The sequence below is a fragment of the Apodemus sylvaticus genome, chromosome 13, assembly GCF_947179515.1.
Source record: "Apodemus sylvaticus chromosome 13, mApoSyl1.1, whole genome shotgun sequence".
Taxonomy (NCBI): domain Eukaryota; kingdom Metazoa; phylum Chordata; class Mammalia; order Rodentia; family Muridae; genus Apodemus; species Apodemus sylvaticus.
The window spans coordinates 23,482,979-23,555,067 of NC_067484.1; the positions used below are offsets into that span (position 1 = coordinate 23,482,979).

General features: G+C 41.6%; 1 protein-coding gene across 1 annotated transcript; it reads right to left on the bottom strand.

The window, feature by feature from the left end:
• Positions 1–22,512: 22,512 nt before the first annotated feature.
• Mex3c (mex-3 RNA binding family member C) lies at positions 22,513–43,833 on the bottom strand. Its single transcript, XM_052155608.1, has 2 exons — positions 42,766–43,833; positions 22,513–25,514 (listed from the first exon to the last, which is right to left on the bottom strand). The coding sequence occupies exons 1-2, from the start codon at positions 43,487–43,489 to the stop codon at positions 24,289–24,291; spliced, it is 1,950 nt and encodes a 649-aa protein (XP_052011568.1). The 5' UTR covers positions 43,490–43,833; the 3' UTR covers positions 22,513–24,288.
• Between the last annotated feature and the right edge of the window lie 28,256 nt (positions 43,834–72,089).

The window sequence follows — 72,089 nt, forward strand, 5'->3', positions numbered from 1 at the left end:
TTATTAGAAAAGCTTACTGGCTATGGTCTCGCTAGTCCAAAATGGCTGTCTACCAATGAAAGGTTACAGTAGTTTGCCAGGATCCATCTAGAAGAAGCTGAAAACTAACAGGTGATCTTCTTGAGATGGTTTCACTATGGATTGTAAATCTATAGAGGATTTGCTTCTTTAGGTCGAAGAGATTACATTTGAGTAAAGAGTCCTGCTACTAATATGCTTTCCCTGTTATTATTGAATATATATACCAATCACTAGATATTGGCTCACTCTTTTGAGCAGATTTTTGTAGACTTATGAAGATGTACTGTCTTGTAGCGGTGCAATACAGACAAATTTAGATAATGATTCTATAGAATTCCTGATTTGATTCAAATAAATTTTAGGAAGAAAGTTTTTAGAGATGGTCTTAGTTGCCTTGTTAGAAAGATGTAATAAAATTAGAATCAAGAATCGAATGTGCCCACTCCTCATAATAGTAAGCAAAAGCTGTACGGTAAGAAATAGAATGAGCTTTCATAGTTATACTAAAAAGAGAAATAGACTTGGGGGACAAATTTGTGTTCAAGGAAAAACATTTAGGTTCAAGGATAATGTCACAAGTGTGCACTATGATAAGACAAGGCCTTGAAAAAAAGACTGATGCTTTGAACTTATAATGAACATATAATGAAACACTGCTTTGAACTTAATATCACCATCCTTCTGTAATTCCCATTCTATGTGACATTTTATCTACATGTTATTTTGGGTAATTATCTAAAGAACATTTTGTCTAAGAAGGTATAAAAAGATCAGAGAAAAAAATTGGTTGTTGGTTGAATGGTTTGGCTTTGTGAGCTCTGCTCCATCCATCCATCCATCCATCCATCCATCCATCCATCCATCTATCCATCCATCGATCGATCCATCCATCCATCCATCCATCCATCCATCCATCCACCCATCCATCCATCCATCCATCCATCCATCCATCCATCCACCCATCCATCCATCAATCCATCCATCCATCAATCCGTCCATCCATCCACCCATCCATCCATCGACCCATCCACCCATCCATCCATCCATCGATCCATCCATCCATCCATCCATCCATCCATCCATCCACCCATCCATCCATCCACCCATCCAAATGTACATATCTGTCTGTCTATATGCATGTATATAGGTATATGTGTATATATGCAAGCATGCATGAATACTTGTGGAGTTGATCGTGACACATGGTCGGGCCTGGCCAGTGTGTGGCTGTATGAAGGTTTGAATGAATATATGCATATTTGCCTGTATATAGTATCTTAATTCTTTTCCTTTCTTTCCTCTCTGGTTCACAAAGAGATAACCAGCTTAGTCAGAATGGCTTCTGGTTGATTCACCAGAGAAAGGAGCACCAGCAATAAATCCTTTTACTTAATATATATCTCGCCACTCCCCACCCTGTTTTACTCTGAGGTGCTAAACATCAGAGACCGCAGTTTCTAGCTTTGAGGAACTCAGGCAAGTCAGCTACCCCTGCAAAGTAACTCAGACTTAAGACAGATAAATGTTTTACTATAGAAAAGGCAATGCGTGGGCTGGCCTCCCCCACTGTAGTTGTTCAATCCATGAGGCTGGATGTCTCAGCTGGTCTTCAGTATATGTTGGAGTCCCAAAGAAGCAGACTCTAATGCCAGTGAAGGGGTGGGCTTGGTCTTCTTCCATATCCCCATTTAATATAATTTTGTCATATATCACCTTTATTATGTTAGGATAGATATGTTCCTTCTATTCTGAGTTTTTTAAGGGCTTTAACTTGAAGGTATGTTGGATTTTGGCAAATGTTTTCTGTAACTATGGATATAACTGTTATTTCTGTCCTTTGGTCCATTTATGTAATTTATAGCAAATATTGACTTATATACATTAATAATCCTTGCATATCTGAAACAAACTCAACTCAATCACGCTTAAATGATATTTTTGATGTGTTCATGAATTCATTTTGCAATTATTTTATTGATAAATTTTGTGTTGAAGTTCCACCTGGGAAATTGTTTCATAGTTGTCTTTTTTTTTTTAAGATTTATTTATTTTGTGAATATGAATACACCATTACTCTCTTCAGACACACCAGAAGAGGGCATCAGATCCCATTTCAGATGGTTGTGAGTCACCATGTGGTTGCTGGGAATTGAACTCAAGACCTCTGGAAGAGCAGTCGGTGCTCTTAACCGCTGAGCCATCTCTCTAGCCTCATAGTTTTCTTTTTGCATCTTTATCTGCTTTGGTACCTGGGAAATAATAGTTTTGTTTAAAAAAAAAAGAGTTTGGTAATATCTTTTCTTGTCTATCTTACGGAATAATCTAAGAATTATTGGTACTAGTTCTTTGAAGGACTGGTAAGTAAGACTTATTGATTTCTGCCTTTAGTTTAATTTCCAGCTACTTACTTGGGCTTTCAGCTAGCCTGTGTCTTTTGATTGAGCACTTGAGGTCATTATTCTTTAAGGATAATGTTGAGGGAGCATGCCCATTGCTGTGATTGTGCTGCTTTTGTGCTGTGAGCGTTTGTGGTCCTCCTCTGTGGTGCTGTGAGCGTTTGTAGTCCTCCTCTGTGGTTCTGTGAGCGTTTGTAGTCCTACTCTGTGGACTACTTGTCTTGGCGTGCTTTCTGTTGTCATAAACACTCTGACCAAAAGCAACTAAGGAGAGGATAGGGTTTATTTGGTTTGTATTTCCAGGTCACAGTTCCTCATTGAAGGAAGTCAAGGCAGGAACTCAACTGAAACCATGGGGAGCCCCGCTTGCTACCTCACTCGCTGGTTGGTGGATATGCTCATGTTTAGCAAGCTTTTTTATATAGCTCAGGGTCGTCTGTGTAGGGAATGGGGCAACCCACAATAAGTTGGGTCTTCCTACATCAATTAAGACAATCATGACAACCCATGATAGACATATAAATAAATCTGACAAAGACAACTGCTCAGTTGAGACTGTCCACATTTTCCTTCTTGGCAGATGATTCTGGTTGTATCAGGTTGTCACTGGATGCTAACCAGGGCGATGTTATTATCACAGTGTTACTTTGTTCTCATCCTGTAGCCTCTCGGCTCTGCTTTCTGCTCTCTTCATTTCTAAGTATTTCTTCTAGTATTTTCTGCAGGCTTGGGTTGGGGAACACGAACGTGAAGTCCCTTAGCCTGTTAGTATCATGGAAAGGCTTTCTTTCTCATTCAACTACAGCAGATAATTGTTCTGGGTAAAGTAGTCTTGGTTGGCATTTATGGTCTTTTAGGATTTAGAAGTTCATTGCTCTAAACCCTTCTGGGTTTTAAAGTTTCCATTATGCAGTCAGCTGTTATTCAGATGGGCTTGGCTTTACACAGGACTCGTAGGTTCTTTTTGAGTTTTACAGTGTCATTTCTTTGCTCTGTATTTTAGTGTTTTAACTGCAATATGATGTTAGAATTCCTTTTCTGATCCTATTTGTAGCGGTGTGCCTCTTGTATTTGAATAGGCACCTCTTAGTTTGGGGGACATTTTGTTTTCTGATTCTATGGAAGATCTAGTCTGTGCCTTTGGCTTGGATTTTTTTTTTTTTTTTTTTGGTATGGCCATAATTCATGGATTTGGTCTTTTCATGGTGTCTCAAATTTTCTGCATATTCCATTTACGGGTTTAAAAAAAGCCATCAAATCCTGATATTCTGTCTTCTTTATGAACCATTCTGTGTGTGGCTTTTCATCAAGTATTTTATTTTATATTTTTTTAGAATTGCATTGTTGACATTTTCATTTCCATATATATTTCAGCTTGGGTTTTCTTCACTATTTCAACGTCTCCGTTGAAGTCACATTTTATATCCTGAATTGTCTTCCCTATTTCTTTCAGTTGTTTCTGTTTTCTTGGACGTCAACCCACAGCTGTCCTCGATCAAGTGTTTCATTAGTTTCTGCATCCTTTTCACCATGAACATATTTATATTTTTTCTTTTAAGTTCAGTGTCTTGAGAGTTGTTTGCATTGTTCTCATTACTAGGACTGGTGTTCTCTGTGGGAAACACATTGCCTGTCCCCCCAGAACTTGCTTGTGTGTTTGTGATGAGACCTGGGCCTCTGGAGATAGGCGTTGGTTTGCATGTTTGAAATGAGTTTTGGGTCTCCTGGTATTAGGTGGGGTCTGATTCTGCGCTGCTCTGTTTTGTTCTCCTGTTGTCCTGTCTTGATGACAGGCAGGCGGTGTGTGTAGCTCAGTCTTTCAGGCTCTCAGGATCTCTCTGCCAGTGGGGAGACTCCAACTCAGTGGCTACCAGGGTTAGCTGGGCTCTCGGTGGGTGTGTAAGCACTTGGGTGGGGTCCCTGGTAGGCATGAGGGTGGGGCCGAGGTGTCTTAAGTACAGATGACAGTGTGAGTTTTGGGGGGAAGGTATGAATGAGGCAGGCAGCATAGGGGTGGGGATGAGGGGACCCAATATAAGTTACTAGTCTTCAGCCCTAAACAAAGGAATGTGTGATCTTTGGTCCAAACCTCTCTCCACTGAAGGGTTGATTCCCTTTGTTCTAGACTCCCAGCCTCCAGAATGTTGAGGAAAAGAGATCCTGTCACGTTACAAGAGCACAATAAAGATGGGGTCAGATAGTCATGTCTGACAAGAAGAATGGTGACATTTTTGCTCTCCCTTGCAGCACCCATTGTACCCATCTTCTGAGATCCCCTTCCCCACTTTTTTTTTCTTTTTTTTCTGAGTGTATGTCTCACGTTTCTTCCTTTACCAACTGCCTCCTAGTGAGTGAACAGATGTTAGCAGTATTTCATCTCAGGAAACAGAAAAATCTGATCTCTGGGATCTGGGGTGACCTGGCATCTGACATCTTATTTGACATCTGACTGGACTTAAGCACTTGTGTCCTTGGCTGGGCAGCAGGGCTGGCCTTGCACGGTGGGGAGTATACTTACTCATGAACATCTGGTTCTGCACCTGAGCAGGGTCAGTTCCTGGGAAATCTGACCTTGCCCTTCTTGCGGTGGCATTCTAGACCTAATCCCAGGGACTCTCCGTCCTGGCTTAAGAGGCCAGGGATCAGGGGAACTTCATGCCTGCCCTCCATGGTCGTGGAATGGGTGTTTTGGTGTTCTATTGCTATGCAGAGACATCATGACCATGTTGGCCCTTATAAAAGAAAGCATTTGATTGGGGCTGGCTTACAGTTTTAGAGGTTTAGTCTGTTATCATGGTGGAGAGCACAGCATCATGGAGTAGGCAGAGATGTGGCACTGAGGGCTCTACATCCGAATTTGCAGGTATTGGGAAGAGGTAGAGCCACTAGGACTTGCTTGGGTTTCTGAATTCTCAAAGCCCACCCCAGTGATGGACTTCCCCCAACAAGGCCACTTCAAGAAGGCCACATCTCCCTTTCAGTGGCCTTTCAGACAGTGCCACTCCATGGCGATCAGCTACTCAAAGCTATGAGCCTATGGAGAACCATTTTCATTCAAACCACCCCAGCAGAAGCAGCAGTTCCTTGCTGCCATAGCAATGACCTCACCTGCTTGTGGTGCCTTGGGGTGCATCTGCAGTTGCTCTCTAGGGAAAACTCTCTTGCCCCGCCCCCTTCCCTTCTCTCCCTCTCTCTGTATGCACGTGTGTGGTCACATATAAATCATATATCAGCTAGCATACATCTATGAAATTCACTGTCTTTATTGACTAGAGCAGTAAAATCAGAACATTTAAAGCAGGAAGGGGGGGAGTATGAGACAATGCTAGACACGTCCCCCACCCAGGTCCCCTCCCCCCTCCCCCAGCTTCTGCTGGCTGTGTCTTCCCTAGCTGTTGTAGTTGCCTCTCTCTGCCCTCTGCATCTCTTAGAGGCAGCTCCTGGCACCGTTCCCTTTGCTAGTTCTCAGCCCCCAAACACTTCATAATCCTCCCAGCAACCCCCTTTGTTGTCAATAATTGTAGAGATGTGATTCAGATGCGAAAGTGATTTTTCAAAACAGAGTCGTGCCCAAAACTATTGACAAAGGAACCCAGAACTCCAGAGTTGATAGGAATTATTTTGCTTATCACATTAAACACAAACATTATTTAATATAAACACGTATAACATCAGCACCACATACAATGATGTAACCTGCGAACTTCCACAGCTCTTATATAACTCGAAGACACCGATAAGTATAGAAATGAAAAATCGGGGCTGGAGAGATGGCTCAGTGGTTAAGAGCACTGATTGCTCTTCCAGAGGTCCTGAGTTCAATTCCCAGCAACCACATGGTGGCTCACAACCATCTGTAATGGAATCTGTTGCCCCCTTCTGGTTTGTCTGAAGACAGTAACAGTGTTCTTGCATATATAAAATAATTCTTTAAAAAAAAAAAAAGAAATGAAAAACCAAGGTCCCCACTAAACAACCCAACCTGGCCGGCATGTTAACGAGAGCTGTTACACTATTTTCTGATTCTAAGCTCTGTGATGACGCCATCCTGAAGGGTCTGTCTCGACTGTGACTTCACCAGAGAATGAGACTGGTGTGGTATTTACAAGTGAAGCAGTCTGCTCTGTTCTTTCTAAAGAAGTGGGGCCTTGATATGGTGTGCAGGCTGATCTTGAACTAGGATTGAGTGAACCTCCTACCTCTGGCAAGTATCTAGGAACCCGGAATCATTGCCTGTTCTTTTGTTTTGTTTTTGTTCTGTTTTCAAAGATCAGTACTATGTACTCCTGAAATCCCTGGAGGTAATCTGTGAGATGGTTTTGTAGATGGTTTGAACATGCTCACGTTGGTTCTTAAGACTTTTATTCAAATGAAACTGAAATTGTCAAGAGAACACACGTGGTGTTCTCTGGGTGTTTGTAGACCCCATTTGTAAAATGTGTGTGTTTTCTGGCTTTTTCCATGAGAAGTGCTTTGGTTGCTTCCGTCTGCGACAGTCCCTAGTCACTCTCAACACCCCAGGGGGCCAAGGTCCCCTAAGGAACACAGGCCTGTTTTTGTTTTGCATTTCCTGGGTGGGGCTGGGCCCACAACCCAGGCCCTGAAAATGTACTTAAAAACAAAAGCACCTGCTTTGGGAGTGTGACTGGAAATAGGATTTCACAAGCTACAATACGAGAATTTGGTAAAGTAGCAGTCTCCATACTTCCTCTAAGTCTTGGTGCCCTGCTGCTTATGGGAACCAAGGTCAGTGTCTCTGCACAGGGGTCCAGGAGCTCCTTATGCCACGTCTGTCTCTGGCTAGATTCCATGCTCCATGTCTCTTTAGGGACCCCTACTTGGTTTTTAGGGGAAAAGAGAGGTGTGCAGCACTCAGTAGGGAGCAGTAATATGCCAGGTGAACTTCGAGGTCAAGAGAAGGAAAGATTAATCCTTTTCTTTTCTTTTTTTAAGTTTTGTTTTGTTTTGTTTTGTTTTTGAGACAGGGTTTCTCTGTATAGCCCTGGCAAGATTAATCCTTCTGTGAGGACTAGTATTTCACTCACTGCAAAATTGAGAAAGCCCTGTACCCCTGGGGTCCTACACTGTCATGTGGGTGCAAGGAGCCTACTGTGTGTACATAGCTCTGGGAGCCAGCCGTGACGTAAAATGTCCCCGACTGAAGGGGACTCCAAGATTTAGTTATCTACCTTTAATAATATCTTTATTTTTGTTGTGTGTACATTGGTGTTTTGCCCATATGTGTGTCTGCATCAGGCTATTGGATTCTCTGGAACAGGAGTTGCAGACAGTTTGTGAGCTGCCGTGTGGATGCAGCGGATTGAACTCGGGTCCTCTGGAAGAGCAGCCTTAACTACTCTTAACTTAAGTACTCACATCTTAAGTACTCTTAACTACGGAGCCATCTCTCCAGGCCCAGTTAGCTACTTTTAAATGAACCAACGCTCACAAAAAAGAGTGTGTGTGTGTGGTTTTTAAACATTGATGAAGCTGAGTTTTGGACTGAAGATTACACTAATGTAGAAATTACAGTGTACCAACCCAATCGGCAGGCATGGAAAGCAGCCAGTGGCTCTTCAATTAGCCGAAACGAGGGGGGCATTTGGTCAAACTGAAACTGAGACTAAGGAAATATGGTTTCAAACCTGAGAAAGAAATGTGACAAAGTTGTCGGAATAAAAACGGAGTCACATCAACCCCTAACCAAAAAAAAAGCTGGAAGAACCCAAAGGAGGGGTTAATGGTGTAATGATTGGGAAAAACAGTCAGAATTAGAGGCCTGTATAGAGGCTACCACACCCTTACACAAAACATACTTCCACAAGGGAGTTGCTGCCTAGCAACGGCCTGGCCTCCGATTGGCCTTGGTATGGGTCATTGTGATCAAGGATTATCGTTTCAAATATCAGCTGACATCCTTCTCACATCTCTTATTGGATCTGTTATCTGTTGTGTGTGTTTGTGGTCTGCGAGTGTGAATGAGCATGAGAGGTGAGAGGAAATCATCTTTGTTAAACTTTTTAAAATTTCTGAGATTACAACATTCCTCCCCTTCCCCTCCCCTCCAAACCCTCACCTAGAAGCCTTCTTTGCTCTCTCTCTCTCCTCTCTCTCTCTCTCTCTCTCTCTCTCTCTCTCTCTCTCTCTCTCTCTCTCTCTCTCAGATCCATGGCTTCTTTTGTCAAGAATTGTTTTTCCAGGCGAATACAGATGCACATAAATTCCTAAATATAACCAGTTCAGTCTCAGTGTTGCTTGTATATGTTTCAGAGCTGACCACGTGTTGGATAACCTGTTGGTGTTCTTTGCTGAGAGAGGCTGTTTCTCTCCCTTCCAGCATCCCTTTACTGACTGCAGCTCTTTTGAGGCCTCATGGACAGAGGACAATACGCCTTCCCCTCAGCCACCTCAACAGCCCCCTTCTCATGTTTTTTTAAAACCTCCCTTGTCTTTGTCATAGTCTCTATGGCTAAATATTCCTATTGCAATGATCCTCCCAAAGCAATACCAGTACTCTTTGGAGAATTTCTGCTCTGTAACTTGGGCTCCTGCACACATGGCTTCATGCTGAATATTGCCCGAAGAGCGTATTGCGCTATGAAGGATTGGCGGAGGCATTGGAAAAGTGTTCATTTTATCTTTATCTCAACCTATAAACTTAAGGACCAGATCCAGGGCAGTGGGCCTCTGGCTTCCGGTGGGTCAGAGCCAATGGGAGGCTTGTCCCACTTCCTGACCGCAGGATGTGAGCATGTGTGTGAAAATGACCCTGGTCTGAATGGAAGCAACAGAAGCAGGTGGATCACAGCGGTGGAATATCCACTGTCCCAAAGGAAAAGACCAGTGTTCATATTAGAGGCATATCCTGGGCCTTGAATGTGGCTGTGATACAGTCTGTAGAAAGGACAGAACTATAATAAAAACGCTATGACTGAGTTGTGTGTGTGAGTTTGTGAGTGTGTGTGTGTGTGTGTGTGTGTATATGTGTGCTGGGGAGCTGGGGAGCTGGGGGGTGTGGTGGGAAGAGGGTTGGATGGGTGCAGTGCTGAGGAACCCGTTACTGGCTTCACTACTAAGAACCATTGGCCTTGGTGGCCCAGAGACATACAAGTGGATCCTCTATGTGGCCCCTCGGTATTTCTGGATTTATCTTATTTTTACTTTTGTAGCGCTGGGAGACTGAACCATGGCCTTGTATATTGATGCTAAGAAAGCATTCTTCCACTGAGTAGTGTTAGCAGTCCTAGTGACTTACGGTGTTTTGAGACAGGAGTCTTACTTTGTGGCCCAGACAGGCTTAGAATTCATCCTGCTGTTTTTTTTTTTTTCAGTCTTAAGATAATATACAACATAAAAACACAAATACAAACCAGGTGGTGGTGGCTCGCACCTTTAATCCCATCACTGGGAAGGCAGAGGCAAGCAAATCTCTCAAGTTCAAGGCCAGCCTGGTCTACAGAGCAAGCTACAGGACAGACAGGGCTATACAGAGAAATCTTATCTCAAAACCAAACCAAAACAAAAAACCCCCACCCCAAATGAACAAAATACACAAAAACAAACAGAAAACTAAAACCTGAGCCAAACAAAAATCCAAAAGCCATATTACCGCTGATCTTGGTGGTGTTGCTGTCTGAGAAGGTCGTCTTAGGCCTAAAAGGCTCAGTGCAGGCGTCATGCTAATATGGAGGAGTGGAGGGGGAGGGGCTGCTGCTGAGACAGCAGGGTGTGAGGGAGATGGTGTCAATAGATGGTGGGGAAGCCATGAGACCAGCATGGGGCAGACTATCACTACACTGCGTGTCCTGGCCCCCTCCACCCCCATCAGCCGTTCTATTCCAAGAGCAGGCCACAGAGGCTGAGCCAGAAGGTGGTGTGGATAAGCACGTGGGTGGGCAGAGGTCACGTTCTGGCAGGATGGAGTTGGCTGGAAGACCCTTTCCATCTCCTCTGCCCAACAGCACCGTCTACAGGAGTCTTCTACTGGAAGAGTCATACAACATGAATGGAGCCAGTACAGATAAGCCAAGTACAGATGGGCACATGGAGTTGTGCTCAAAGCTCCCACGCTCACCCAGGCCACTTCTGAGGGGCCTCCTGGCATGTCAGGCTTTTGCACGTGTTTGCATTGACATCTGATGAAAAATAACAGAATTCTAGACCTTGTGCATGCATGTGTGTGTGTGTGTGTGTGTGTGTGTGTGTAGGTTGTAGGGAGTAGGGACCAGCTACACTTGGTGCTACAGGCTGGGCAGTATGGAAGTCTCTGTACAGTTCTCTGCGTGGGGCCAAGCACTGTCATTAAGGTGTATTACGGAGTTTCCTGTGGAGGGACAGGAGAACTGTGTGGGATGACAATCCATGGATGGTCTACTTTCTCCCTGTGATCAGTGAGCTTGATTAAGACCTCTGCTCTGTGTGCCGCTCGCTACAGATGGCCATGATGCAGGGTAAGTGTGTAAACGCGCTAGGCCCTTCCTCCTTATTGTGCTGACCACACTCCAGCAAACCTTTGCACGTTTCTCCACTGCAAGATTAACTTGGGGATCATGCCTGCCAGATGGTTCCACATGAATGTAGTCATCCATCCCTCCAACACGCTGTGCTGCCTGACTGCGATCTCATTAATGAAGGAACTCATATGAACATAGGGTTCCCTGTGGTTGTTCATGCAGAAGAACCCTGTCTCTGGTGTTTTCTGTCGACCCCATGCTGCTGGGAAGATGAATAAGGAATTTGAAGTTGGCTGGTGTGGTGGCACGCGCCTTTAATCCTAGCATGGCAGAGGCAGGCAGATCTCCCTTGTGGTCAAGGTCAGCCTGATTGGCATAAGCATGAGCAAGCTATAGGGCAGCCAGGGTTACATAGAAAGACCCTGTTTAAAAAAAGAAAAGTGGGCTGGAGAGATGGCTCAGTGGTTAAGAGCACTGACTATTCTTCTGAAGGATCTGAGTTCAAATTTCCAGCAATCCCTTGTTGGCTCACAACCATCGATACAGCTAGTGTACTCATATACATAAACACGTAAATCTTTTTGGAAAAAAAAAGGGAAGAAGGAAGGAAGAGAAAAAGGAATTTGAAGTCCCTTCCTCCCCTGCTCTGCCTTGGGTGGGTGACTTCAGTTTTCCACGTGTAAAACCTTAAGACATCTTACTTATTCAGGGCAACTTCATGAGATGCAGATTAAGTATCTCTTATCTAGAATGCAGAGACCTCAGAGTGACTCAGACATCCGAAATTTTTGGGTTCTAGACTATTTCCTTTGATCGTCTTGGCGGTGCATCATTTGTTTGAAAAAACGGAAATCTAAACACTTCAAAGTCTGAAACTTGTGGAGTGTGGTGCTTCAACCACCTCAAACATGACAACAATGTGGAACGACCTGGCCTTTTCACCTTCCCGTGTAGGGGAAGGAACCTCAGAGAGGAATGAGGGCTAGGGAAGCTTCGAGCAAGGTGTCGCTCCCAGTCAGCTGACCTGCGGACGCCAGCATCGCAGAGCCTCCGCTCTCATGAGGACTGAAAGGTTTCCGACGGTACCTCAAATACAATGGCTGCCAAGATGGGTAGCCACTGTCTTCCAGACAGTCCCAGGCCAGAGCAAGCGGCATTAGCCAGTCAACATCCCCAGCATCCTTGTCTGGGGCATCCTGGGGTGGTTTTTTTGTTTTTGTTTTTGTTTTTTTCCTCCTCAGTTTCCTTAATCTGTCATTAAAATTTTGCACTCAATTCTGCTGACAGAAGTTACTAAGATCCTGAGGGTCAAACCTGGCCAGAGCCTCTTCCAGCACAGACTTATGAACCGATAGTGCTAAGCTTTGTACTTAGAACCTCAAATATTTGTGACATAAAGATGTCTTACTAAGCTCACATCGGATGTCACTGGCCCGTCCAGTGGTCTGCAACTACTTATGGGTGACACACACTATTAATGATCTGTCCCTTTGTGAAAAGGCTTCTGTTCATCCCTGAGTTCCAGAATCCTGCCTTTCAGGAGAGCTGTTATTTTTTTTTTAAACACTTATTATTCTTTTTCTTTTCTTTCTTTCTTTCTTCTTTCTTTCTTTCAAGATTTATTTATTTATTTATTTATTTATTATTTATTTATTTATTTATATGTATGAGTACACTGTAGCTGTCTTCACACACACCAGAAGGGTGCATCAGATCCCATTACAGATGGTTGTGAGCCACCATGTAGTTGCTGGGATTTGAACTCAGGACCTCTGGAAGCGCAGTCAGTGCTCTTAACCGCTGAGCCATCTCTCTCCAGCCTCAAGGAGAGCTGTGTTTTAATTCACACTCATGCCTTGAGCAACAGAGACCAAAGCTCGAGTCTATGAAAGCAAGCTTCAGGAGGCCTTCCTTTGCAGGAGAGTGGATGGGGTCCTGGCTTCTAATTTCAGCTCCAGCTGACAGACAATGAGCCAAACAGGCACCAAGAACCTGCACTCCCGATCTTGCAAAGCAAGACAATAACTAGGAAATGTTTTGAGATGGAGAAGACCACTCCAACATAAAGACTAGCTAATTCTGGAGCAGTCTGCTAAAAATCTAGTTTTTCTTTCCAATCTTCAGTTTGGCAAAACTATTATAGACCTACTTTGTGATTTGTGCAAGAGATGCATTACCAAGGCACTTGGGAGGCCCTTGGTCTAGATATTTCACCTGCCAAGATGCAAACCCAAGTATTTCCTCATACTCTAGGGAAGCTAGGGGTGGTTCTGTGTCACCTCAGGGCAGCTAGCTAGTACTGACAGACACAGGACCAACACAATCTCAAAAGCATCCTTTGTAAAGAAGGGATGCGTGCTTATCCTGCTGGTCCTCTCTGAAGTCTCAAGAGGGAGTTCATGAAGACACGGGTCTACTTAATTAACAACCAGGGACTCTGGCTTGCAGTTGCTGTTTCTAGAAACTAACATGTCTTTAAATATAACCCCAGGGAGCAGCTTGTTTTGGGGGCAGTCACAGCTTCTGGTTTCTAGAAACTGTTGGTTTCCGGAAGCACACACTGTCCACAAGCTGCCCGAAGAGGACTGTGCCCTGGGAAAGACAAGTGCACAGTACTTGGACACCAAAGCAAGTGGGAGTTTATCACAGCCACACCCTGAAACAGGTCTGAAGCGCACGCACGGCCAGTAGCTTCAGGGGTGGCACTTGGTTGGTTCTGTTTCTATTTGACTAGCTGAGCTTGGGCTCCCGGTAACACAAGCCCACATCTGAGCCCATGTCATAAAAGTTGCAACCAAATTGCATCACCTAGGTTTTCGGTTTATAATGACCTACACTGGCTGTGCAAATTGGTTGGTTGTGTCTGTTTAAAACCAGTGTTTCACAGAGCTACGTTGGCCGTGCAAATTGACTAGTTGTGTATGTAGCCAGTGTTACACAGCTGCCCAGAAGTGTGGGATTCAATTTCAGTCAGAGGATGCATTAAAGCTTTCCCCCCCAGACCCCAGAGGAGAGCTGAGGGGCAGGTAGCTGAGGGGCAGGTAGCTGAGGACAGTCTGTTTCATGTGTTTGTGTCTTTAGGCTGAATGCTGGCTCTAGTTGGCAAAGGTCAGTGGGAGGGATCAATGGATGAAGTGGCTGGTGAAGTACTTTCCTGAGGATCCAGGAGGACCGAGCTGTCAGCTACTGTGCCCAGAGTCCCACCTGCCTGTTTAAGCTGGTTGGCCTGTCATAAGGGCTGTGGGCGAGACCAGCCAGTATCCCATCGTTGCCAGAATTTCCATCCTGGGTCAGAAAACATATTAGGCCAAACTGTTTTCATGATAGGTCCTTGCAGTTAAGCATCCAGACTGCTGGACTGAAGAGTGCCATTTTTATCTGCTGTTGCTACCTGGTTGCTCTCCAGATTGAAGTTTCTTTAGTCCATCCCTCCTCTCAAAAGTCCTGCAGTTTCACCTTAAAAAAGCACAAGGCTGGGCTGGCTGACCTGCACGAGACCAACACACTCCCCTGAGCTGTTTGAAATCCCACGACAACATGGCTGACCTCCAGGTTTGAGTAGTTCCATGCCTCTACTGTCCCCTCATTCCAGTTAGTCAGAATATGTCTCATCTGACCAAATTCCTTTTAAAGACTTGAGGGTAACAAGCATGGGTGTCTGCTACTGGTGTGAGACAAGGCCTCCTCTGCCACCACTGCTCTTTCGACCCCGCTAAGAGGACCAGGCAGAGTGTCCCTGATAAGACTGTGGGCAGAGCCAAGGCAAATTAGGAGGGACTCAGGAATGGGGAGTGACAGGGACAAACATCCTGGAGTCTGATCACAATGAACAACACAGGACGCAGTATTTTGTGAATGAGCTAGTTAACTTCCAAGGGCCTTTGTTTTACCGTAGTTAATGTAAGCTGTGAGCTTGAAATTAAATGCTGGAACTCTCTGAAAGAAGGCTGAGGGCTGGTTGGCTCTGGGTGGTATGGCCTTAGCTTGATGTTCTAGGAGCACATGTTTGGAGTCTCAGTTCTGGAAACGTCTCAGTCTCCTGCCTACCCCATCTTTAATGTGAGGTGACTGCTCTCATGGATTGGCAGGGTAGTCCCAGAGTGGAACACAGTAACACAGACAGCCTGCAGTGTGACCCCCAGGAGCTCCCGCCCGAGCGGAGGACGAGGCTTTCTCCTCCCCGTGAGCCTTCACCATCTCCTGCCAATGATGCCCAGGGTCTCCATGTGTGCTGCCTTTCTGGGCAAAACCGGAATGGTTTGGCTTTCTGATCCCCTTTCACTTATTTCTAGAAGCAACCAGACCTGAGGCTGGAGGAATCTGATCTATTGATTCCAGAACTGGGCGGCCAGAAGCCCTAGACAAACAAATCTCACCACCGTGAAGCTGGCCCGTGTCCTCCCATGACCCAGAAGCTACAGGAAATGGTAGGAGAGCATTTGAGAGCTTCTCCCAACAGGCGCTAGCTGGAGACTAACCCAGGAGGGTCGTGAACGTCTTCTCCAGCATTAGTTTTACTTTTGGAAGGGTAGGTGGGGAATTAAGCAAGTAAAGGCAGTTTTTATGAAAAATGTTCAGAAAATGCTTAAGTGATTTAAAAAAAAAAACAAAAAAAACCCAAAACAAAACTACATACCTTCAGAGATATTTCAGGTTTCTGCTGAAAGCAGGCTGGGAGAGGTGAAACACCCCTACCTCGGTGCAGTGGGGCGTGGGCTGAGACCTCTGATGGTGGAAGCCAGCCTGTCTCAAGTGTTCCCAGGTGACTCGAGCACTCAGGAGTATTGGCCTGCATTGTCTCAAGGGTGTTGTCTGTGGTGTGAAGCAGGCGAGAGTCTGAGCTCACTCCCTAAGCATTGGGTTGGAGCTTTTCCAGATAAGAGAGAGCTAGTTCCTCAAGATCTGGGTGATAGAGACAACTCCCCTGGGGAGCTTCAACTGCAAAGCCCTAGGGGATAAGTCCACAGAATTTAGGTACAAATAAATGGTCTTGGTACTGTCCCCCAAACTGAATACACACCTGCGAGAGCACACAAAGATCCACATTTAGGGGTCTCTATTCATTTGACAGTGGGGAGCAAAGGATATCAGAGTAAGTCACATGAGGAAGGACTTGGCTGAGAGGAATCTCAAAGCCCCAAGGGATAACACTCTTAGAGCACACTGAGGTCAAAGGTGGCAGCTCTGAAGACCTTTGTTTCTTACTGAGAGAAGGACCAAAGGGCAAACCAGGGAAAAAGGAGACTTCCTAGAAAAGCACGGGGTGCCCCAAGTTTCTAATAAAATCTTGGGATGTAAGGAAAGCAGATGTCTTGGAAACAGATTGATATACAAAGTGTTTAGTGGTGTGCCTGATTCTTGTTTGCTCTGTAAGCAATGGATCATCCTTCACCAGACAGATTAGGGGGCACCTGATGCTGCCGGGATGGAATCTGTTCTCCGCGGTGCTTGGTGACTCTAAGGCACATCCTCAGGACACCGTGGCCAAGCATCCCAGCAGCAAGCTGCTCTTGGGCATCTGGGATGTGAAAGAGTCAGATTGCAAAGTGGACCACAGGTTCAGCCTGTCAAGAAGGCAAGCTGCCCGGGGCAGGAAGCAGAGTGGAACCCTGCGAAGGAAGGCCACACATGTCCGCGTCCTACAGGTACAGTGGGAAAGGTCACTAGTGTGAGCCTTCTCTTCTGTCAGAGGGTATTACATCCCTTCCAAAGTCTGATGAAGTGTGCCTGTGTAGCAAACAGTTAGTGGCATGCTTCATTCAAATACTTAAGAGTGGCAGGTATCCTTGCTCTAGTCCCCAAGACTTGTTCAGGACAACAGGTACAGTAAAGTCTCCATTTTCTATCTGGTTTAAGCAGTGGTTATTGGGAAGGGGCAAATTTACCCTTTAGGGTGTAACTAGCAAAGTCGTAAGTCAACAGTGTCTATGTACTACTGACATTAAGTGGGCAGAAGGCAGGGGATACTGGGCACCCCCCTACACTGTACAGGAGAGTCCGTGCTCAGCCCTGTCCTGTGGAGTATCCAGCCCCAAACGGCAGGAAAGCTAAGGCTGGACCCTGGACCTAAGGAAAGGATACAGGCCTTGACCAGAAAAGGAGGAGGTGGAGCCAAACAGCCTTGTAAGCGTGGGATCTGGTGGTGGCACCGCCAGAGGCTTTTCAAGGCTTTTCTGGATAATCAGCAAGAATTCAAGGGAACATTAAAGATATTAGACTTTAAGACAGACTCATCAATGGATGAAGTAGCTTTTTGGCAAAATGTTGCCCGAGTTTGGGTATAAAATGTTCCTAAAGCTACTTATACTACGGAGGTGATAGGACTCAAAGTCACTAATCTTATCAACTGATAAAACCACTGATGAGTTGAAAGGTCTGTTTAACGTGAGGCCGGAAGGGAAGAAGCCGGCACTTTGAAGGTACCATCTTTCCTACAGTCCCTTCCCTCTCCACATCCTGTCCAGCAATGTGCTGTGCTGGATTCCTTCATCACGTGCAGTCTGCCAATGATATTCTGCCTTAGCACAAGTTCATCTCAGAACCTAGTGACGGAGACCTCTGGCACCGAACCTGTCATCCCAGGTATTTTTAGAACAAGACTGTGTGTGTGTGTCTGTGTGTGGGTGTACACTCAGGACATTGTGTGCCTGGTGCTGTCGGAGGCCAGAGGAGGGAATCCTCTGGAAGTTGAATTATAAGAGGTTGTGAGCCACCACATGGTTGCTGGGAATTAAACCCAGGGCCTCTGGAAGGAAGAACAACAGCCAGCACTCTTAACCATGGAACTGTTTCTCAAGCCCTCATCTCAGGGATCTTGTCACAGCAGCAGTTTATACTGATGTGAAAAACAACGGAAGTGGGTGAGTCCGAATAGAGCCAGGGAGGGTTTGAAGTGCGCAGGCTAAGAAAACGGGAGCATCACCCAAGAGAGGGAGGGTCGGAATAGAAAGCGGTAGGGACTGAAGTATGCGGGCCCAGAAAACTGGAAGCATCTCACAGTAGTAAACGGTGAGCCTTATTCCTCATATGTCAATTCCTCTCCAGGATGAGGCAAACTACATAGTAAAGCCTTCAAAATTGAAGCAGAAGTCTGCACAGCTCTGGAAAAAGACAACGAAGTTATCTGGCTAGGCCACAATTTATTTGCTTTTGTATACTTTTAAGACAAAGGAAAAAAATCCCAATTCCATCAAAATTTTGGCTGATTCTGACATTTTACTTTAATAACTGGCGAGTTTACAAACCAACGCTGAAATAAGACATGGTCCCTTAATGTAGACCAAACCCTTCATGATCATTAATGTCTTGAGAATACAAATTAACCCTGTCTTAATGAAGTATGTTGATAATCTTTTGATTGATATTTCCAGGAATTAAAAAAATATGAATCAAATGAAAAATATTTAGTTTAGCAAAGAAGACATTATCAATGTAATCTTTTGAAAATGCATTTACATTTGAGGGATTTTAATTTTTATGGATTTAAATTTTTACCTCAAGCCAATTAAACTCTTAACACTTAGCTTTATTCTTTGCAAAACGGAGGCAACAGTGCCTACACTCTTAGGACCAGGGTTGATTAAAAAAGATTATGCACAGGAGGTTTACTTTGTATTATGGTAGCCACAGGGCTAGAGGCAGTTCCCAACTTCAGGCTTTCGCTCTGACTGTGCTGCTTGTTAGGGACACTTCAGTCATGCTGGACTTTACAAAGGATCAGAACCAGGAGGCTAGCTAGGCAGGGGAGCAGATTAACTACTCGGAAGCTCTAGGATTCTTTTGAGCGTCATACAGTCTGTAGAGGTTTTTTTATTTCATAGATGGAGAAAACAAGACTCAAAGTCAGCAAGACAGGGAAGCAGATACCCTCTTTAAGGAAGGCAGAACAACAAAACCCAAATTACAAGGGATGTCTGAGGCAGAAGTTAATGGAATTCTATCGCTGTGTCTTGGGAGATTTGTAGGCCTAGCTCAGAAGCAACTTGCCTAGACTCAGTGATCAGGACTTGATAAGGATGGGAAATGCTAAGTACTCAGATGAACTCCAAAAGCTGATCAACTTCAAATTAAAAATCTCAGAATGACAGAGACCCAGTCTAAGTCAGTAGTTCTCAACGCCTTTGGATATTATATATCCTGTATACCACAGATATTTACAGTATGATATGTATCAGTAACAAAATTACAGTTATGAAGTAGCAACAAAAATAACTTTATGGTTGGGGTCAGGTCATCTCAACATGAGGAACTGTATTAAAGGGGTATATAGCATTAGGAAGGTTGAGAACCATGGGTATAAGTGGCTCCACCTTTTTCTTGGAGGGTTGTACTGAAGCGTGTCCAAATAGTTGTGGCAGAGGGATGGCTATAGATGATACTCCTGAGGAAGGTTTTAAAGGTTCCTTGGAGAGAGGTTATACAAAGGCAAGAATTGAAATCATTTGAAAGGTGAGACATAAAGAAAAACAGGAAAGGCCTGTCTACTCTGTGCAAGCCTTGATTATAAGCTCTGACACCAAGATGTATCTTACAAAGAGAACTAGGAATTACCTGTTTAGGAAAGATAAGACCAGGACTTGAGATCTTACTGCAAGTCTCTCATCTTGAGAATGAAACCTTATCTGTTTTAAATGCAGCCAAGAAACGCCACTGAGAAGAGCCCAGGGAAAACATGTTTTTGGAGATTGCTTTCTCAAACTCAAATGACAGCAGCTCTCAAAATATGAATTTGGAGAACCTTTATCCTTATACTGAAAGATAACTAACCTGGCAAAGATCTGTGTAGCTTCTAAGTAAGATATCCCCGAGTTCCTACATTCAGCATTTCCATTAGAGATGTAAAAAAATGTGTGGTGTCACCAAACATCATACTGGTTGTCATTTAACCCAAACATAATCAAGGGTTTGTTCATAGTCCAATCTTGGTTTTCTTGTAGCCTAGGTACAGAAAAAGACCTTAGTGTAGCAAAGGCTATCTTAAGTTAGTAGCTTTAGAGGCTGGGGACACAGCTTGGTGGTAGCACCTACCCATGTGTCCATTCCCATGACTGGGTGAAACCAAACCAAAAGGATAGCCGGACACTTGTTTTCTCAGTACTCAAGAGGGGAGATTCTGAGTTTGAGGATAGCCTGGGCTATGCACAACCAAGATCTTATAACTTTAAGAGCCATTTTCTAATATCATGATTATTATGCATAAAACTTAACGTCAAAGCAAGTTTTTGCAGTTAAGATGAAAGAAATAAGGAGCATATCTAGCTTCCCTATGGTTTTAAGTTGCCTTTCAGAAAACTTTACCTTGTGACTATAAACAACTTCTTACCAAGTATGGGTTATTTACTAACTCTACTGCTTAGAGACAGAATGGGATAGCTAAAGCATATATTGAGGTCATAAAATTATACTTTATTCTCTAATAAACTTCACAGCTTAACTAATTACAAATGTTTGTTAGAATTGGCTAAGACTATCAGGTATTCTTTCAATCCTTGAGACTGTTTATATTTTAAATTGAATTTATCTACAATATTAAGTAGCTTATCTTACTTCAGCAGTTCATATCTGACTTAAGTACACCTCAAACTATCTCCCTTGTCTTGGTAATTTCCTTAAAAGTGTAGGGAGAAATCAGGTCAAAATCTCAATGCCTTTCATCTTGGGAAGTGCCACAAAAAGTTATGATCCTTAGCGTTTCAGAATGGAAATACCTACAATTCCCAGTTTAAAGCAATTATTCTCTTGAAGTATCAGGATCACATAAGGAAATTCAAAATTTCACTTTTGAACATAGGCAAGTAAGTTTTAGCTTGTTTAAGAACATTCCTAATTTAACAGACCTTCTATCAGTCTAAACTGTCCTGTAAGGCTTCACTCAACTTTTAAGATGGTGTGACTGTGGGTGGCTCCAAACCTAAATTACATGCACACAAACAGCACTCAGTAGACATATGTATTATGGGTTTGAAGGTGGAAAAGCATGTTAGGGCTAGGGAGATAGGGCAATCTATCTTATACATATATAAAATTTTAGAAAATGTTGAGAATTGAACCTAGGTCCTCCCTCCTACATCCCAGGTTTGTGCACTACCTCTTAGCTGCATTCTTAGCTCTATTGTTTAAGGAACTTGACAAATAAAAAAGATTTGTAATTTTAATGGCATCTAAAGGCAGCTGGAAAAGTAATTCTTTAATTCTTTTGTCCTTAGGTTACAAGTTACCCCAGGAGACATCATGGAGACTCAAAGTCACAGGGACCTAGGGATTTAAAAGTATCACTTTAGACATTCTCTTTTCCTTAATGACCTTCACTTTTGACCAAAGACTTTTGATATTTTAAATCTCTGACCATGTTCCTCTACTCAAGTGCTCTGGCACAGCAGGAATGTATCCTTTAAAACTGAAGAACACGGGGGAATAGGAAGGTAGAAATCTCAATGGCAGGAAAATTCAATTACTAACTTTTGATAAATCCACATAGCTAGCTTAAATAGAAAGTTCCTAAGAGATAGTCAAATGTGATCTCATTAGATTTCCAATATCCCGTATCTTTTCAATGCCCCATTACCTAGTGACTTAATGACCAACCAGCAGTAAATGGCTGAAGTGTGTAGTAGTCTTAACATTATGGCAACCATTAAATTGTAGAGATACACTGACACGGAAAAGACAGAAATTACTACTCTTAACCCCTTAATGTTTGTAAGGTTTTTGAATGAGAAAAATAGAATTTTAAGGGAGGGGAAGGCAGGTGGCAGAAGGAACAGTGTCCAGCTCTGGAGGAAAATCCACCAGAATAACATAGCTCCTAGTATGTTCATCATGTCTGTGTTTATTTTCTAAATCCAATTGTTCTAGACTTTCCCACTTTTGCTACATACTTTGCATAGGGATTCCATTGATAAAATCTTGAATTTCGAAGTGCCTAACTTCAGAATTCAACTAACTTTGGAGGCAAAATGGTTTGCCTCCTCCTGCCCGTGAGTTTGAACTCATAATGTTCAAAGTGCACATCATCCAAAATGGGGTAGAAATTCCTGGTAATATGAGTAAGAGTTCCTGGACCCTCTCCTACTTTACAACAATCTTAAAGATGTCCTTATCTTTTTAACCAAATGGCAACAATCTACTCCAATCAACATCAAATCAAATTTGCAAATAGTATACTAGTTCTGTCAAACCATGGTCTTTCTGAAGGTAGTCTTAGTGAAAAGTTTAACGCCTGTACTTTCAGGCTGGGAAGATGGCCATTGGCAAAGGGCCTGTTGTGCAAGAAAACAGACCCTATGTGAAAACCATGTGCAGCAGGGCGTATCTACAGTACCAGTCCTGGGGGTGGAGTGAGGTAGGCCTAGTCACGTGAACCCTGAAGCTCTCTGGAGAGCCAATCTACCAGAAGCAATGAGCTCCAGGTTCAGTAAGAGAACCTGTCTCAAAAAGTAAGGTTGACAGCCACAGAACAGGTAAATGTAGACTAGAAATGACACATTTAACACCAGGAGCATGCACATACATACACCCACCCTCTACTCTCTCTCACATTACAAGCAAGAGCATAAGTTAAAAAGTAGGAAAATTTGGTAAGTAACTATGTTATCTAAGATGAAATGCTAACAGTTATATGAAAAAACACCAAGGAGAATACATTCAAGTTAATGGAAACAAGTCTTTATTAAGTAACTTTTAATATCAGAAAAATAAAACTCTTATAATTCTCTTTACAGCAAATATATAATATCAGTGCTTTGGCCATCTTAAGTTAAAGGCCCTTTATCATAAAATATATGGTTTTAAACTTTACTCAAATTGAATTTATAATCCCTATGACTTCCCTACATATACATAACAAAAGAGTGTAGTAAAATTAGCAAATACTAAACTATATTGATAATTTATCATTCTTAGTTTGTGGTTTTTAGAAACAGTACACGCACCTAATATATGTCGATTCCTTGGCTTATTAGTTGCAGTGTACGATGCAACAAAATATGAAACACATGCTTGGTGACATTCGTCCATATCTACAAGACGGTAGCTAGAGATTAAGATTCAATACTGACAATCAACTATCCTACAAGCAATTAGCATTACATCATAATATGCCATCAAGGCAACTTTTTATACTGAAAAATCAAAATAAAAACCGTTATTTGTAAACTTTATACGAAATGTAACTCTTCAAGTGGAAATAAAAAATAAAATTTTGTCTATTTACTATTGAATACATGTAAGATTTCAATTTTTGTTATACTGAGAAAAAAAGCTCTTTTGTGTTGGGAAAATAACGCTTCAAAAAATAATTAGTAGAAAAACCCACCAGTATAATGTTTTGTCCTTTCAATACCAGCAAATTTGGGGACATACTGAGGATGACGTTAAAACATCCACAGGTGAAATGTACAAGTGTGTCTTAAAGAAACCTTTCCTTGTGATTGGAGATAGGTCTGAAATGAAGTAAACTGATTGGAGGTTGTCACAGCTGCTTTCAGGAATCGTGCCAAGGGCATTATTATCTCCCTCCCATCCCCTACGTTACTAAAAAATAAAAATATATTTATAATGTGCAAGACAAATATGGATTGAACAAAGACGTTTCACATTTGAGCTACAGTCTAAATATTAATTAATAGCTTGATCAGACTAATGAATGGAATGTTTGCATTCTCAAATATTCAGCCAATACAGGCGCTTCCCAAAGCCCATCCTGAAATGGGAAACCCAGGCGGCCATTTCCACATTCACTGATAGAGGCAATGGGTAGGAATTCACAATCAAAGACAACTGTATTCCTGATCCACTGAACATACCAGCCTTGAGCACTCTGGGCGAGATGAAAGTCAATGTAGCAGTTTTTGTCCCAAATTATAACCAGTGATCTAGTAAACTGCCATCAGCCCTATTATTACTAATAAGTAATCACAATGCTTTAAAAAGTTACTTGCAATCCTGCAGAATTAGGCAGAAGTTGTTGTAAAATAAAAAAACAAACCTGTTTTTGTCAAAACTGGCAGTGTGAAGAAGGCAGCACTGGAAGTGTCAGTCACCTGTGATGCCAGGCACCCTCCATAAACTCTTAATGAGGCCAGGCTTTGGGACCCACTGACTACAATCTCAGATGGATACATTTTTGCTCATAGGTTACACAGCCAAATACAACTTCAGCTTTAACAATTCCTATACAAGCTATGTCTCTGAGTCTACAAGATAGTATTAATAATTCAAACCAAACTAATAGACAAGAGACCACTTAGGTTTAGTGTTACCATAGCAGCCTTTTATAAGTGTACTAACAACTTTAGCCTAATCCCAATAAAGCCTGATAACAGTCATAAGAATTCATTAGGAAGTTTACTGGGGGTACCATTATACCCATGCCTTTACGAGTCCATATAGAGATATAGTATTTATGTATATATATATAGTTAAGAGTGAATTTGGATTGCCTGAGTTACAGCTGTCTGGCAAACTGGACATGATGGCGTTCTCTTTTCACAGATCTTGTTGGCACATTCCATGCAGAAGAGGTTGTGGCCACATGGAACTAGGGCAGCAATAACTTCATTCTCAAAGCAAATCACACAGTCGTGCTTTCTTCTTGATTCTGGAGGTGAGCTAGAGGTGGAACCACCATTGGAAGAGGAGTAACTATTGGTACCATTAGAAAAAGCAGGGATGTATATTGGAAGGCCAACATGGTTGCCTGTACTAGGTGGGTCGCTCCTAACCCTTCGAGCAAGTGGGTGTTCTATACTCTCAGGAAATGTAGGAGACAGACGAGGAGTTGATGGCTGACTTCCTCTACGCTGAGTCTTCATGTTACCAGAAGGATCACTCCCAAAGCCAGAGAGTGGGTTAACTGGTTCAAATGGAGTCCAGATAGTTTGAGCAGATGTTGGTAAAGAGTCATAGGCAGGCGAGTCTACTGCAAGATCTTCTGAGCCTACAGATGGTAGCGTATCTCCAAACCAGAAGTTTCCTGTGCTAAACGGGCTTGTTGGACTAAAGTCAGCTAGCCTATTGCTTCCAAAATAGGAATCAGTGGAACCACTTCCTAGAGAACTAGAACTATCATTTCGATAGTTGGACATCATTCTTGCTCGGCTTGGAGGAACTGGATTGGAAGAGAGCCATGCAGAGCCGAGAGTGCCACCTTCAAAGCTCACGTCCGTACCGTTATAATGGAAATCGTTTTCTTCATTGAGCTCTATGTAGTTCCCTGTTCGCATGGCGATGTGCATCTCTATTTCTTCTCGTGCTCGATCAACATTTTCGGGCATCCCTGTGACTTCAAAGACTGGCTCCTTATCTCTGCTTGGAGTAACTATGTATGTGTGGGTCTGTTGCTGAATTCTCTTAATTGTTGCTCCTTTTGGTCCAACCACTAGCCCTACCACACGATAGGGGACCCTGACTTGGACTGTGGTTTGACCAGGCAGATTAGGACTACACGATAACCCCCCCAGTGCAGGGCCATTTTTGTTTCGAGATGCACGAATCATGGAGAAGTGCTCTGCAGCCGAGAGGATTTCTCTTTTGGCCATGGCTACATCTTCTTTCCGTCCAGTGACTACAAAAACGGGCTCTTCACCACGAACAGGTGTCTTGATATACGTGTTTGTCTTGGCTCTCAGTGCTTTAATCTTACAACCTGTTAAAAGAAAACATTTCGGAATCAGTATCTACTTTAAAAATATTTGTAAAGGCAAACTAAGAAAAATTCTATAAATGCTCTTTAGAACAGTTGTTAATAGTTTCTTTATCTCAACTCAGAAGTCTAGTCTCTCTCTCAGCCATTCACTGAAAAAAAGGACAAAATAGTCTATAGGTAAAATATAAATCAGTAGGGTTGAGTTTTATAATACTAACAAATTTTTACTTTGCAAAGATAAATTGGTGGCAAAAAAATACTACCACAGGGGCAAAGCTTGAGATAAGATCATGTGACGTAGGAATCTATGGTCTTTTCATAGTCCAGGAATTTTAATTTTCACATACTCTACAAATTTCACTTGACTTATTTTATTGCTTTAACATGACTCCTTTGTAAAATTCTATTGACAATAATGTTCATGGCTAGTGTCTCTCTTTCTTCAGCTCCTAGTTAAATTCCAGGGAGACAACCACAAAAGCATAGGATTAAAAACAGTAATGTAAAATAATTTTTTCCTGTTGTAAAGTTCTTGATGGATTAAAAAAAAAAAAAACAAATATTTAAGACTCATGGAAAATGGTTAAAGGAACATCAGCTCTAAACCCAAACTAGAAGCTTTGGTCCCAACCTCCAACTGTACCTAAGTTAAAATAAAACATAGGAGACACATTTAATTTTTCCCAATTCCTAACTTTAAATAGGTCACCAAACTGTTAAACACAAAACTATGGCTTACATCTCTGGAGTTACAGTTTTCCAAGAAAGCAACAAGCAAATTCCCAGAATAAATTTATTCTCATGACTATATCATACAATTATTTCCTCCAAAACAGGTGCTACTGAAGACAGCAACCACAATTTGTGCATGCCTTTTTCTTAAGCCCTTTCTTCCTTTCTTGTTCAACAAATCACTAATGGTTAAGCTAAACCTAAGGCTTTTTAGATACATAATCCTGAGCCCACATGCCTGCAATACACATACACAACTCCAAAGGTCTCCAAGCATTTCCTTACGGCAGTTATTTGTTATTCTCTTTAGTAAGATGATGCTTTCTCAGTACAGCATGGGTTATATGGTCACTTCTTTGCAGAGGGTATTTCAGTTGGTTGCTGACTTTTTTACTCTACAGCCATTTCTCCACTCTTTTAAACTCTGCCATATATTTTAACCTATGGCATATCCATGCCCCCTTGTTTCCATGACTACACTCTTCCCTCTCTAATGCCAGCTCTGTTTTGCTCAACTCCTAATTACTGTCTAGTTTTGGTTTAGGTGCCTTGTCCTCAATGATGAGCCTTCTCATCATGCCATTATGTCTGTCTTCATAGATTATAGAATTGCCATGTAACATTAATGGAAAGGAAGGTTGCTAATTTTCACTATTAGAACATTGGGGCTTTGTTATATGTTATCTTGAACCCTTAGATCCTTAGATTTCAAGACTTCCAGTTTCTGGTCCCATATTGCTAATGTCATCCATAGTGAAAGGACTAAATTTTAATTTGTTTCTGTTTTTTGGGTGTGTGTGTGGTGTATAGTACTAGGGAATGAACACAAGGGTCTCCTGCATATTTAAATATTACAATTTAAATATCACAGCATATTTAAAGCAACTTAACCTACCATGAACTTTTGAATCACAACTACAAACTAATCGAGATCCTACTCCTCCTTCCAACAAACGGTAGACGTTACAAAGAAACAGCCTTTTCCCTGTGGGCCTTAGGTATATTAGGTATATTACTCTGAAAATCCAGAGTCAGGTTCTCTGAAAACAAAATGTATTCATGCATCAAGATGAAGCAATTCTTCCTCAAAAAGTTTCCTTATTTTTTTCCCCTTCATCTTATACTTTCAGAAATCTTACTGCTAGTTACATGGTATAAAAGAACAAGTAGAATTTAAGCACTATACTGTTAGGTAAAGAGAAAACAACCCTCACTCATAAGCATAAGCCCCAACCAGAATCTCAAGAGAAGCACTTAATCCAGTAGGGCATATCAGGAGGAATGGTGTTCTATCAAGAAATCACAACAAATTTATACTACTTTGAAACACGAAAACTTTTCTAAGTGCTATGGTAAGACTACATGTATAATCAACTACATTAAAATGGGTATTGGTTACTTTTGAGTAAAAGAGTTTGATTTGTTTTTACTTTGCAGTAAAATGAACTATGTGATCACAGCAAATCTTTTGTCTCTTTACACAGTCAAATCTTCCTCATAGTAGGTGCTGTGGGGTGTGGGGGTAGTGGCTTAAGAATTGAGATCACAATACACTGGATAGCATACAATGACATAGGTACCTAAGAAAATCTGAATGGTAAAATACTAACTGGTTATTTCTATATTCAGAGTACCATTTACTGTATTCAGTGTAAATGTGAGTCTACACTCTGGGCTACAGCTTTGTAAAAAGGCAGCCTCCTAAAATCTCATTCTTGGGCTGCAGACATGCCTTAGTGGCTAAGAGTCCTTTGATGTACAAGCACGAAGACCAAGTTCAAATCCCTAGTGCCATGTGAAAAGCCACCACAGGTGCCCTTGCAACCCAGTGCTAATAAGAGAGATGGTATCTAAATAAGGCTCCTATAACAAACATATAAACTGAAGAAGAAGCAAACAAACGCCCTACTCATTCCTAATAACAGGCAGCCATGGTTCATCCAGCAGAAAAACACAGGCAATTAAGGGCAAAAAGTATTAAGAGTTTAGGTTTGTCTCCTTTCCATGTTTACTTGTATCTACCAACAGATTCAGACACCGTTCTAAATAACCACTGTGGAGGGCTGGGAGCAGAGCTTAGCCATAGAATGCTTGCCCATCATACAGAAGGCCGTTGGGCTCAATCCCTAGCACCATACCACACTGTATCACACACCATATTATACCCCCCCATCCCAACCAAACCAAGCAACCAAAATCCTACTGAGTCAGTCAGTAATTTAAGTAACTATCACAGCTCTAGCTTACAGGTACATAGAACACTTATCTGACCCTATGGGTGGTATTAAAAAAACAGGTATTTAATGCATGATCAGTGGAAAGACAGGATACATTAGCTTTGAATTATTTCTGAGATAGAAAGGCCAGGCATCTTACCACAAAGGGGTTTTTCAGAGCAGGGGAAGGAGGTTTGTTTTTTTTTTTAAGATAGTAAAAATGAAGTCTTTAAAGTCACTGACCCCATCTCTCTCAAACAAACAAAAACAAACACAAATACACACCTCAGAACCAAGCACCTCTCTTCTAAATTTTGTCGCAGTTCAATATAGAGTAAGACTGTAAGAAACCTCACTTAGCACAATATGGCTTCTTTATGCTGAGTTGTGAACAATATGACTCCTAGAATCATACTATAAAGGCAGGGACTACTGGAACAGGTAGTTTTCAAAGGTGACATTAACTTAAGGAGAACAACAAATTTGTTTTAATATTTCTTTGTAGGTAGAGAGGTGAAGAACGAGCTTAAGGAGTATTTAAGATTTAATTTCTATTTGAAATTCTGATACTTTAAGAAGGTAACTCCAGGTGACACTAAACAAAAGCAACAGGGCACTGATAAATTGTGATGTATTCAAAAGTAATTGCTGCATGGCAAAATACATCAAAAGTAGCTAAAAAATCTAAATGCTTGCAACTCATCTCATAAGCTAATTTTACTTATACTCCCTATTTCTCCCATTATAAATTAAAACACTAAACCCTAAGAGACACACAGGTAAAAGAAACAGCTTACAGCAGAGCATTGCTTTGCAGATGGAAGTCCTTATTTCTTCAGTAACTAAGCTATAGTTCTTCAGTACCTACAGCTGTCAATGTCAACATTTTAAGACCACATGCACAAGTGGGATGATGAACACATATTTACTGTTGGGCAGTTTGTATCCCAAAATTATCTCATGCACCTACAATCCCAATTGTTGAAGTGATCCTCAAGTAATTCTGATAAGTGCAAGATACTTTCCGTATTATATTACTTACTGTTGGGTCAGCATGAGGCTAAGACAGCTGCAGAATGTAATATAATGTATTTGTAAACTAGTTGATTTGGAGGGGCTGGGACTTACTTTTCAGTGTGTACTCAAATCAAATAAATATGATGAGAATTTATGATAATTTTAATACTTTTGTTTAAGTAAGACTTTGGTTAGCACTGCTAATTATTTTTAAATTACAGCAGCAGGATAAATGATTTCATAATCTCAAAGTCAAAACTCAGTTTTACAATTTTCAAATATACAAACTATTTGTTTCCATATTGCTATACCATAGATAAAGCCAACAAGTATCAAAATTGTATTGTACTGTTTCAGTCAGGATAAACTCTCCAACTTGTTATCTCCCTCCTTGGTTTATGCAAGACATTCTATCTTGATTCTCAATGTTAAGAGACCTCTTCCAAAGAAAGGGCAGCTTTCTTGTTGGGACTGGAGTTGGAAGGAAGAGGAGGAAGCTCAGTTTTCAAACCATGAGTTGAAGTAAACTTCAAGGTGTTGTAAGTACCATTTAAAAACTAATCAACAAAACCCCGATTCTTGTGTATTCCCAGTGTTTTCATGGGACATGTGTATGATGGGCTGCAATATAAAATATTCTTCTTCTCATGGGTCATGATCATTAGATTTGGTTGCTTTGACGATCACCTTCTAGTTTCAAGTATGAAATGATGTATTTTCAACAAAGAACTGGTGTGAAATGGAAGGGTTTATTTAGATGGTGGTAGAAAAGAAGAGATGGCCCATCTATATATTTTCCAGTTTAAAAAAAAAAAGAAAAAAACAAGAAAAAAGGCATCCCAGGGAGCTGGGAAGATAGCTCAATCAGTAAGGCACTTATTATATAGCATGAGGACCTGCGTTAGAGTCTCAGTAAAAAGCTAAGCATGGTGGCATGCATGTTTAATCCTAGTGCCTGGAGAGGCAAAGCCAGGAGGATGTCTGGGGTTTGTTGGACCAGACTGGCTCAAAGGTCTCAAAAAAATAAGGTGGATGGTTCCTGAGACATACCCCAATACTTGATGTGACCTCCAGACACATGCACAGAAAGAAAAACAGGAAAAGTAGTATATGATAAAGAATTGAAACACTGTGTATATGATTACTGGAGTTTATAGTTAATAAAAATGAAACTACAGAGTTGCATACATTTGTAGGCAGAATGGTAAGTGGAAATTTGTTTCTGATAGAGCACTCCAGTACTCAGCCCAGCCTAGCCTCAAACTCAGCCTCTGGAGAGCTTGGAGAGGCATGTGCCACATGCTTTGCCTGAATACAGAATTCTAAGATGATTTTCTGCTTCAAGATTCTAACTACAAGTTAGTGGTTCATCCTTTAATCCCAACATTTTAGAAGGAAAGAGGTAGTTTTGTGAGTTTGGGGCCAGCTTAGACTATATAGCAAGTTCCAGGCCAGTTAGAAGAGAACATTCCTGCGTGGAGTTAATCAAACACAAATTTAGGAAAGAGATTCTAGAGATGCAAGTATGCCTTAAATCAGTTTAATTTTGTTGTTTTTAAACAAAGTTGAGACAGAGGCTCTCTATATAGCTCTGACTGTCCTGGAACTCATTATGTAGACCAGGCTGGCCTAGAACCTCTGCTTTCAGAATGCTGGGATTAAAGGCATGCACTACCAAACCTGACTCAGTTCACTTTTAAATGGAGAGATTATCCTGATTACCAGGGAGGTTCTGACCTAATCTTGAGTTCTTTGAAAAGTTTTTCCATCTTGTTTTAGACAAGTGAGAAATGAGCTCATCTGGAAGAAAGCAAACTATCTATGTTGTGAATTGCCTATGGTGATGATGGCAAGGAACTGTATTCTGGAACTGAGACCTGGAAGATAGAGACTCTCATTTTCCAACTAAATTCTGCCAGCAACTTTAGGTAAGAGAGGATATGTACCCTGTGAGGATACTATACCTCTGGCTAAACACCTTGACTTAAGCCCAGTTAGCTCTGAAACAGAGAACCAAGAGACACCACACCCAGATTTCTGACCTACAGAAACGGAGATAAATGTGCATTGTTTTAAGCAACTAATGTAATGATAAAGATTATTCAGCCACAAAGTCCATAAAGTCCTTAAGTCTTTTAAGGGCTCTGTAATCTCTGCCCCGTGAGAGTAGATAAAAATACTACTTTACTATATTTTTATCTAGTATTTATCCTGTAAGACACTGTGAAAGGCTTTCAATCAGAACTAAGTAGTACCTTTAAACATACAATCCTATATTAATTAGGTTTGTTTTTAGTTTAATTATAGCTCAGATTCTTTGACTTGCTTTAGTTCTCTCCCCCTGCACGTATGTGTGAGTATATCACATGTCCTGCTCTATCATTGTTGACCCTTTTCCCTTAAGACTAGGTCTCATTGAACCAGGACTTAGGGTGGTGGCCAAGCCAAGCTTTTTATGAGAGTTGGGACCTATTCGGGTCCTCAAGTTTACACAGCAAGAGCTCTTACCCACTGAGCCATCTCCTTAGCTCTGCTATAGCTTTTCAATGCTACCACTAATTACCATATAATATCTATCTATCTATCTATCTATCTATCTATCTATCTATCTATCTATCTATCTATCTATCTCTACCTACCTACCTACCTACCTACCTACCAACCAACCAACCAACCAACCAACCAACCAACCAATCAATCAACCAACAGAACTATCTACCAACAGAACTCTCACAACAAGGTTAAAATAAAAACAGTAGTAAGACTGTGTTTTGTTTTCTGGAAGCTCTAAGGAGGTTATGTTTCCTTGTAGATTTAGGTTGGTGGCAGAATTCACCTGTTTGTAGTTCTAGAACCATCTACATCCCTTGGCTTTTAACTCTTCTCTGTCCTCAGAAGCAGCGATCAAGCTTCTCATCTCTCTTCTTTAGCCTGAGCTCATACCTAGCTGGGAAGTTTTCTCCTTTTAGGAATTCATGTGATCACAAGTGGGCTTACCAGATAATCCTAGATATCCTTCACATAGGTAAGCCCATGCCCTTAAGCACACCTGTAACATACCTAGTGAAGCAAACACTTCAACTATTTCTTTTGTGGTGATGGTGGGTTAGGGTTAAAAATCTTTCGATATGTGGGGTTATTCTGATAATTATATCACCCCTTCCTTTCTTCTAAGCCCCCACCTTTTGAAAGAGGTATCGGTTTATTAGAATTTTAAACCCAATTTAGGAATAGTAATCAAATGGCTTTTGGCTAGGGATAGGTTTGGAGATTCATAAAAACACAGAAAAAGGATAATGTTATTGATCAAATAGGAAAAAAACCCATACTATAAGCTAAATATTTGTAAGAACTCTTACTAATGTGGCTCTATATAAAGGTGAGTAGTTTAGTGGGAAATCTGTCTCTTCAGGATTTGTCTGAAGGGCTGTGTCAGTCAAGGTGCTTCTATCTAAATCACTTCTTGGGCTCCAAGAGCATTTTACTAATCCTGAATTTTAGTTCAGCTTAATGACTGAGTTTATCCATTCCAATGTCATCCCCTCCCCCAGCTACTTTAAAAGTACAGGGCTTACTTCCAGTAGAATAAGAATAATGGTCATTTCTGACTTCAAGGAGTTCACATCCAAGAGATGCAATTAATAGTTACTTTAAGGAGCAATAGTAGGCTAACAAAGCAGTGGGAGCACACAAAAGGAGATGAGCTTTATTGCTTTAAAACACATGAAAGAAGGCTGCAAGGGCCAGGAGATGATGGTGAAGAGCTTGCTACACATGCAGGAGAACCTCAATTAGGATCCACGAGGCTAGCGAGCAAGCTAATCTAGATCAATCAGTGAGCTCCAGGTTCACTGAGAGATCTTGTCTCAAAAGATAAGGTGGTGAGTGGCTGGAAGATAAAAACCTAATGTTGACCTCTGTCCTCAACACACAAGTACAGGCCAACTTCAAAGGTATTTTGAAGAGGCTTGAAAAGTTTTGTCAAGTAGAGAGGAAGTGCAAAAGCAGGAAACTGGTACCCTGGGGATATTAATGCTAGTTCAGCATTTTGGTATCTTTAGGTGACAAGAATGGGGAGAGAGACATCTCCAATGTCAGATAAGGGACATAATCTTGCAGGTACAAAAGATTTTGGGGAAAACGATTAAAGATTCCTCATCTGAAATGAAATGCCATCACAATAATCAGAAGAAAAAAAAAAGGAGAAAATGATAGTATTCAAGACCTGGCCTTCCGGAACCACTTGCATTTTGCTATCTAGGGCATCTGGTATTCCTGATCTTTTTTACAATCAAGTTTGTTTTTCAGAAATTACACTCATTATACTTTCCAATTATTTAACAAATTAGGGCAGTGTGTGTATGTATACATTGAATTAAGAAAACTTAAGCCCTTAAAGATACATCTCAAAACCATGCCCATTTAAACTTCTGGTAGTCCTCTGCAAACACTGGGAAATTATGCAGATGTTCTTTAAATAAAAATGGGAAGAAGAGGTTTAAGCTTGAATAGCTCACATTATCTTCAAGAAAAACAGAATTGACTGGTCTTGAAGTAAATTCATTTTCCTCCTAGCATTAAGTGGCAAAAACTAATTATTTTTAATCTCTCTCATTTCATAAACATGTGCAGTTCCTGTTCCATTTCTTATTCAGATCTTTTCCTAAATAACTTGGAATACCTTCCTAGCATACATACCACTCTCTCTTCCCAATTAACACAATGGAACTTTGAAAAATAGAAATTTTGTGTATGGCTTTTAAGTTCATCAAACATGGATAGGAAGACAGCTAATGGTAAAGTGCTTGTAATGCAAACAAGAACTTAGTTCAATCCTCAAAACCTACATAAAAAGCCAGACATGCTGGTGTGCACTTGCAATCTCAGAGCACATAGCTCCCTGGGGATGCTGTCCAGTCAGCCTCTCTGAGCAGCTCCAGGCCAGTGAGAGACTACATCAAAAAACAAGTTAGGGAACTGGAGAGTGAGCACAATGGTAGAGTGTACTTGCAGCTATCCCAGAGGACCCTAGTTTGGTTTCTAGCACTCATATTAGTCATCTTAAAACTAACTGTAATTTCAATTCCAGATGATTTGATGCTCCCTCCCCTCTCCATCTCTCACCTTCAACACCGACACCCATTGCTGATCTTTGGCGTTCACAAGGAAGTACATCAGTATGAAATACAACCCCCCTACACAACAATAGATTAACTCAGTGTCACAGCTACCATATGGAAATAATTTATGATCTAGTTCAAATAAAATACAACTGGAACAAGGGCTGGAGAGATGGCTCATCTGTTAAGAGCTGGCTTGTCTTTCAGAAAAACAGCACTCACATGGCATGTCACAACTGTAACTCCTGTTCCAGGGGATCTGATACCCTTATACAGACATAAATGCAGTCAAAACACCAATGTACATAAAAAAAATAAAAACAAGAAAACACTGGAACAATCAGATACTGACCACCTTTCACATGTGTTTATCTAGTTTTTCCTCAAGGAAGATTTAGTAAGTATTGAAAATCAAAGATATGTGGACAAACCATCATGAATCAGTTAGTGAATTTAAAAACAGGTCATGAAGCCTCTACCTCTTTGTCATGTGAGCGGAATTAGTAGTATTAAAAATAGTTTCCCTCGTGGCCCCTGGTTCTGGAAAGACTCAGTGCAACAGTATAGGGGAATACCAGAACAGGGAAGTAGGAAGGAGTAGATGGAGGAACAGGGGGAGGGAAGAGGGCTTATGGGACTTGCAGGGAGTGGGGACCCAGAAAAGGGGAAATCATTTGAAATGTAAGTAAAAAAATATATCAATAAAGAAAAAAAATAGTTTCCCTCATTTAGTTGTTACAAAGTATGTTATTAAAAAGGCTTGCTCGAATGGGTCCTGAGCTAAGTGTAAAGCACATGTCTGCCATGCAGAAGGCCCGAGGGTCACCCTATCTCTCATCCTTCTCTCCTGGAGCTAGCCCTAACACACTCATTCCACTTTAAGAACTGTCCTCATCCCTTCACTAGTTCTTACCAACATTCCATGAGTAAACTCATCTAGTACCAGGGAGACTGAAGCAGCTCTGCAACAGTCTGGGTGTGTAAAGCACTCCAGTTTTCTAAACCCTCTCTCCTACATGAATTTTCACTTCTCTTTATAGCAGGTCCTTTGGGAAGAGCAGGAAAGGACTTAACAGAGGGCATTTTAGCTGCTGTGTTAGATCTTAGACCCAAATTATCTTAGTTTCACACTCTTTTCACTGCTCTTTATTCTTTTCCTCTAAAAACAATACTATTTCACATGCTTCATAATATAGTAAATATAGTTAACAAGAGGAGCCATATTATTTGATTTTATAAAGTTCCTTTTCTCTTACAATAGACTATTCAAAAGATCCTTTCACATTATAAGAACTCAATTTCAGCATTTTATCTTTAAAGTCTGATGAACATTAGCTAAGTCTAAAAAGAGAGTATTTCTATGCTCAGGAAGAGAGAGAATGTATGTATGTATACCGCAAATAAATAAATAAATAAATAAATAAATAAATAAATAAATAAATAAATAAATAAAAAATCCCCAGATCTACAAAAGCTGCCCTGCATCTAAAACTCTGCTGTGACATGGAGACAGGTGGATCTCAGCTTCCTCTTAAGTCAGTCAGCCTAACCAAAATGGGGAGCTGTAGGTTCAGTAGGAGACCCAATCTCACAAAAACAAAAGGAAGAGTTGATCGGGGAAGATACCTAAGATCCTTCTCAGGCTTTTGCAAGCATGCACACCTGCATATGTGCACACATGCATTAAACTCAAGTGAAACATTTAGATTGTGAAAGATGTTAAAAGTGTTATAAACTCAAAGTTGGAACAAATGTGGAGTCAATCTAACTGGTAATCTGAAATCCAGTTTACTTCTGCATGGCTTTAGGGGTTCTTTCGGGATATGAGCTCTATGAGATAGTCTAGATCTATACATTTACAAATTAGAGTTGTCTAAAGTTAAAAAAAAGAATGATGATAAACCTTCCTCAAAGAACTGCTCAAACCTATAGACTAGTAACTTTTTGATGTATTTTTATTATTTGTGTGAGTGTTTGTATACATTTGTGTGTACAGAGGCTCAAGTGGGCCAGAAGAGGGCATAGGAGGTCTTGTAGCTGGAATACAGGCATCTGTGAGTTGACCAATGGGAACCATCTTCCCTCTCCTAAACTATAGATTCTAAAATTCCCTCATAAGTATGTTAGAGAAGAGGTTCAAATATTAAGAAAGTTTTCCATACTAAAAATCTTATGTTTATACCCTTTAGAAAATGTTAATAGAATTTTCAGAATTACCAGACTAGGTATGTAGTTCAGTGGTAGAGAACCTTGTCTAGCATACACGGGGGTCCTGGGTTAGATATCTAGCACCACTCAGAAACAAAACAATACAAATTTTAGGTGGAATCAGTTATCTGTAGACGATTCTCTTCAAGACTCCCTTAATTTTGCTAGAAGTACATACTATAAACTTAAAAAATTTGGTATATCTTAGGTAAAACACTAAAATGACAACTTTAGATTTCATCTAGAATTTGCAGATATATAAAAGAAATGTGGCAGGTGCTTTTAGTTTCTGCTACTTTAGAGGCAATAACAGTACATGGGCCCAGTAGTTCTTGGCCAGCTTGGGGAATATAGAAAACTCTGATCTAAAAAGTTCAAAAAATTTTACCTTACTCCTTATAGAATTTATCACTGTATACTTTAAATTACACAATGAATTTACACTAATGGCATCTCAAATTTCATCTGCACAGCACAAAGTAGGTTTGGGGCTAGTCAGAACAGAACCTGGAACAGGTTTTCTCCAAATTAAAAAAAAAAAAAAAAAGTTGGTGTAAAGGATTTATCCCAAGTCATAAGCAACAATGATTAAGTTACCATTACGTTAGAGAAGGCAAAGGTGAAGTGTGTATAAAGAGGGAACACCGTGCATGACAAAATCCATGTCTTACTTCAACTGCATCTGCAAGTGTCAGTAACACATTCTCTTTTTCATTACTTTAAAAGTAAGTCTTACTATTTCATGCTACTATGTGTGGTCAAATAAGGCTTTCCTTACTTTCAGTGATTAGTCTTCTGCTTACTAGAGAAAGGCAATAACTACACATTCTGAGTGCTTCTTTTAAAAAACTTGCATTAAGCTGGACGGTGGTGGTGCACGCCTTTAATCCCAGCACTTGGGAGGCGGAGGCAGGCGGATCTCTGAGTTCGAGGCTAGCCTGGTCTACAGAGTGAGTTCCAGGACAGCCAGGGCTACACAGAGAAACCCTGTCTCAGAAAATCAAAAAACAAAACAAAACACAACAAAAAACTTGCATTAAAGAGTCTATAGACTGGAGAGTAACAAAAATTCTCAAAATAGGTCACAGACAACTATTCAAATAGCATTATACTATGCACATATTTAACTAAGATGGGCTTGGTAATTTTAGTATTAGAAAATTATTGTCTGGGTATGATAATCTTAGCAGTCATAAGGCTGGGACAGAGATCTGAATTTGACTGGAAGCACCCCTGGATTAAAAACAAGTAGCTTAAAGGCTTAATTACCACATTGAATTTTACAAATCTCTATATATAGTAACTAGTGATATCTTAAGTTAAAAGCTGAAGCAGGAATCTAGCCTAGGGCTACATAGCAAGAAGCCATCACAAGAAAAACACTTAAAATTTCCAAAACAAAACAAAAAACAATGGGGGTTTTAACCATGATTTATTATTTGGTGTTTCCTAAAACAGGATCCTACCTCTTCTTTCTCATCTCATGCATGGTAGGTAAATGCTCTACCACTGGAAACTTTTCCCTAGAAACTTTTAACTGCAAACATATTTAGTTTTTTTTCCCCCAAAATTTTCATTTTGAGTTTAAATTACTAATAGTGAAAATAACACTGTTTAAACTGGCCTAAACCTTGTCTAGCATACATGGGGTCCTGGGTTAAATATCTATTAAGTATATAAACTATCTTTTAGAACCTCAGGTTGAACATCTGCAAAATGTCTAACAGTTACATGACACTGGTAAAATATCCAGTAGTTCTTTCCCAGGGGTGGGGGATACTATGACTTTAGTGTTGTTCTGAAACTCTTTTTTTAGTGAAATAAGTATGTACTTCTCAATGGGAAATCTGTGCACAGCAAAGTACTCTGTTTCTCCTAATCAAATGCAACTGACAGCTTGAAGCAATGGGAAGGCTTCCCCACACCCCACTACACACTTCAGTGGAGAGAGTGGTTACCAAGACAGCTCAGTCAATGAATTAGTTTTCTAAGTGGTCTAGCACTCAGTGACATCTGGAGTATAAGAGTATCAGCACACAGATTAAAAACAATAAAAAAAATTTCAATTTATCTTATTTGTTAAAGGTTTTATATGATGTACATTTTTCTTAGAATAGATTGTTTACAGTGATATGTGTAAACTGTATAATGGGGTACAACTTTTGGAGGGGGGCAGAGTACACAACTAAAAGAAACCTTCTAGACCTGTAAGGTTAAAAACTGTATACTATCACTTAAAGTCATATCAAAAGTAGCTGAAACTCAATTTATAGCATTTAATATTAATTGATAGTAAAGAATAGATTCTAAGTTCTACTGTAATTATAATAAAACCTGTTGTCATCAGTTAAACCTGTCAACTACTATTAATGTTTTGCAGGCACTACACTTAAAAATGGAGATATGTCCTATTTATAAAATGAGATCTTTCAATGTTTTTAGTGTGTGCACACCTGTGCATGCCCATGTGGAGGCTGGAAGTTGATGTTGCATGTCTTCCTTTATGGTTCTTTACCCTGTTTTTCTGAGACAAGGTCTCTGGCTAAACCTGGAGCCCAATGGCTAGACTAGCTGGTTAGCAAGTCTTCAGGACCCTCCAGGTCTCATAGGCTAGGATTATGGCTATGTGGCACCAGAACCAGCTTTTTACATGAATGCTAGGGATTTCATTCCAGAACCTCATGCTTGTGAAGTAGGCATTTTACCTATTTTGAGCCATCTTCTCAGCCTTAGACTTATTTTGATGTCTATATTTTAAATTTTCTATTATTATCTCTAATTCCTAATTTATCTTATTAAATATAATTAGTAAAATTTATTACAACTGTTAATATAGTTTCACAACAAAGACAACACTTAAAAAATCCGACAGTCGTAAGACCAATTTAATGTGCACAAAGGCCATATTGTTCCTGGGGATAAACCGGAGGTCAAATACTCTGCCAGTCTTCATCACTGTTAAAACTGGTCCATGGAGAGGAGGGATGAAGAGATGGCTCAGGTTGAGGGGATCTGAGTTCAGTTCCCAGCATCCACATGAGGTGGCTTGTGCTTTCCACTCCAGGGGTATCTGACTCTAGTCTCTGCAGGCATCTGCACTCACATACACAGATACAGAATTAAAAAAGAAACATGGTCTTGGGGTTGGAAAGATAGTTCAAGCATTTAGTAACCCTCACTTGTGACCCTTGCAGAGAATCTGGGCTTGTTTCCCAGCACCATATAGTGACGTATCATTTTTAACTCCAGTGCCAAGGGACCCCACCCTTCTCTTCTGACCTCTTTGGGTACTAGGCACACATGCATACATGAAGGCACACACTCATACACATATAAAACTTTTTACAAGGGGGAAGGGGTTGTCTGAGGTTAGGTATAGAGGTACATGGTTGTGAGCCCAGCAACTAGGCTACATGATGAAAACCTGTTTCACTGATAAAAACAAAATAAGAGCAATGTCTTTTTTTTTTTTTGAAAGTCAAAGGGAACCAGAGGCTATCCCCAAGTGCTCCAGCACTTTGCTAAGCTGCCTGTATGACTCAGATTTCCATTTATCCTATACTTTGCTTCAGAGCTGAAGTCATGAATGTCTCCATCTGTGACATAATTATTTCCAAAACTAATTAAGAGATGTCAAAGAGAAAATCATGACTTCAGGTAATGAATGAGATGGCAGGAATGGTTAATTCTTAAGGATGTACATTTAGCTCTCCAAAACAAACAAAAAACTCAAAATGATCTACCCCACCCCCCAACTCTTTAAAAAACTCAGACAGGCACTCCCAACAAGTAGTTTTTGCACAGTAAAAAGATTTGACTATTAGAAGTCACTTAGTTCTCTCCAGGAGTGAGCAGATACAGGTTTTATTACCATGCTGCTGGGGTGTGGGGATGGCAAAGGGGTCAATGATCCACTAGTTGAATGGTTCAAAGCAGGAAAAGAGACAGACTTTCTGCTCTTAAGATAAGAGAGAGGAAGATGACATACTTTTAACAGTACCGACAACTCTAGGAAATACTGAGTACAAGAACAGTCAGCAATTTGTCTCCATTTCTAAGACAGAGATTTATTTCTTTACTAACCGATAAGCACAGCCCAAGAGAAAAAGTAAGACAAGTATCATGAAATAGCACAAAATAAAAGCTTGCCATTTCAATTTATATAAATACTTCCAATTAATAGTTAAGGTGCTTAAGAATGTAAAGGACAAAAGTTCATGTTAAACTAAATCTACCAAGATATAGTACCTTGTCATGTGGTAAAACTAGCAAGCAAACGGTTTCCTTTGCTCCGGCAGGCAAGCACATGAACATTGAATTAAGTTGTGTTGTTTCCCCAGTATGTCATCCAAATCTCTACATTCCACAGCCTCAGCAATCACTTCCCAGACCATTTCCATCCACCCACTTTACCATATTCTAATCAGTAATGAAATTTGGGTAATTTTCCAATCACCTCCTAGCAGGCCCTCCACTTCCCTCATGCTGTTTAATATTTGCATCTTTGCTAAGTTGCATTCTCTATGGGTCATGTTCTTGCGTGTAGCACTGTTGTCTTCATGTAATTACTTGCGTGTCATTCTATTAGATGGTTAGTTTTTAATAAAGAGCAGAAATTCTGTAAAAATCAGCCTCAAATTTTTAGCTTAATTTTTATAAACTCATTATCCAGCAAACTCAAGTGCTCTTTCAATGATATTAAATGAAAAGCCACTCATTATGGATCTATAAATATAATGCATTTTTATTTCACATACATAAAAGATTTTCCTCATGAGCTATTATCCCGATCAGCTCCTACTGGCAAGTGAGACATGTGAAACTGGTTAGTCAAAACAGTCTGAAATAAGCTCATTTTTTTTTCTTTTTTTCTGTCCAGGTACCACTTAGGCTTTTCTTATCAAAATCCTAGCAAAGAGAGCCACTTCTCACATGTGAAGTCACCAATCTCTTATTTATGTGTACTTTAGGCCACTTGGGAAAATGAGATCATTCCACCAGCAGTGCCATCATCTCTATTTGACCTCAACAGGAGGCATATATCAACCATGCTGTATTACAGCAGCAGCAGGTATTAAAAAGGGGCAAAAACTAAACTGAAGCATACAGAACCTTCCCTAAAAATGTCGGATACCGAGGTCCTCTGTGCCTCCCCTTCCCCCACCTTCACAAACCTACTCCTGGAATCTGAGACATAGGTCCTTTGTCTGAACAATGTGGGAGGAGTCTGTCTGCAGAACGGGTGTGCTAGCAAGTGAAGAAAATTTATCAAAAACTGCACAAATGCATAAAGTTCCTTAATTACCTAAATGCCCAGTTTTCCCTTCACGGTACAAGGTACAAGCTAAAGTGTTCTAAAAGACTGACACTACCGCTTTTTGAGAAGAGAAATGTGAACACTGAGTACCTAGGATCAACAAAGTTGGGGTGCTCTTCTAAAGTCAAGTTTCTGAATAGCGGAGGGAGGAGGTGATACGGCCACTTGAACATCTCTTCCCTCTCGGAAAAGCTTTGCACATGCCTCCGTGTCGGTCCATTTTTCAGCAGAAGCAGTTTTAAGGCAGGCTGATTACTTTCACACGGCTACACAAACTTCCAATCTCGAAGCTTTCGGAAACAACACCGTAACCCGCAACTTCTGACCTGACCTTACCACCTTTACTGAGGTTTCTGGGGCTGCGCCAGCCTGGTGTTCCACGAATACACCGATTACAGTGAACACCACTAGACTGGGTGGCCCAAGAAACTTAACACTTCTTGTCCGGCGGAAGAAACGGAACGGCGTGGGTTTTCGCAAGGTGACCCGTCCCCTTCTCGGCGACCCTCGGTTCTTCCTTCCCAGACCCCTTCTCGGAAGACTCGGGGGACTCTCCGGGTTCACTCTTCCGCCGCACGCTCGTCTTTTTCGTCTCCCACCCACTCCCAGGGCCGTGCCCAGACAGACCTCGGCGCACTCACCCTGGCGTCCGACAATCTCAGCGACATGCTCGGAACTGGGCACGGGGACGCACTCGGTGGTGTTGACGCTCTTCCTTCTCAGCAGGGCCGCTTGCTCTCCGTTCAAGGCAGCAGCGGCGGCTCCGCCGCCGGGGCCGTAGGCGTGGGACAGCATCGCCGCCATCATGCCCTGGGCATCGTCCCCTCCGTACAGCACCCCCGCCGCCGCGGCCGCCGCTTCCCGGGCATCGAAGCCCGCGGCCGGCAGCAGCACCGACCCCAGGGGCCCGCCCGGGATCGGCTGAGTCTGGGAGGCGGTGGCCGCGGGCGGCGACAGCAGCAGCAGCGACGGCCGGTCCTCCTCCTCAGTCTCCTCCAGCTCCTCCTCCTCTTCCAGCAGTTCTCCGTCCAGCTCCGCTTCCTCCCCCTCCTCTTCATCCACCTCCAGCTCCAGCTCCGCCGTCTCGGAGGTCGCGAGGCGGCCGGGCGGAGCGGGCTCCTCCGGAGCTAGCCCGGCCGCCCGCCGGGCTTGGCACTGCGCCGCCGCCGCCGCGGCCCTGAGCGCCGGGGCGCTGGGCTCCGCCGGGCTCGGGTCGTCGAGGCCTAGCGCGGCCAGGCGTTCCCTCAGCAGCAGCCCGTCCCCCTCGAGCTCCGGGCCTCCCGCGGGCGGCGGCAGTGGAGGCGGCTGCGGCAGGGGGGCCGGAGCCGCCGCCAGGGCCAGGGCCGCGGAGCTGCCGCTTGGCATCGCGGCGGCGCGCTGTCAATGGCGGCGGCGGCGGCAGGCGCGTCAGGCGCGGCGAGCGGCGGGCCCCATGGCGGACAGGGCCCGGGCCCTGTTCAGCGCGCAAACACCTTTCCTCGGGGGAGGCGGCGGCGACGGCGGCGGCGGCGGTGCCCGCGCCCCGGGCTGAGGAGCGCCAGGGCAGCCGGAGCGCGCGAGGGCGGGGTGGAGGGGCCGGGGATCGAGCCGAGGTAGGTAACTAGGTGGGTGGGTGGGGACCGCAGCAGCTCCCCTCTCAGGGTTTCTTTTGTTTCATGGCCTTAACCAGCCCCCGGCGCGCGCGGCGGCGGCGACGCCCCACGCTGCTCTCCGAATGAAGCCGGCGCGCTCTGATTGGCTGCTTTTAATCTCCGGGAGCCCGCCCTCTCGTCCCGCAGCCTTCTCGCTCCTTTCCCTCAGCCCCACCCCCGCCCTCTTCTCGGGCCCCGCCCCACCGCACCCCAGACCGTTCTGATTGGATGACGAGAAGGAGCCAGTCTTCGAAGCCGGCTCCTTCCGTCCCTCCCTTCGCCCCTCCCTCCTTCCACCGTGCTCTCGAGGGGAGCAACTGGATTGTTCGATTTACACGCCACTCTTTGTGACGTACCCAGGTGCCCAGGGAACGGGGCGGGAGGAAGGCACGTGAGTGGAGCGGCAAAGAGGGCGGAGCGGGCCTTAAGCGCAGGCGCGTGCGGCTCAAGCGCAGACTCGAGGGCTTTCCCCGCTGCTTCTCTCTCTGTGGTCCGCCTGGGTCGGTGCTAGGGAAGGCACGGCGTGAGAAGTCGGGCTTTGGGGCTGCAGGCATGGGCCGCTGGGCGGTGTGCGGAAGCGTCTGCCTTTCAGGCTTGTGAGCTGTCGGAGGCGGGGCCGGAGAGTCTGCCTGGCCACTCGCGGGGGTGATTTCCTGAGCCGCGTGGCTCTTCCTGGGCCTTCTCCGCCTCTACCCGGGACTGCTCCACCCTCAGGGTGGCCGCCCACGCAGGGCCAGCTAAACTTCCCTCGCGGCGCTGGTTCCTTAGTCTGGGGCCCCGAGAGCTGAAATTTTAAGTCTTGGGGCTTTTGAAAGGGAATGAGTTGGGATTGCCCTGCCCTGCCCTGCCCTGCCCTGCCCTCAGCCTTGCTCACCCAAGCCCTCCCCCTCCCTTTATTTAGTACCAGCTAGACCTTTTCAGGCTAGCCTAGACTTCCCGCGTGGTCTAAGAGAATTCAAGCAACAGTGGAACCCTCAAGTTTCTAGTGGCCCCATTATTAATATAACACCTCCTTCGCTGCGTCCTAAATACTGTCATTTTAACATGTAAGCGACGTAATGCTACAATTAGAGCATTTTTCCCCCTTCACGCTAAATCTTTCAGAGCATTTTCCACCTATAGCATAGGTCGATTCAATTTACTACACACCAGCCACGAATCAGGTACATTTTGCCACGGAAAAACTCGAGCTCTCTTGAAGTTTGAAGTGTGTCTTCCTCTCCCCACTGTATTGGATTCATTCTGTAGACCGTGTTGCATACAGTTTGATGATGACTCAACTGTAGTATTCTTGGCTCCTATCACCACCACAGTGCTCTTAAAAAAAGTGCAATTAATGGCTTCCGTTCACTATTGTGATCCAAGAGCCATTTGCAGAAACCTCTTTCCATCTCTAATCAAAAGGAGAATTTTAGCTAATACTAAACCTTCCCTGTTAGCCCAGGGTTTCAAGCTCGCTCTAGCTGTCATAAATGCTTGTTTGTAGATGTAGCTGTGGAGCATGGATTCCCAACCTATTACAGAAACAGAGCTGGCATGGTGGCTAGGTCTGCAATGACAGCTCTTGGAGATTGGGCTTTGGACTATCTCAGGTTCTAGCTAGCCTGAGCTACACATAGAGAAATCAAGTTTTTAAAGATAATTACCACCACCACCACTCACAAAGACAAGAAGAGGCATATTATGAATATTTTGATCTAGGATTCCAGTGCTAGAGGCCTAGTTCTAAAGGTCAAATAGGTTATCAAGTTGCACTATGTTTGAAAACTGTTCCTGGGTTTGACCGAGTTTACGGAAGTTTTTGTGAAATGTGTGTTAGTTTCAAACGGGGGTGGGGTGGGGTTGGGTTGGGGAGGCCGAGGTACCTATTTAATATATCAGAGCGGACCTTCCCTCTAGTTTCTTCCAGCATCCCTCAATCCCTTCCAGTTACAGGATTTACCTAGCATACCCCACCCCTTACTCTGAACTGTCCAGCCCAGAGGCTTGGCTACTCTTCCTCCAGAGGCTCTTGCAGCAGTATCTAGACATTTTTGTTACCGCCCCCTTTTGTGTCTTTGGCCTTCTGCTGTCGTACTTGGTTCTCTTCCCTTCTCCTTCCCCTCCGCCTCCCAGATTTGACTTAGACCGGTCAAGTACACTTTGCCCTCTGCCAGGTGTTCCTGCCTCTACCTACCTACCCTCTCCCTTTTATCTATAATAAACTTTCTCCTCCACTATGCCTTCCCTTCCCTTCCCTCCTTCCTATGAAATCTTACTTACTTTTCCCGTTTGGTGGCTCTTCACTGGTTTACTACACCTGAGAGTTGCCACCAGGGCATAGTTAATGGTGTCTTAAGGGGACTGAGTCTTTTAAAACCTACCAGTGACATTCACTTATAGAATATGTACTGATTATTGCCTGATGTTTCAATTTGTTTGAGTAGGGTTTTTACAGAAGCATATCCACCAAAGGAGAAAGCGAAATAAAACATGCTGTGGACATATTGGTTATTGGAAAGGAATATAGTAAATGCAAATAGAAACTCTTGGCAGCCTCGCCATTTGTGAATTGTCTTAAATTTGCTTTCCCAGGCTCTGAAGCACAGCTGCTGCCAGAGTACTGGTCCACCACTGAGAATGGAAAGACAGATCATGTATGCTAGGTCCACAAAGATGAGATTCATTTCAGATTCTTACGAAGATGCTAAGTGGTTTAATTTAGGTGTTCACCATAGAAAAGTTGCTTTCTCTTTCACTTTCACATAATAAATGAGGTTTCATGTGTCCCCATACACAAATATATATTCGTGCATTAATTTATATGTGATCAATATTGTGATTTATGAACAAGGCAGGAAATATTGAAACTTACCAACCTTCCCATTTGGGCCTAAATTTATTGCCTTATATTAAATCTTGCTTGTGAAGCAACTTCTAGATTTTCTTTGCTATAAATATATGACTGGGCTTTTCACTATATCCATCAAACAAGCCAGCTCCTTCTGCCCTTCCCCAGACCAGCAACACATTAACTTTGCAGCTGAATAGGATTTCTCATTTATTCCTTAGCTGCTGATTATGATGCAGTTTGATACAAAGGGCTGTTTTAAGGTTCTTTGAAATTGTTTTGTGCACCCAATAGCAGGCTGACTGTTGAACCTAGCCTTTTAGATCTATTCAGTTTTAATATGAAGACCGAATCAACTACAAACCAAGCAAAACTGAAGACATCTGTCTTTGTAGGAAAGCGGCTGAGAAGTTTGAAGACTGCTAAGTGTGTGTTGCTGAAACTGAGACTTGCTCTCCCAGCAGTCTAGACTAGACACACACTTTGTGTTTAAGGCCAGATGATTGCTGTAGGGTAGGGACCGGTGGTACCTGCTTGAAGGGCTCCAAATGAAGGAGCCCAGTCTGCGGGCTGTGTGCTTCGGGAAGGATCAAAATTAAGAGTGTAATGGCTGCTTGGTGCCAGAGTTACACTTCCTGGAGATGGCTTATCCTGCCTTGGGTTTCAGGCTCTGCAGTATCCTCAAAATTGTCCCAGAAACATGCTCAGCCCTTGGTTTGGTACAGAAACTCTCCTTTGAGTCCTTACCCCCTTTGCCACACTGTCTCATTCCTACTCCGAATAAATGGTTTCTTCTCCAGAAACGGCAATCTAGCCGTGACTCTTGCTGCTTCACTGGGATTCTTTTTTTTACCAGATTCTTCAGTTTTTTGCTTTGTTTTGTTTTTCAGGTCTCACGAAGCCCAGGATGGCCTTCAGCTTGTCCTGTAGCCAAGGATAACATTGAACCCTGGTCTTCCTGTTCCCAAGTTGTGAGTGCCAAGACTACAGTCACGTGCCACACCCAGTTTGTATGGAAACTGATACTGGCCATAGAAGTTCTAAATCTCTTGAGATTTCCTGAGTAATATAGGGACGTTTTTTCCTTTCCTTTCCTTTCCTTTCCTTTCCTTTCCTTTCCTTTCCTTTCCTTTCCTTTCCTTTCCTTTCCTTTCCTTTCCTTTCCCTCTTTCCCTCTTTCCCTCTTTCCCTCTCTCCCTCTCTCCCTCTCTCCCTCTCTCCCTCTCTCCCTCTCTCCCTCTCTCCCTCTCTCCCTCTCTCCCTCTCTCCCTCTCTCCCTCTCTCCCTCTCTCCCTCTCTCCCTCTCTCCCTCTCTCCCTCTCTCCCTCTCTCCCTCTCTCCCTCTCTCCCTCTTTCTTTCCCTCTTTCCCTTTCCCTCTTTCCCTTTCCCTTTTCCTTTCCCTTTCCCTTTCCTTTCTCTTCTCTTTTCTCTTCTTTTCTTCTCTCTCTCTCTCTCTCTCTCTCTCTTTTTTGGTTTTTCGAGACAGGGTTTCTCTGTGTAGCCCTGGCTGTCCTGGAACTCCCTCATAGACCAGGCTGGCCTCAAACTCAGATATCTGCCTGTCTCTGCCTCCCAAGTACTGGGATTAAAGGCATGTGTCACCACTGCCTGGGTATATTTTTTTTCTAATGAGGTGACTCTTGAGTATTTTCTTGGTAGTTTTCAGGATGGAGACTAGTCTCCCGAGAGACCAAACATTGATTAGATTGGAACTTTTACCTTTGTGCTTAATCTCCTCCTCTCTGGGGAAGAAAGTGGAGCTAGAGATTGAGTGGGATCTGCATAGAGGGGAGAGTCCTTAAGAGGTTTGTGCTTCCTTAGAGAAGTGCCAGAATATAATTAAGTTGTAAGGCAGCCCATTGGCACTAGAGAGTTCCTTGGAGTGGGGACAAGGCCGCATACTCTTGCAGACAGACTGTTGACAGTAGAAATAGTTCAGAGGCATCACTGCTCCAGTGCACATTGGTCTCATTTAAATGATAACATAATATATAGGCTCTAAACCAATATTCTTCTCTCTAGTCTTGCACTTTGAATTCATTTTCCAGAGTGCAGAAATACATGTAATTGAGAATGTTATACTTGAGTATATTTTTTTTTTCATCAAATTGTCTGCCCATTCATTCTTTTCCCTTCATTTCCTCTCCTATACCCACACACTATTTCTTTTCTAACTTTGTGTATTCTTTAAAAAAAAAAATCCAATAAAGCACTTAATGTTTTCTGTATGTGCATGAAAAAGGACTCCGTGCTGGGGCTTGGGTACCCTTCCGAGGGCTGTGTCCCTGCAGACAACTCTCACTTCCCAGCAGCCACCAGTTGCCAAGAGTTCCTGAGCTAGGGCTGGGGCTTTGTGAGCCCCTCCCCCACTCCATGTTGGGATTTTGGCTGGCTGGATCCTGTGTGGGTCTCGTGTCTCCGGCCACAGATGCTACAAATTAATGTGTGCAACACCATGGTCATTCCGGCAAATACTATTTTACTGGCAATACCCCCTATTCCTGGTTCCTAGACTCTCCACCTGCTCTTCTGTGGTGGGCCCTGAAGCTCGGGGAGTGGGTGTGATACAGCTGTCCCATTCATAGTGTGTGCTGTAGAGAGTCTCTCATTCTCTGCACATTGATCTGTTGAAGGTCTCTGTATTAACGACTGTCTCTTGTTAAAGAAGGCTTCTTGGCTGAGGGTTGAAAGATGCACTGATCTATGGGTATAAAGATAAGAACTAAGGGGGACAGTTTCCCATTCATTGGCTTTCACAGTGTTAGAAAGTTCTGTGCATGTTATCAGGGAGGAAAGTAGTCAATAGTTTTACCTATCTGTGTGCTCTTTGAGCTATAATAATAATTGGCCTTGCAAAATATGCCTGGTGATAGAATAGTGGCACAGATGTTAGAGGACTAACCAACCAATTTCCGATTGGACTTAAAGCCTGCGTTCACCAAGTGGAATGTATTCCTGGTACCATCCACTGCCCCAAACTCAGGGCTCACTAAGTCATAGGCTCATAGGCCTTAGAGTGTGTGGGGGGGAACAAAACACTATTATTTTGCGAATGGATGTTGCTGTTTCTTAACAAAGGTTGCCTGTATCTGGAGTGCTCCTACGCCTTTGATTTCATTTCCTGCCACTCTTCTGATTGCACTTTGTTTTGAGATGGGATCTCACTGTGTAACTCAGACTGTGACCCTGATGTCTCAGAACCTCAGAGTGATGGTCAATTATCACCAATTATTGAATGGGTTGAGAGACGCCTACAGATGAGAGTCTTCCACATACATTTCTGAGATGATTTAGAACACTTGGCATGTTGGACAGCAGCTGTGGGGGAACGGTGTATTCTGAGTGGGGAGGGCACCACTGGAAGGGCGGAGGACTGGGTGGAATAAAAAGCAGAAGCATCCCAGCAGCGCAAGCCTGCCTACTCAGGCTCTTGTTCCCTGACTGCCCCCAGGTGAGTGTCTTTGCTTCTCTATGCTCTTAGTGTTGATGTGCCTAAACAGAATCAACTGTGTATGGCCTATAACCCTCCAAACTGTGAGATAATACAAATAAGTCTTCTTTTAACTAGTTTCTCCCAGATATTTGTCAATGCAGTAGAAACTGATACCGTCTTCCAGTTTGAAATATTGTGTACTTTTTTGTACATTTTATAGCAGTTATCTTACCTAATACAAGATATTAGACTACAATTCCTTTAGTTGTAAAAAGAGTGCAGATATTAGTGATTTCTGAGAGTAACAGAAGAAGGGAGAAGTGGGCGGAGCATAACAGATTTCAGTGGCAGTGAAGATGCTCTTGCGAGATTTCCAGGGATTCTAGTAGAAACTCACTTTTTCTGGATTTCTAAAACTGCTTTAAAAATGAACCCCAGTGAACAACCAAGAATCTGGTTTGTAATTTAGAATACTTAATATGAATTATTTATACTGTATAACAGCTATAAAAATGCTACTTCAGCTAGACTAAGGTAATATATTGTCTTCACTATGAGTTCATCTGACAGGCCTTAAAACATATATGAAAATGAAAATGTGACAAAATAAGAGAAATAGATAAACCCATAATTGTAGTTGATGACTTGAACATGTGTCCTTCAGTAAGTAGTAGAATTACCATTGAATACACAGGTACACAACATTAACAAAACCAAACAATACAACAGGCCAACAGGATTTAATTGATATTTACATACGGCTTCACTAAAAATAGCAAAATATAAATTTAAGTATCCATTATAGCATTTACATAGGTAAACTTTATCTGAGTTGTAAAAACAAATCTCAATAAACACAAGAGTCAAGATTATGTGAAATATGAGCTAGCTAGAAATAATAAAACCAGGCTAGAACTCAATAATGGAAAGGGAATAAGAAAATATTTAAATACATAGAAATTACAGAGCACATTTATAAATAACCCATGGGTCACTGAGATGTCTCATGGGAAATATACATTAATTTGTATAAAAACAGCACAGCTATGAAAGTTACTTTTAATTGTGAGTTTAACAATCTAGAACCACCTGGGAAGAGTGTCTCAGTGATGAACTGTTTAGAGTAGGTAAGCCCAGTGTGACGTCTTATGTTAACTGATGTGATGAGACCCGGCCTAAAACTGGCTGGTGCTATTCTTTGGGTTTGGGTCCTAGGCTATAAAGGAAGAGAATGTGAGCTGAGAACTGGCCAGCATGGATATATTCTTTCTCTGCTCTTCGCACAGCCGTGACTCAGCTGCTTTGAGTTCTTGCCTCCTGACTTCCCTGAAATGGGCTGTAACTTGCAATCATGAACATAGACCCGTTCTTTAAGTTGTTCTTGTCACAGCAAGAGGAAGCTAAACCAATACAATTTATGCAGCAGAGCTTACAAGTTTTGTGGCACTAAATATATTAGAGAAAAGTCTAAAAAAAACTAGAAATGAACAGAAAAATAAGCCTAAAAGTAGAAGGAACTAACAAAAAAGTAAAAATAGGTGAAATTTAAAACAAGGAAAAACAGAGAAAACCAATGTCAATATTTTAGAAAAAAAGTCAGTAAAATTGACACACATTTGTCAATATTTACCGAAGAGAAGATACCAGTTGCTAATATCAACAAAGAAATGGAGACAGTTAGTGGAGATTCTGTACCTATTAAAGAGTTAAAAGAAGAATAGCACAGATAATTCTTAATTTTTCAATCTACAAACTGCCAAAGTTCAAGAAGGATGAAACATACAATCTGGCAAAATGGAACTCATAATTGAAAAACTTCCACAAAAGATACCTTCAGGTTTCACTGGAGAAAGTTATTAATCATTTAGAGAAAAGTTCAGAGAATTTTAGTCTTGTGTAGGAAAAAAAGAAGAGAGAAAATACTTTTTATTTTATGAATCTGGCAACTATAGCAAAACCAGACAAAGACAAAAACAAAATTACAAATAAAAAATTTTCATGAAAATAGATACAGAAATCTCAACAAAATATTGCCAGACCAAAGAAGAGGGTTTATTTCAGATATTTTAAAGATTACCTAATAGGTAAAGGTTCATTAATGGTGCCTGGTATGGCACAGGATGCCTATGATCTCAGCTACTTGAGAGAGTGAGGCAGGGGGACTACATGTTTGAGGTCAATCACAGGGAACTTAACAAGATCCTCTTTTAAAATAAAAATGTAAAGGGCTGAGGGTGTAGTTTAGTGATAGAATTTATCATTCAGAAGGTTCTGGGTTTAATCTCTACTAACACACATACACACACACACACACACATACTTCAAAAGAAAAGACAAAGACATGTACAGGATTGTTTATTACAGCAATATTTATAGAAGTTAAGAAGCAAAAGCAAAAAGCCCGGAAACTAATTGATAAATAAAATGTGACATATTCATATGATAAAATATCTACACAGAAGAGTGAAATACTTCTATACATATAGCACACACAGATGTTAAAAACACTTTGCTAAATAAATGAAATAAGTCATAAGAGACAGTCTACTGTGATTTTATTTCCATCAAATTTCAAATTAGGTAAATCCAAAAGGAGATCTTCCCTACTTCCTTGAGGAAGAACTATGATATGGACCTATAAGCAAAAAAAAAAAAAAAAAAAAAAAAAAAAAAAAAAACCAAAAAAAAACCCTTTCCTCCCAAGTTGCATTTGGTCATGGTGTTTCATCATAGTGACAGAGACTTAACTGAGACACATGCTATGTACTCCTGCGTGCCACAAAGATCTATAGTTAACATTGTAGCTATGAGTGAAAAAAAAAAAACTCTTCTCTTTAAGATTGGGTCTTGGAAAGAGTCTTGCATCCTTACCACTCGGACTTGTTGTATGAAGGTTTTTCATACGTGTGCAAGAAAAGAGAGAGGCATATGGATCAGAGTGAGAATAATGCTACTTTAGATGGACTTTCCTAATATTTATAGAAATTGAGAATCTAAAGGGAAAGACAATCTCAATTTCAAAAGTTCAGATTTTGAAGTTAAAGGGGGAAAATAGTACAGTTGATCATGGAATTTGAAGGGAACTGATTTAAAGTACTCAGTGTAAATGCTTAGTTAATATAATACAAAAATCCTGTAAAATAAAGCAACATACACTCACAAAAAAATGTAAGGAAAAGTAGAAAGCTGCCTAAATAAGACATTACAAATAAGTTATGGCAAATAAAGTATACAATATGTAAAAGAAAAATTCACAGGAAAAGCGAAGGAAAGTAACTATGATTGCAGGAAGAAAGGGAGAAAAAAAATTACCTAAACCTGTCTTGAATATAAATAAATAGTAGTTGACAGAGAGCCAAGAAAAACATCTTTACAGGATTCAAAGGAGATGAACAAACAGGATATAATTTAAAGTTACATTAAAAAAAAGACACCCCATAACACAGAAGTAACATCAGTGTCTAGCCTTTGCTCATTTGGGTCCTATCATCAGGCTGAGAGTCTTTACTCTCCTCCATTCTCCACTTCTATCTCCCTGAGTTTTCCTTATCTAATCATTGTGAAATGGTACTTTCTCTCAGTTTTAGGCAGTCCCATGTAGCCAAGGCTAGTCTTGAACTCACTATGTAACTGAGGATGTCCTTGAACTGTCTTCTGATCTTCCTGTCTCTGTCTTCCAAGAGCATCACCATACCCAACACATGTTGCTTTTAACTTATGAGTTTTGCCAATCCAGTTATGTATTTTCACAAAATTATCAGTTTGCTAGACTAACCTAACCCATAGAATATATTTTTCTGAGACCATGGAGAGGATTAACCAAAAAGTTGCTGCTTTTTAGCTCAATGGATCAGTTATCTGTTCTGAACCTTATTTATTTAGCAGATTACTCTTTAGCCTTTTCTGTGTCCCAGTTGCTGTCTTGAGTATTTAGAATGAATTAGTGAATAAAAAAGATCCTCCTTTGTTTTATGGAACATACACATTCTACAAGGAAAACACAGAAACTAAACAGTGAATAAAGTATTCAATGTATTAGATGGTGATAATATTACATATATATGTATATATATATTATTGATACATACAATGTTTTATATATATTATATGGTTATAATATTATATGGTGATATATACATATATGTATCTCCAACCAAAAATTAGGAGTGGTGGAGTAAAGAGAGAGTTGGAGTACCAACTACAGTGGCTTGGGCCAGGCTGTGGTTCAAAGCATTGTGACATGAGAAGGTGATGCACGCATATCGATTTGGCTGTTAGGAAATGTAGTCAACTGATTGGCTGGGGAATAAGTATTCCCACAGAGGTGCCACTGCAGGCCATTTGGAGGACTTAGCTTTAGTCTATGCAGAATGGGTCTCGAGATGTGACATTACAACGGGGTTGAGAACTGACCGTAGGAAGTAGGAAGAGAAGCAGATGACTAGGAGCAGGTTGGGGAGCTAGTTCTCTCTAGGTTAAAAATGAGAAAGGGCCCGTGGTCCAAACTGCAAGTTACATATGATGCAGTGAGTACAGACACTGGGGTTAAAAGGATGGTTAAAGGTTAAAACAGTAATGCGGAAGAAGATACGTAAGGATCCTTGTAGCCGATATAAGATGATCAAATAGAGCAGGTCAGAGGAGGGAAGGGATGCTGGGCCCACAACAGCAGTAAGGCTGCTTCCCCTCTTCCTCAAACCCTTGGGCAACATATATAGGAAGCATCATTGTCTTTTCATATATTCCTGCTTCTAATACAGCTAATTGTGACAGAGTTGTAAGAAAGGATGGCTTCTAACACAAGGCCTCCACCTCCTCCAGGAAAGAGACCACAGGCCATCCTGGAGTAAGGAGCTCTAAGATTACAGATACTTTACAGTAGCCGTGAGAAAAGACAGTTTAGTGTATTTATCAGCATTTGGGACACCTGCAAGGCCAGAGATAGCAATGCCGGCCCAAGACTAGTAACTTGTTAACAGTCAAGGTCAACAGCTAACAAAGCACAAGACAGAGATGGTCAGGGGTTTCAATAACCCCTAGCTGGATGGGCTGTATATGGACAGCACAGAGTCAGGCTAGGGAACTGCCATGGAGAGTGTCTGACTCCATCAGCTTTGCTCATGGTATCCCAGAAAATTAAACAACCTTTGTCCAGTTTCTGCATGCAAAGAATTTGGGTTTTTTTTCTCTTTTGGGAATCCTTCCAACTTTCAGGAATTTCTCTCACTTTTCCTCAATTTCTTATTTTTCCCCTCAATTTCTCACCTTTCTATAAATCTTAATGAAGTTTGTTCTCTTGCTTCTGCACAAAAGTCCACATCTTTAGTCTTCATTGACTTGGGGCAAGCAAGGACCTAGGCTCAGAGTTATGGTTTCTGGCTAACTTGGTGACTGGTATGTTCTGTACCTCAGGAAAAATTCTGTTGTACTAAAAATTTATCCTGTCTACAAGAAATGCAGGGATGGGGGATGGAGCAGAGACTGAGGGAATGACCAACCAATAACCAGACCAACTTGAGATCCATCTCACGGTCAAACACCAGTCCCTGACAATAATAATGATACTTTGTTATGCTTGCAGACTGTTTAGCATGGCTGTCCTCTGAGAGGTTCCACCTAGTAGCTGACTCAGATAAATGGAGATACCTACAGCCAAACAGTGGATGGAGTTTAGGGACTCTTATGGAAGAATAGGGGGAAGGAGTGTGGGCCCTGAAGTGTACAGAGCCATATTGGGGCAGTCTTGCACTTGGTCAGAGTTTGACTTTGGTCAAGGTTAACTTCTCCCAGTTAGCCAGGATCCTGCTCCACCTAGGGTGGAGCGCTCGTAGTAAAGGTTAAGTTCATTGTTCCTCCAGGTATAGGGATTCCTGAATTAAACAGGTGACCCACCCAGCTGCCGGAGCAGTCAAGACGAAGACCTCCAAGAGAAGCTAGACAACTTCCACCGGAACTCAGCCTGGAGTCTGGGGGGAAGGGTTTGCCCGAACTGTTAAAAGGTCTGGCGCCATTAAAGTTTACGGCTTTGATCAGTGAACATTGACTTGGCCGCACGTTCTTTTCGCCCCTCTTCCCTATGACCCCAAAATTCTCTCAACAGGTAACCCGGTTTACATGTGGCTGCTGGCGGCAACATATTTGGCGCTTGAACGTGGGGCGACCTGGCACGAGAGAATTTCCTGAGGTAGCCCTATCCAGCGAAGCTTCGCAGAAAAGGGGAAAATTAATGGTATCCGCACGGTAAGCAACATAGAGGTCAAAACTAGCGCTAGTGAATTCGTGTCTATTGTTGTGAGTGCAGGAATGGATACAGTTTTTCAAGCATACTGTGTGGACCCAGCGCAGGGACTGCTTGGGTTGATAAGATAGGGAAATATGGGGAAGGAATTTGGTAGGCATTTGCCCAAAGCTCGTAAGAGCTGATTTCGGCGAAAAGAAAGGGGTTTTTAAAAATAGGCATATGTCCACAGCTTCTAAGAGCTATTTAAAGAGGAAAATGGATGCAATTGCTTAACAAGCACGCTTAACTTTCTGTGTATCTTTCCGTGTTTGTCCCGGTGCACCGACTGTCTATGTGTATGTTTATGTCCTCTCTGTGTCTTTGTGTGAATGACTGTTTCATGTTAAAAAGAAAAATTGGTAAAGATTACATCTGCTGGTAACCTCTTGAGCTAGCCACAGTTTGTGTGGGGATTGATTCAAAGCCACGCTGCAGCAGCGTAGCTCACTCACCCAAGAGGCAAGCATGGCTGGGGAAAAAGCCGCTCTTAAAAGCCCAGAAACCTCGAGATTTGGGAAGACTTTGGTTTGGCTTGTGAAATTCATGTAGTCGCTTTATACTTGTTTCTAATTGGTTTTAATGATATAAGGCTTTACATTTCTTGACTAAAGAGTTATAAATTAATTGGTTATTATGTAAAAGGTATAGTGTTATTAAGAAAAGGTTAGTTTAAAACTGGTGATTCAGTGTTAGAGCTATCTTAACTAACTACACGTGGCCTAACGCCACTCATGCCTTGTTCTTGTTTATAATTGGATTTAAAGGTATATTTTGCATGACTTGACTATAGAGTATTGGCTTAAGTCACTGGACATGATTTAAAAGGTATAATGTTATTAACAAATGTTAGGTGAAAGCTGGTAGTTTAGGGTAGTCGCCATTTTTAAACAAACACGTGGCATGACGATTAAGGCTGGTAGTTTAGGGTAGTCGCCATTTTGAACACCACGTGGCATGACGCAATCCAGGAAATACAGGCCTTTGGGACGCTCCTAAATTGGCATGGTGTTTCATGTGAATCTTGGCCTGGAGATTAGACTTAATGAAGATTAAGATTTAAAATATTGTCTCTTTAATAAGTTACACTGTTATACACTTGAACATAAGAACTGGCATACAAACCTTGTGCTGTAAATATGTGTTTGCCATTAATTTTAAAGAAAATAGATTGTTTAAAATTGAGATTTGCTTCCAAAATTACAATTGTGCTCTAATATTGCAAGAAAACATTGAGTTACAATAAAAATCAGTGTGTCATTGGCTACAGTTTTCAGTTTGCAGGCTCGTAATTGTTAACATTTTGTAATTAAGATAATTTTGAGAGTGATACAGCTAAGGGTTTTAGAGGCCCATTGCCATTTTTCCACAAGTTTATAGGCTACAATGGTAGGAGCAAAATTTAACCCACCAAGATTAAAAAGGAGATCTCAGTGGAAATGTATTTGATATCAAGTAGGTTCCTTTGACCATGGAATTACAGGTTTCTTTTGTTTAATCCTGAAAACGTCCTAGCAGGTTTGGGTCTGGTCTTAGTTAAAAGGCTCAGGTCTAGTCCTTGCGAAGGACTAAAGGTGGATCCTAGGGCAGATAAAAAAAAAAAAAAAAGGTGTTTTGTCTCTGTTTCTATACTAGAAGTTAAGATCTTAAAATTTTCAGTGTATAATGTTCATAGAATGTTTGTTACAGGCCCTTGCTCCTATAGACTTTTAGAATTTTTAGGTAAATGGCTTTCAAAAGTTGTTAGGATATATTAATTGGCTTTATCTTATTTACCTCATTTTAAGCTTGCCACAGAAGGTCTTAAACCTCTGTTTTCAAGGTAGGAAACGTTTGTTCCTTGCTTCAAGCAACAATCAAATTTATTATTAATGGTTGGTCTATTACATGGCAAGCATTTTTAGGCAAAATTAATAATTGTTATCCAAAAGATAATTTGTACTATCAGATCACATGTTTATTCCTTTAAGTTTCTCCCTGCTTCAACACAGATACCTGAATTGGGTGCTATAGCAGCTATTTTTAAGATGTTAAAGGTCAAGCTTTTAATAATAGTAGATATACATAGCTCATGGTTTATAATTGCTTAAAATTGGTCCATTTTTAATACTGCTAATTCTTAATTTCTACAGTTTATACAAATGTGATTCAAATTTCTAAGAACAAAGGATATGTTCTCTAAATGACTGTCCTTTAGGTATTTGAAATAATTTTATATTTTGTGCACATCAAATTATAAAGATTTGTTCTTGATGTCCTCAATTTCTACCTCTACCACGTAATGGTGTAAATCCTAGAGGACTTAGTTATTACAGATAAATGATATTCATATTTCTAATTTAAAAGATTAAAAAAATATGTACATGTGACTAATGATTCATTTTTAGGCTGTCTAGTTGCAACTGCTCTAACAGAAAAAGCAACTATATTTTATACAATTACATAGTTATTGCCTATGTTATGGTTTATACTTTGTGTTCCAACTTAAATTAATAAAACAATATCTTCTTGGAAGAAAGAAGAGAGGGGAAATTGTGTCCCTGTGCATATAATTTAAATTATGCTTGCATGTTTTTAAAAAAAATTTTAAAATTTGGATGCCAAGAAACTCCTTGCTAAATGTATATGACATCTTGTAATTAGACATATTGATGTCTAGGTGAAATGAAGGAATTCACTTACTAACATATGCCATGATCCTGATTTAATATTGGGGGAGAAGGCATGTCCTCTGTTTTTTCCACAGAATGCTGCAGAAGATATGCTGACTGTGCTTGCTGAATGCCCAGACCATGGTAACATAAGAGCTATATTGGGTATATGTTCTTGACTTACCTCAATTGTTAAATGTCCCAGGTTAGATAAATTGCCTAGCTTCAAGCTTTTAGACTTTGTGGGACAGAACATGGAGACTGTTAAGCTAGCTTAGGAAAAATTAATCTAAAGAAGAGTTAAAATGACTCTTCTCCTTATTGTGTTCAGCTGACTCAACCATAGACTGGTCTAGAAATAATTCCAATATTGAAGATTCCAATTTTGAGGATGGCTAACAATCTTCAGCCAACTGTGTTAATTTAACATATACTCTCCACTTTTCCTGAGAAGTAACAGCATATCTCTTGATACACAAGGCTACCTCTCCCACCTCAGAGGCCAAGCTTTGGGTCCTTAAAGTTGTTAATTTACAACTGAATTGGATACTTCTGGGACAAGTTAATCCTATTCCACCTTTAACTCTTGACCTTGTCTGTTAAGCAGACTGGCTTTCTCCACCCAGGCTCACCTGGATGGAGAGATTACATGTCTGTTAAAGACACTTGCAGACCCCCCTGGCTTCAAAACTTACACAAGTGGATCTCCAAAGAGGGAGCCACATAGAACTCAGATCTATGTGTGTTTGTTTTTGAACAAACATGGGTACCAGCGAGACGTGCGAGGCAAAGCACTGCATGGGGAGGTGAATTTCTGCTTCTGAGTCCCCAGGAAGTACACCTAATTGCATAGGGGTTAACGTCGAGAGGCTGTCCTTAATAAGGGAGCCTATTACCCCTCCTCTGAAAAAGACGTTATACAATATTTAAGAGGAATTACGGTCAATGCTTCCCCTCCTGGTTAAGGCCCGCCTTCTTATGAAGGATATTTATCCACTTGTTTTCTACCTCCTCGTGTTCAAATTAATAAAAAAAAGGGAGGACATGTACAGAGCCATATTGGGGCAGTCTTGCACTTGGTCAGAGTTTGACTTTGGTCAAGGTTAACTTCTCCCAGTTAGCCAGGATCCTGCTCCACCTAGGGTGGAGCGCTCGTAGTAAAGGTTAAGTTCATTGTTCCTCCAGGTATAGGGATTCCTGAATTAAACAGGTGACCCACCCAGCTGCCGGAGCAGTCAAGACGAAGACCTCCAAGAGAAGCTAGACAACTTCCACCGGAACTCAGCCTGGAGTCTGGGGGGAAGGGTTTGCCCGAACTGTTAAAAGGTCTGGCGCCATTAAAGTTTACGGCTTTGATCAGTGAACATTGACTTGGCCGCACGTTCTTTTCGCCCCTCTTCCCTATGACCCCAAAATTCTCTCAACAGGTAACCCGGTTTACATGTGGCTGCTGGCGGCAACACTGAAGGGGATAGGAATTCCACAGGAAGACCAACAGAATCAACTAACCTGGACCCCTGGGGCTTTCTGAGACTGAAACACCAAAGAGCATACATGGGCTGGACCTAGGCCTCCCTGAACATGTGTAGCAGATGTGCATGCAGCTCGATCTTCTTATGGGTCCCTAACATCTGGAGTTGGGGTTATCCGAAAAGCTGTTGCCTGTCTGTATGGATATGTGCTTCTAGCTGGGATGCCTTGTCTGGCCTCAGTGGGAGAAGATGCACCTAGCCCTGGATAGACTTGTTATGCCAGGGTAGAGTGATACCCAGGGAGGGCCCCATCTACTCAGAGAAGGAGAGGGGCATGGGAGAAGGAGTGCAGGAATGGGCGATTGGGAAGGGGCAGTGACCGGTACACAAAGTGTATAAACAACCAAACCAAACCAAACCAAACACCTGCAGCAAAGCTATTGGTAGCAGGAACTATTTTTGAAGACAGCCACGTGAAGACATGATCATTTACTTGCCGGGCAGTGGTAGCGCACACCTTTAATCCCAGTACCTGGGAGGCAGAGGCAGGTGGATCTCTGAGTTTGAGGCCAGCCTGGTCTACAAAGTGAGTTCCAGGACAGCCAGGGCTATATAGAGAAACCCTGTCTCCAAAAACCAAAAAGAAAAAACAAGATCATCTGCCCCTGTGACTGGAAAGGTGGTGTTGCCCCCGTGAGAGGGACTACAGGCAGCCTGACACGGGGCATTTCTGCGATTTTAAGTTTCAAGATGATTGGTGCCCTTTACAAACAGAGTAGTTTGAACCCAAACTGGTTTGGATCTTCTCATCACCCGTGTTTTCAGTTCCCCTTCCTCCTTTCCAACTTTTTGGGCAGGAAGGCCAGCTGAATTTTGGCAATCTCCCTCCTCTAAATTGACCCTCAGCGCCTGTCTTTGAGAGATGTGTGATTCTTATCTGAAAAATAAACTTTCACTTTTTCTTAAAATTTCTTTTTTTCTCATAAAAATTTTATTTTGGGAATGGAGAGATGGCTCGTTAAGAATCCTTTCTGCTGCCAGATGGTGGTGGCACATGCCTTTAATCCCAGCACTTGGGAGGCAGAGGCAGGAGGATTTCTGAGTTCGAGGCCAGCCTGGTCTACAGAGTGAGTTCTAGGACAGCCAAGGCTATACAGAGAAACCCTGTCTCAAAAAACAAAAACAAAAACAAAAAACAAAACAAAACAAACAAAAGAATCCTTTCTGCTTTTGCAGAGAACCCAAATGGGTTCCAGAACCCATTTTGAGGGACTCACAGTGACCTATAGCTGCAGCACCAAGGGATCTAACACCCTTTTCTAGCCTCTGGATAGCTGCATACAGGTATACATACACATATACACATATGCACATACACATGTATATATGCACAAATACAAATAAATTAAAAACTATGTTTTGTAGTAATTTACTTTTTTGGAAGCAAATCTTAAGATAATTTTGCAACACTGGGGGATTCATTTTTCTAGGTAAGAGGAATTTGCAAAAATTTCTTCTTCCAGTGTTTTTTAAAAATATTTGAAAGCTGTCCTGGTTTGAATTTCTCTTAAGGATGAGTGTATATAATACCATTTCCATGTCAATCTAGTCTCTGGTCTATTTGTTTTGGGTCAAACATAGAAGTCATTAAATCCACTGTGGATAAAATGAATTTTAAAATATACCAGCTGCCCACTAGGACCTGAGCTGAAACTATTAACTTGTTTTATTCAGGTCCATGGGTAGCTGTGACATGGACAATGGTCCCCCCGGTCGGGTTTGCACTAAAGTCATTGCGTAGCAAAACTTCCCCAAGGTCGTATTTTTCTGTTTCATTTTTGGGATGTTGGTGCCAGAGGAGCAATTAAAATGTGTGAATAATGTATTTCCTCTCTTGATAAATAACGCGGATGGCCTGCGGTCCGCTCATACCCCTGGCTAGGGATTTAACAGGCTATTGTGCTAGTAACAATATGGATGCAAATTGTAAACATTCATCATCTCTAACATTTCATGCAATTTCCAAAACAGTGTTGAAAAAGATGCTCCAACTCCATCTCCGTATAAACCATGGTTCTGGTGCTTTTTCCACAGTTTCCCAAACCAGCTTATTTTCCAGTAATTTCTATTTATTGTATAAAATATTGTAAACTCTACCAGAAAGTGAATAGTAGTGGATTAAAAGCTTAATAATGTCCCATCTCTTTAGATGGTATGAATTATTTAAAGGCGTATTATCCAAACCTTCCATATAGTGGAATTTACTAGTAAATCCCCTGTCCATGTGTATTAGCATGTTTATTGCAAGGCAAATTAAATTCACGCAGTAAAAACTTCTCAATGTTATCTTTAATCTTAAAATTTTATGACAACTATTATCTTTATTCATGGAAACCATTGATTCTAACTGGGAAGTCTGAAGATTTGAAAGTCTTAGCATTCTGCCAGGGACAGGAGACTGTCCTGTCCATAATGATAGGAGACTATTATTATGACTCAGTATGGCACTGTTGAGAAGGATGTGGGTCAGTATTGCACTGTTAGGAAAAGGACATGGGTCAGTACAGTACTGTTAGGAGAAGGATGTGGGTCAGTGGAGCACTGTTGAGAAGGACATGGGTCAGTACAGCACTGTTAGGAGAAGGATGTGGGTCAGTGGAGAACTGTTGAGAAGGACATGGGTCAGTACAGCACTGTTAGGAGAAGGATGTGTGTCAGTGGGGCACTGTTGAGAAGGACATGGGTCAGTACAGCACTGTTAGGAGAAGGATGTGTGTCAGTGGGGCACTGTTGAGAAGGACATGGGTCAGCACAGTACTGTTAGGAGAAGGATGTGGGTCAGTGGAGAACTGTTGAGAAGGACATGGGTCAGCACAGTACTGTTAGGAAAAGGACATGGGTCAGTACAGTACTGTTAGGAGAAGAATGTGTGTCAGTGGGGCACTGTTGAGAAGGACATGGGTCAGTACAGCACTGTTAGGAAAAGGACATGGGTCAGTACAGTACTGTTAGGAGAAGAATGTGTGTCAGTGGAGCACTATTGAGAAGGACATGGGTCAGTACAGTACTGTTAGGAGAAGGATGTGGGTCATTACTACACTGTTGAGAAGGACAAGAGTCAGTAGGGCACTGTTAGGAGAAGGACATGGTCAGTAAGCACTGGCTACTTTCCTCCAAGCCTCTGAACTAAGTATGTGGGTAAAAAGAAAAATATGACACATGGAGTAGTCCACAAGACATGCAAAATCTAGTTGGCAGATTGGTCAAAATGTAAAACAGGAAGATATAAGGAATACAAATTTAGTAAATGGGCATCAGATAAATATATTTCTTAGTAAAAAATGCTACTTTCTGGGACACAAAGATTTCATAGAAAAAGTAAAATCAAATGATTATATTTTTCCGTGGGGCAGGATGAACTCTAAATAACAGTAGTACCCTTTATTCACATGTATGTATCCCAAGATTCCTTCAGATGCCATACACTATGTATTATGTGGTTTTCCTAAACATATCTATGATGAAATGTATAAATTAGGGCCAATAAAAGACTACCAATGGCTAACAAGCAGGACAATTTTTGCAATAGTTCTGCACCACATGACTGCCAGAATGACTGTTCTTGTGCTTTGGGGTTTCTATTAAGTAAGATGCAGGTTGCATGACAGTGGACATTGTGATGTGTAGCAGTCAAGGTCATGACTTTGATGTTACAGAGTGACTAATGAGTGGCTAGGGTGCATGTGTGAACGGGGAGAGGCACCTTGTTTGGAAGCCCCATAGAAAAGTTATAACGACAAAGAAGCTTACAGGATTGGGGGCAACAGAGAGACGCCTGGGAGATGAGTTTCCTCAACCTGAGAAGCAGAGAGATGATGAAGACAGGGAACAAAGCCATGACATTTGAAACGCAAGACAAACGGCTCTGAGATCTGGCTGCTGTGGGCTGACCGGTTCTCTGGTAAGGATGCAGGCGAGAGAGGTCAGGATTCACCTCTACTACATCAGAACAGTAGAATTTGTATGATCCAGTGTCTTTGAGCTCAAGGTTTTCACCTATGCAGAGGAGATATCTGTCAGGCAGAGAGAGGTGTGAGGGCAGCAGGAAGTACAAATTCATGGCGACCCAAGGAGCTCTGATTAGCAGTCATTTTCTGGGTGGAAGATTGGTAGGGTAGTCACATGATGGTCTTGTGTAATGGGAAATGATGCCATTAAAGGAGTAGGGTGTAGAGTCTGGGGAGTGCTAACTTTAGAATGATGTGTAGAATAAATTGAAGAAATGTGTGTGTGTGTGTTGGGGTAAGGTAGGGATGGTTCTGGAGAATACTCAGGTGAGGCTTGAGGAAGCCATGCTGTAGAGGGCATAGCAGTAAAAGTGAACTTAATATTGAAGGGAAGAATACAGAAGACAGTGATACAAGAGGAAACCTAGAGGAAAATATATTAACCTTAGGATAAAGAAGAAGCATCATACTAGTAGAAGAAAATACTGAGGCAAATCTTGTAAAGAATGATTTTTTTTTTTAAAAAGTTTTATTTTCCCAACGGAAATATTCCTACCTTCTTAGTTGGTGACTTGTCTTTTATTCACCAATTCTGATCATTGGGTCTGAAGGTTATCATGTCAGAAAGTTGGGCCTGTTTTCTTATAACATTTATACTTGAAGACAAATCCCTACAATCTCTCTGGAGCAAAAAGGTAACTAACCAGGAGAAGCCTCCGGTAGAGTGTAAGACTACGAAGCTAAATGAGTTAGAGGGGAAGCAGCAAGATTTAGAGGTTTTGTGACAATAAGATTAGTTACGGCATACAGAGTTGGCAGGCATCTTTTACAATTTCTATAAGCTAACCATGATCTTTTCAGTAGGTGCCTTTCTGTTTAAACTGTGTCATAGAAATATCAATATACTTGACAGCATAAGGTAAAAAAAGTTCTGCAACATAAAATATGATAAAAAATTAAGCCAAAAATTGGGAAATACTTATAATAAATACAATTTGACAAAAAGTTGTTCTTATTGAATGGAGAGAATTTATAAAGATTTTATAAATTAGTAACAAAATAACATTGTGAGAGAGAAGTGACATAAGCCACAAACGGGCTACTTGCAAAAGAATACAATTGATAAAAAAGAGCCTGCTTGAATATCAATAAATATAAACCCAATCAGCAAAGGATTTTCACCAATCATATTGCAAGGTTTTGGAAAAAAGGAGAGTAATATTTGTGAATAATATTTGTGTGGATATTCCAATTTTTAAGGTATTCCTCTATTGTAAATCAGAAGCCTTCAAAATGTCTCTAATTTTTAATGGAAATATTCCAGGTTTAGGACTTATTCTAAGGATATAATTGAATATCCCAGTGTGAATCTCTGTCTATAAAAAAATCTGAGTACATAGGCACAAAGGTTCACATACAAAGATGTTCGTTGTGATATTTATACTACTAATGTTATAAGTATTTAATTATCAGATTATCAAAGAATGAAAAATTTCATCATGGAAAATGAAGCATCAATAAATTGAATGAATTTAGACTGTACTTCTCCTCGTCAGAAAAGAGCATTATAGAACTCTAACGCAGAATGAGAAGGGGTTAAAATGAGGTGCTAAGATCTCAGTTGCCATTGTTTGAAGTGTGTGATGCATGCAGATATTAGAATGTGAAATGAAACTTTTACTGTTGTCTTAAACTTTTTGGCTAAAACTGTGCATAACTGGTATTCATATCCTTAAAAATGGTGTTAGAGCCTCTACAGCACTCAATGTAAATTAATGTAAAGGCAAAGTCCAGTGATGACTATTACACTAGTTGAAGGCTGCAGATGAGATCCCACCACCTCCAGAATGGATCATTGGTAGCTAGTTTGTAAGTTAAGAGTGCTGTATGGCATGGACCTGGTGACACTAGAGGTGTCAGAGAGAGAGAGAAAGAGAGATAGAGATAGAGATAGAGAGAGAGAGAGAGAGAGAGAGAGAGAGAGAGAGAGAGAGAGAGAGAGAGAGAGAGAATGCTATTGGCATGGACCAGATGACACTGGAGGTGTGTGTGTGTGTGTGTGTGTGTGTGTGAGAGAGAGAGAGAGAGAGAGAGCACAGCAGTGGAAGTAGGCATCAGGGTTACTCCCAGGTGATGCTGTGTGGTTTTTCCCACAGAGAGAGGAGAGGTGAAGAAACTGAACAGCCTTTCCACTTCAGGCCCCTGAGCTCCATATAGATTTGGGCTTAGGGAACGTACAAATTTTTACCTTGAACTTAAACTCGTATTTGTTACTGTTTGTACAGCCAGAAGCTCCAGTAGCTCAAAGAGGGGAAACCTATGGGGTCTGCCTACATTTAATGGCTGAGGATGGCAGCTGACAGATGACAGATGTTTGAAGGCAGTGTGTATGTGTATGGGGTGGGGAGTGATGACTCAGGCTTGAAGCACTGAGCATGTTCGTGGAGATCCAGCCTTTTCTATCCTATTAACAACTGCTCCTAGCAACACATACCAAGGTTGGAAAAGCTCACACATAAACAGTATTCGCAGTCACCTCTGTGTGGTAAGAATATGGGGGCCTTTAATCTGTCCTTCACATTTTTTTCTGTATTTTTTTATGTCCAAAGTAACTATATACATTTTTACAACAAACCAAAAAATATTACCATAACTAAAACAAGGACAGACAAAACCAAATGGAAATGAAACAGAATTAAATGATAAAATAAGAAAAAAGTGAAAGGTGTATAAGAAATGGCGCTTGGACTTAAGATCTGGGCGACAAGAGAGGAATCATACCCGCTACTGGAAGCCTACCTGCTCAGTGCTACAGAAGTCATGGTTTTTGGAAGAGAATCTACAGCCTCTAATTTCCTAAACTAATATAATGCATAATAACAATCAAAATATTAGTCCTTATACCCACAGAGAGGTAGTCTTCACTCCTCATTAAGGAAACTTCTCTTTGCAAAGATAGAGATCATCACATAAAACCACAGTCAATCAAAAGGTAGAGCTGTAGATCCCATCCCAGCGGGCTCATTCACACAATTGCACCCAAGGCTCAGGGGACAATGCAGAAGGCATATAAAGTTTGTAAGAGCCAGAGGATCAGGCAGTTCATAGTTGAGACTGTCTCCTAGAAATGTCAGAAATGGCACATATAAACTCTCACCAACATGACTGACCAAACATAGGTTGAACAAGGATGAAATTTCCCCATGCCAAATTGGTTGGGGAAAAGTCTCAGCCCTACATGCCTATACGCAACTGAGGTAAACTGGGAGAGGTGCTCTTCCCCAGGGAAGAGCACGCCAATTGATTGTCTATGCCAAATGGTCAGCCCTGGAAACATACATACAAGTAGGGGTATATGGATTGAACAGGTTATATTTGGGGATATATATATATGTATATATATATATTGTATATGTACATGTATGCATGCAGTAACAGTGAAAAAAAAGGCCATGAATTTAGAGGAGACTGGGGATCTATATATAGAAGGGTATAGAGCAAGAAATGAAATTACCTTATAATAAGAAAAGTGGCTCCAGGAAAAAAATAACCAAGATCAAAAGTTCGAGAGGGAAGAGAATTGTCTTCTACTTATATCTAATGAGCTGCTCATTGTATCTGTACTTCTGTTGGAGTGACTTTCTGTATTCCTCTTCATGTCTCTCCATACTGTGTTCTGTCACTGTCCTTCCTGAGAAGATTCAGTGACCTCATAATTGGTGTGTACTCTGCCCATCAAGTTCTGTTTCATCAACAGGGCCATCTTCCCAAAATAGGCTCTCCATACTTTCCATCTCTCCCTCGTTCTTCCAAAACATCTTGCTAACTCAGGTCAAGTCAATTTCTTGACAACCTTTTATCAAAGAATGAGCGTGACTACTGGGGCTTCTGTTAGTTTTTCATCAATTTAAATTGTTAACATTTCCAGGAGCACACCTTGGGCTCAGTTTTCCTTTTGTTTGAAGGTTTAGTAGTCAGTTATATATTAAACAAAGTCTCAGCTCTCTTTCTCTCTGTCTCTGTCTCCGTCTCCGTCTCCATCTCCATCTCTGTCTCCCTCTCCCTCTCCTCTCCCCTCGCTTTGTGAATGACGGGACCTGCTGTGAGTGTTTGTGTGCATTCATATGCACTACACTATATTATTTAGGATAGTCTCAGAAAATATCTTTGAACTGATTGTACCTAAGTAATTTCCATGGACTTGTTCAGTCTGATAATTCATTACCAAAGCTACTAGGGTTCTGGAATTTAAGCTGGCCCCTATTTCTTTCCTGAATCCGAAAAATTTTTTTATGTCATGTTTTATTTTTTAACTTAATGTTATAGTTATGTGAAAGTAATTTGCCATAACATCTTAAATCGGATAAAAGAGATTTAGATTAAAAGTGAACTATCCCAATTTAAATCAATTTGTACTTATAATAAAAAGAAACATCTTTATGTTACTATTATTATTTTAAGACTACTTTTTTGAATCTCCAAACAAGCTTACTAAAAATATGGGAGGAGCTGACAAGATGACTTAGTAAGTAGAGGTGCCGGCTGCCAGGCCTGATGACCGGGTGGTCCCTAGGACCGAATGGCGGGAGAGAGAACAGCTTTCCACGGTTTGTCCTTTGACCTGCACATACAGACTGTGGCCCGTGTATGCCTTCACATATATGTACATATATACACATAATAAATGTAATAAAACAACAGGAAACTTATGACATCTTCAATTTTGCCATCTGGTGAAATACCTTTTGGTTGACATTTATGAACAGCCTCAGGGAAATAAAAGAGGATTCTGTTTTCCTATACTCTTCATTTTGGAAACAAATTATAAATTTATCCTACCTTTACACAAGCTAATTATTGAAGTGGAGAGAGAGAGAGAGAGAGAGAGAGAGAGAGAGAGAGAGAGAGAGAGGGGGGGGGGGGGAAGAGAGGGAGGGAGAGGGAAAGGGAGAGGGAGAGACAGAGAGGGAGAGACAGAGAGACAGAGACAGAGAGGGAGAGAGAGATATTAAATATTGGCAGAGACCAAGGCGCTCTTTCAAGTCCAAAAGAAGGGCCATGCCCGACAGGCCTGACGTGAGCCGCATACCTCAGACATCCGTGGTTCAGTGTATGAACTGGATTTGACCTCATCAACATTGACAACAGTACTTTAGATTTTAAGTATTTTAACACTCACAATTAATCATACATAGTCACTCAATCCTAGTCTAACAGATTTTTCTTGGTCTGCGCCCCTCTTTTCTCAGACCCCCAACTCCACTATTTTAAACAACAGCAAGGCTGAGGTAGATGTTGAAACACTAAGGCCTGATCTTGGTCTGAAGATCAGCCTATCTTGGGAGGAGCCCAAGACCCAGAGGTAGTTAGGCTCTTCTGCCCCATTCCCTCTCCCAACAGGCTAGCTTTCCTGTCAGACCCTCCCTGCTCCCACATTCCTTCCTAAACAGTAAAGTGCTCATGATTTGGGCGGTTCCCTACCATTGCGTTGGCAGGTTGCAGAAGAAAGGCGAAAACCTGGCTGTTCCTGCTGGTGGCAATGACAAAGGTATGTGCTTTACTGGAATTCAGAACTCGCTTCTCCATAGAAACCGCGCTATACTGTTAGGTAGGTTCTATAGCTCACTCAGAACTCCAGATGGGATTTGGGCCAAATGGACTTTTTCTCAGTTCTGAGCAATCTATCTACCTCTTTTAGGCAAATAGGAAAATTGTTCTGTGTTCCAGACAGTTGTTTATTTGCTCTTCACATAGAGACATAGGCTTAAACTATCTGCTGTGGATGTTTCTGGGGTGCTATGCTCACTGAACCCCCACTTTTAGCTCAAAGCTCTTGAGCTGGGAGGGAATCCAAGAAACCCCTTAGTGTTTCTTGGATTAGTTAGTAGTATAGGCAAACTATACACATAGGAGCTCTGTGTAAGGTAGGGATAGAATTCTCATGACAGGCAAGGGTGGAAGTTTCTAGGTCTTTTGGCTCAACTCCTAAATATTGTACTGTTTTCACATTCAGTGTATTCCAGTCTTGTGACAAGGTTGGTGCCTTGAAGAGTTGTAACAAACAGCAAGTGGTATGTGTAAAGTCCATCAAGGAACAGAGGCCAGCAATAGGGGTGTCTTGGAATTGTTAAATACATTAGGAGAGTGTGTGCACGTGTATGTGTGTGTATATGTATACATATGTGCATGTTGAGAGAGAGATCAACTTTTTTTTCTTGTGGGGTATATTAATCAATTTTCTGTTGCTTTAATAAAATACCATAAATAAGATGAGTAAGGCAACTTATAGAAAAAATGCTTGTTTTTGTTTTTGTGTGTGATTTCTTTTTTGGCTGGGACTTCAACAGTTCTAGAGAATTAGAATCCATAATGGTGGAGACAGTGTGGCAGCATAGCAGACATGGTACTCACATCACTAGTATGAGTATGACACACAAACACAAACACACAGAGACAGAGACAGAGAAAGAGAGAGAGAGAGAGAGAGAGAGAGAGAGAGAGAGAGAGAGATAGACAGACAGACAGACAGATTAGTATGGTGCTAGGATTTTTAACCTTAAAGCTCACCACCAGTTATGTACTTCCCTTCAAGGCTACACTTCCTACACCTCCTCAAACAGCATCAACTGGGATTTGAGTGTTCAAATACATGGGACCTTGGTGGGGCATGGGGTGGAGGTGGGGATGGAGGTGGGGGTGGGGATGGTGGGGGTGTCAGTCTCATTCAAAGCACCCCTTGGGGTTTTTCCTTGAGGGCAATTATTCAGCTAGAACCTAAAGTGTCTAAGTTATTGCTGAGGTCATACCAAGCTGACACAGTGCCCACCCACATCAGGGGAGAGTGGAGCCTTAGGAAGTGAGATCTAGATCATACAGATGTCCCAGTTAGGGATAAATACTCTGCCAGCACTCGCTCTTGGTACATTGGCCAGCTGAGAGTCTCTTCTTTAACTGCTGTCTGTTGCAGTGAGAAGATTGTTGATGAACATTGAAATCAGCACTAAGGCATATACATATAAATATTTGGAAGGTAGTTTGACCATGGGTCCATCCAGCAAAACAGTGGTAGCAGGTTCTTTCCTGTTAGATGGAGTGCGCTAGCTGAAGGTCAATGTTAAATCCAACTGGTCTGTCTTTGTTGATTTTAAGTTTGGAAGATCTATCTAAAGATGAGAGTGGGGTGCTGAAGTTTCCCACTATTGCTGTGATTTTGAGTACTTATCTGGCCTTTCGTGCCTTTTTAGTGTCTGTTTTATACAGCTGGGAGTCCCTAAATTATGTCCATATGTATTTATAATTTTACATACCTTAGTTGAATTACTCACTTTATGAATATGTAGTGGCTTTTGCTATCTACTCTGGCTAACTTTGATCTAGAGTCTACTTTATAGGATAACGATGCCACTTTGTCTTTGGGGTCCCTTTGCTGACTAGGCTGACTTCCATTCTTTGACTCTGCCGCCTGTAGCACAGGTCTCTCTTGATCCAGCTCCACCCTGTTCCCACAGCTCTCCTTGGTAGATAACCTGTGGTCCTGGCAACTCCATAGTCCTGGTTTCCACCGAAACCTGGCCATTGTCTCCATAGCACTATACCATGACCTCTCCAGACCTCCTCACAAGGATTCTGATCACGCCACATGTTGCCTGGCCTCAACTACTCT

Bases quoted from the DNA above. Each gene is read 5' to 3' on its own strand.
- Mex3c (XM_052155608.1), bottom strand. From the start codon at position 43,489: ATGCCAAGCGGCAGCTCCGCGGCCCTGGCCCTGGCGGCGGCTCCGGCC. The intron at 25,515-42,765 runs GTGAGTGCGCCG...TTCTTTTAACAG, and splicing joins TGAGATTGTCGGACGCCAGG to GTTGTAAGATTAAAGCACTG.